The 72,089-nt window shown below is 36.6% G+C and overlaps 2 protein-coding genes and 1 long non-coding RNA gene across 6 annotated transcripts in view; all 3 read right to left on the reverse strand.

Annotated features, from left to right (window-relative positions):
• Positions 1-23,579: 23,579 nt before the first annotated feature.
• Positions 23,580-56,373, reverse strand: SCGN (secretagogin, EF-hand calcium binding protein). Its single transcript, XM_072411583.1, has 11 exons — positions 56,205-56,373; positions 55,195-55,262; positions 47,790-47,882; positions 43,951-44,040; positions 42,959-43,015; positions 35,175-35,252; positions 32,984-33,039; positions 31,478-31,523; positions 27,018-27,077; positions 26,311-26,379; positions 23,580-24,107 (listed from the first exon to the last, which is right to left on the reverse strand). The coding sequence occupies exons 1-11, from the start codon at positions 56,272-56,274 to the stop codon at positions 23,979-23,981; spliced, it is 816 nt and encodes a 271-aa protein (XP_072267684.1). The 5' UTR covers positions 56,275-56,373; the 3' UTR covers positions 23,580-23,978.
• LOC140330957 (uncharacterized) lies at positions 34,487-35,166 on the reverse strand. Its single transcript, XR_011920822.1, has 2 exons — positions 34,590-35,166; positions 34,487-34,542 (listed from the first exon to the last, which is right to left on the reverse strand). It is a non-coding gene; the product is annotated as an uncharacterized lncRNA (long non-coding RNA).
• Positions 56,374-70,432: 14,059 nt separating the features above from the next.
• Positions 70,433-72,089, reverse strand: part of CARMIL1 (capping protein regulator and myosin 1 linker 1) — a 159,099-nt gene continuing 157,442 nt past the window's right edge. For 3 of the 4 annotated variants that reach the window (XM_072411585.1, XM_072411586.1, XM_072411584.1), the window contains one exon: positions 70,433-71,487. In XM_072411585.1, the coding sequence (XP_072267686.1) occupies positions 71,324-71,487 (164 nt within the window). In that variant the 3' untranslated portion in view covers positions 70,433-71,323. The remainder of the gene's footprint in view (positions 71,488-72,089) is intronic. The other variant, XM_072411587.1, reaches the window with a different exon arrangement.

Genomic DNA, 72,089 nt, shown 5'->3' on the forward strand with positions numbered 1-72,089 from the left:
TATCTCAGAAAACTGAACCAATCATTTGTAAAGAATTAGGTTAGAAGAGACCCTGTCACCAACTTATTCCAGACAAGTCACTTGAGAAGTTTGGAGGTGTATGGGAGAAGGGAGAAAGGATCGTAGCTAGAAAGTAGGGAGGGAACCAGTGAGGATTTCATCAGAATTGGGAGAACATATGCATGTTTGAAGGCTGAGGGGAAGATACCAGTGGAAAGGGAGGAAATGAATAGTTCAGTCAGTGCAGGAGCAAGAGTGGAGAAGTAAGCACAGAATATATCAGATGGATTGGGTCAAGTGGACAGGTAGAGGATGGAGATGCTAAGAGAAAAGAGGGAGCCTCATCAGGTCTAACAGGGCTGAAGGAGGTTAGTGATGCATTATGGGAGGAAGCGGTGAATATGGTTGCGATGGTATGGCGAGCAGAGATATCACTTTTGATATTGATAATTATATATTAAAAGTAAGTGTCTTCAGATAAGGTAGTTGTAGGGGGAGGAGAAGTAGGGTTGAGGACAGAGTCAATTTTTGCAAAGAGGCTGCGTGGGTTTGGAGAGGATTTAACAGTGGACAAATATTTTTGCTTTACAACTGAGAGTATGGCGCTAAGGTGTTCTCGTTTGGCTTTGTAGTCCATGAAGTCAGCACTGAGGCCAGAATTCCTCCACTTGGGCTCTGCTGCATAAGAAGTTATTTGCAGATATGTGATTGGACTGTTGTGCCAAGGTCAGGGGTTAGAAGGGTGGGGGTAGCAGAAGGTGCTAGGGGCAACTTTATCCAGAGCCAAAGATAGGTGTGATTATATTGAGTGGCTGCTTAATCTGGAGATGTAATTTTAGAATGAGTCTGGGTTAATGAAGTAAGGTAGTTTGATAAAGTGTGGTTGAGGTTTCGGTTATCTCCCTGCCATCAACCTAGTCTGAGAAGTGGCAAAAGAGGGCAAGGTGTGAAAAAATTGAAGGTAAAAAGTTTGTGGTCAGAAATGGGAAATGGTGAGTTGTCAAAGTGGGTAAGGGTGCAGAGCTTGGAAAAGATCCAGCGTGTCTGGCAATGTTTGTGGAGATATTCATGTTCTGTGTTAGTTCAAAGGAGCTGGCAGTTTGACTGTGAAGGAAAGGATGGCTGGGGTCATCCATTGCAACAATAAACTTACCAAGGATAAGGGTGGGCAGGTCATGGGAAAGAATGTTTGAGAGCCAGCGGTTGGTAGACTACTGAAACAATGAGGGGTAGGGGGTGGGTGAAAGGGTGGGAAGAAGAAAGTCTGTGGAGGGAATTTGGGTTGGGTAAGATGTTACCAGAAAGAAGCAGTTAAGAAATAAGGTGCAGCAATATAGGCAGAGACAGCAGGTGGGTGAAGGAGCAGGCAGACAAGAAGATAGCAGACTGGGAAGGAAAAGAGGACATAGAACCAGTAGTGCAGGGCAGGGAGACTAATGCATTGTAACAGACAATGGTGAATCACTGGAGTACATTAAACAATATGGAAAACGGAAGTTCATGTGAGCAGCAACTGTAGTAGAAAACTTAGCAAGACTTGGATGCTGAGTTCCAGGTGTAGAAATATATAAAATAAATTTAAAATGTCAGTGTGGGTGGGTTCGGTGAGAATGGCATACTTGCTTTAGATGTGCTGCAACAATGAGCTAGACTCCTCTGACTCCTACCAGCAAATCATGTGCAATCCAGTCAGGGAAAATCCTTTCCTGTGACTGGTTATTCTTTGCAAAGTGAACATCATCATATTCACTAAGCTAAGTGAATTTTTCCTTGCAAGGTGATAATTCACCTTGGTAAGTGAACAGCCTAAATTCTTTTAGTAAATCACCCCCACTGTCACAAGGCTCTGCAAACACCCAACATGATATTGGAAGTGGATGATTTTGTAGGTAAGGACAGCAGACAAGTGCATTATGCAAGAACATTGCATTCCAATATCCAACAAACCTGTATTTGACAAATGTTTTCAATTCTGGACCAAATCCATTCAGGATTTGCTGGATCACTCAAGTTCTCCCCAAAAAGTCTACCGTCTCCAGTCCTAGAAAGCCCAATGTTTTAGGAAGCACTTTGACTTATAGGGCAACAGTCCTGCCATAAAATAACAATATACTGAATAGGAAACACTGATAAATACGCTTATATATATTATATATATAGCAGTTGATGGGGAAACCTACATAATGTTGTGCAGTTTGTGCCCTCTTTGCACATCTGTGGTTCTATAGGAAGCAGTGGACTGAATTTATTATTTGTACCATGGAAATGATCTCTAAGCCTGTAAAGTGTTTTCACTGCCACTTGGTATGTGAGCTGGCTCCAGCAAGATGTACTGAAACAATATTATTCTGTGTTACGTATATTGAATACTCAGCCAATTAGCAGACTTGGGGCCCTTGGCACTTTGTTTTTATTTACATTGATCCTGTATTGTATATTCTTCTTATTCTGTATTAGATTATTTTAGGGAGCTCCAAAAATCTATTATCGGGGAGTCAGGAGGAAAAGTCCAAGTCTCTGCCAGAAATCCTCTGTTATTGCTAAACCATACTTCAGATCATAAACTGTGTCTCTTTTGAATTGTGGTTGTGCTGTACAAACACATCTCACATATCTCACCTGAAACATACATTTAGGTAAGCTGTGAAATAAAAACAAAAATTAGGAATATACCAGGGCTTTCTATCCAATAGGGCACAGGTAGGCACTCTGTTCATATTGCAAGCTTCCCCTAATAAAGCTAATGCAGCATAACTTGGTTTAACACCCTATAGGTTCTGGGAAATTTAGTGTGACTCACAGAGACACAACCTTCCCAAAAGTGGTTACTGTAGCCAACAATTGCAAATATATTTTGTCTTCTTTGTAGTTTAGGAAAGATTGCATATTACTTGGCTTCCACTGTCCTGCTGCACTATTCCATAATAGTCATTGGTTGAGAAGTTAAGAATGAGAGTGGATGGATGAGGGTGTAATGGTGGAGCACTTACTAAAATGGGAGCACTGAAATTGTGCACTTTGCCTAAGTCGGTTAATGGAAAACATTAAGAGGTGGGACTGGTGGGCAGGTTGTCAAAATTGGACCCTACTGCAAATATACAACAATTTTCCTACACATTTAAAAGCTATGACTTTAAATAACTTTAAAGCAGCGGTCCCCAACCACCAGGCTGTGGGCTGTGATGAACTGGGGCACAGCCATCCTTGTTGGCTGCAATATTGATTGTAACAGAATAGATCTGTGTGAAAAATTTAAATGGTATGTAGTGCAAAAAAGTTGGCAATCACTGTTGTAAACCAATATATGGGACCACAAAGTTAAAGGTAACTAATTTTGTCATATTCACTTTTCTAATGCATTGAGATGCTGTTTGGAGTTTCCCCTTAAGACAGATTTAAACTTACAGTTTTTAACTTTGGCTACAGGATATGAGCCCAGGTTATACTGATCTGTCTGGGTTTTCCTTTTGTTTATGCCTCCTAAACCGTCAAAGAATCTGCTCTGATACCACCGCCTGGACTCTCCATCGCTGAGGCAATGAAGAGGAGGCTACAGGGGCTCATGATAGATTGAGAGGTTTAAAATCACTCCCACTGTGATGTCACTCTCCAGCACCACAACTGTCTGCTTTTGACAGATAGCGGGGTGAGGGGAGGGGCGAGGGGGAACAGCCCAGCTCCAGAGATCCCCAGCAGGGAGGCTTCCCACCCAAATGTAAATATTGGGGTCACCAGGCTCCACAGATGACAATGCAGATTAGGGTGACGATGGACTACGTGGTTGGAGGATGACAAGTGATAACTCAGATTAGGGTGGCAACTAGGATTAGGGTGACAACAAGCTCCACAGATGAAGGTAACAAGAGGTTTCACAGATGTGGGTGACAATGTTTTCCATAGATGAGGTGATAACAAGCTCCATAGAGGAGGATGATGATGATACAGTGTAGTGGTCTGATATGGTGGTGGTATGTTAGTTTTGTGATGACGGTCCAAACTCTAGTAATCTCATGACATCAGCATGAGCCAATCACAGAAGACAACACACTGATTGTTTAGAGAGTGGATTGGGGAGCAGTGAGGGAGGGCTGTGGGTGGAAAAGAAGGTCAGGAATGGATGGTATGGTCAACCTGCCACGCACAAGATGGCCATGGATTTAGGCTGCCAGCACCACTAAGGGGACTGACATTCCAGTGAAACTAGGAGAGAATACATACTTAATATTAAGTCTGATGTTAGAGTTTAGGTCCGCTTTAACTACTTTGCATCTTTAACAAATGTCTTTCATAAATGCTGGAAAAAGAAGGAGCTAAAGTCTTTGAACATGCAGCTGGCTTGAAATTTCCATATGCTGTTATAATTGCTGACTGAATGTACCCTTGTGTACAGCTAACTTAGTAATAGCCAAAAAAGGAACAAATTATCAGAAACACTTTTTATGTGTCACACTCCCCTCTCCGTAGGGAGCCATTGCTTATTAGGGTACTTTATTATGTGTCCCCTGATGTGCACAAGAAGAGAATGCTGTGGGTGACATTTGTGGACTGCCCAAATTGTCTCTTACTTTGACAGGTTAATTTGAGGGTGCTTTGATGTTTCAGTAAGGCTGTCATATTCCTCTGCTCTACAGTTTAACTGATTTGGTAGTACAGCCAATCAATTTAAAAGACAAGCCCAAAAATGATTAGGACATCTAAGGAAAAATTGCAAATCCTTTATGCAATACAACTTAAAATTATTTTTTTCTTTAAGAAAGTTCAATTGCTGTAATTAAAGAACAAAGTGTGTCTGTATAGCAAAAAGCATATACAATTAGGAATTAGCCTTCTATACAATTCTATATCCAGTATGTTGCTGAATTGCAGACTTGAGAATTATTTATATGTTTATAAGTGCTGTGACCTTTTATTGAATCTAAGAACTGTGAGTAGGTCTTGCTGTTTAGTTCTGGGGAAAACTTTAGGTGGTTATACTTCTTTATGATTTGTACATCATTACTAACCTGCTGTGCCTACTAAGCCAAATTTACATACTATGTGTTCCAGAGAGGCGTGTGCTTGCTACTGCCACAAGCTACCATAGTTCTGAATACTTGTAACTATCCAGTATTTTATTGGCCTTAACAAGATTTGTAGCAAAGTCATATGCCATGTTCTTTTACTGTAAAAACAAAAGTAATAATGTTTGGATGTCTAAAACAGTGACAATTCCTTTTTATAGGTGGTTAGGATACAAATAGAGTCATCGTCGAATATTTCTGAGATGATGACAAGGAATATTTAAATGGAGCATAAAAGGAGGACCAAGGGAAATGCTGGCTGTGTTGACCTTGGTGTTAAAACTATGGTGGGCTCTGCAATATATATTTTGTGACCTTGAAATTCATCTATGTTGCAATGCAAACACGTTCATTATTGCATTTTATGCTACTGTTTTTGCTATTTTAAGTGGACCTATCACCACAGGGTGTTTTTTGTTTATTATTTCCTTTTACTTACTTTTATTTACTTTTTGGAGAGAACCTCTCTGCTTATGTCTACATATGTCACACATCCCAGGTGGCTGCAGGCTGCTACTTTTGTGCATGCCCCAAATTTGCCATGTGTTATAAGTGGATTTCCTGGAATTTAACAAAAAAGTGCCTATCACATGCATGCCCAATTTGATGCAGACAGTGATAGTAAGTGTCTTTTGACACATAGGGCTCTATTAAAAAACAGAGAATAAGACATTCCCTCAAACATTCCTTGGTGGGAATCATTTACTGCTATTGAAAAACATGGACCTGGAGGATTACCTCGAAGGAATGTTTGTGGGAATGTCTGATCCCCTGTTATAAATAGAGCCCATATATTATTTACGGAAATGTATGTATAGCACTATACTCCTCAATATCGATGAGGGCCCCTGATGGTGGGTGATAATTTTAGGCCTTGATAGTCGCCACATTGTCCATTTTGTTTGAAAAATTTGCTGAACAAGAACTTAATTCAAATTTTGTTAATAGTCCATTGTTGTCTAGTTCACACATGCTTTCTCTCTCCTCATTTCCCTAGAGTTTCCTACTGCTGGTAATGTGTGCTGGGAATTGATAACTACAGAATAATTGAAGTCCTGCAAGAGCAACCATATACATAGTACTATATCAAAATATCATGTAAACCATTCTTTTTTAAATACATGTTATAATTAAAGGATCAATGTATATGTTTTTTTATGGAGTTTGTTGTTTCAACCTAAATCTTGTCAAATTTAAATTCCTACAATAATTTATTGATTATTTCAAAATTTGCTTTACAAGGTACATTCAGTTTTCATTGCCTAATGGTATGGTAAAATAGGAATGTAAATTATATTTGCATGATATGTACATTGTGACGTCAATTTCAACAATTTCTTCTAAATTTTCCAAAACCTAAAGAGCCACAAATCTATAAATAAATGTTTTAATTACTTGTTAATGAAGAGCGTACAATTGACAAACACAAATTGATGGATAATGAAAAGCTAGAAGGATGTAGAATGTGATGCAGTTTCTAAGCAAGTCTGTCTGTGGTTAAGAGATCAATAATTTTTATGTTATATGATAGCAGCCTATTTTTTGTGTGTTAGTAGACATCAAGTCTTTCAGAGCAACCAGATTATTATCATAAAAGCATTCAGGAAGCTGCCTGATGGCAAAGCTATAATATTGTTATTACCAATATTATTATTAACAACATTTTCTGAATATACTGAGCTACTGTGTTGGTGATAATCAAAAAGTGAAATATATATATATATATATATATATATATATATATATACTGAAAAGTTTACCAAAGTGCATGTGCTATATTTTAAAAATAATACACAAAAAATGAGAAAACATAAACATGTCTTTTTATTGGGTGACCAAAAAAACTCATCCACTGTAGTGGAATTGGCAAGGTAATTGGCCAAAAGATTTCAGTGGACCAAACGGGCTTTATTCCCAAAAGACAAGCATGAGACAACAAACGTAGAGTGCTACACTTAACCCATTTAGCCCGCGCACGAATCCCCAGCCTTTCTAGTTAGCTTGGATATTAGGAAGGTTTTCGACTCGGTGCTCTGGCCTTACCTCACCCTCCTGCGGGAGAAATGAGGCTTTGGGCCCAATTTTTGTACTCCGATCTCCTCCCTTTACATACCCCCCAGGGCCTTTATTTAGTAGATGGGATTTTGTTGGCCCTACTTCCCCAAAGGCAGGGGCACCAGACAGGGCTCTCCTCCATCGCCACTGCTAGTTGCCCTAGCGATTGAGCCACTGGCGATAGCAGTGCTTAGAGGGCACGACCTCTAAGGGCTTAGAGGGCGGAGGCCGGCAACACAAACTGTACCTCTTCGCGGATGATGTCGTGTTATGCTTGAACTCTCTGGTGTCCCTGTCTAACTTGCTATCTGTTCACCAACATTTTCAACAATTCTCAGGCTTACAGATAAATATTACTAAATGAAACGCACTGTATATTTGCTAGCTCCGGAGACAGTGGCAACAATCCAGGCCTTTTTTCGCTTTCAGTGGGAGAAAAGATGACTGGGTTATCTGGGGGTATATATATCGCCCTCCTACGATACTTTGTATTCTACCAACATACCAGATTTAGTGAGACATCTAACAAAGCTATTGAAAACCTGGAAGAGATACCAAATCTCATGGCTGGGATGCATCGTCTCTATCAAAATGACATGGCTTCCCAAATTTCCCTATTCTCTGAGAATACAGCTAATCAAACTTCCCTCACTTATATTGAAATTGTTACAACAAAAAATGCTATCCTTCATATGGATCGTGAAGGCCACAGGTCCAAAAGCAGACTCTTTTCATACCTGGCCTATCTGGGCCCCATCTATGTTCATACTATAATGCTGTACAGAAATCACCACTAATGGCATATTATGTCCAGGAAAGACTTCCTCTGTGGGTCTCTCTAGAGGCCAGTGATTCTGATCCAGTGTCAGTAGAGGCACGGCTATGGTTGCCCCCCTCTCAGAGGAGACACATTGCTAATCCAATTTAGAAACACACCCTCCAGGTTTGGGTTTCAGTGAAGCATTCTATCATCACACACTCCTCTTGTCCACATCTTGGGAATCTGCTGTTTCCACCTGGTATGAAAGACCCACGACGATTCTGCTGGTGGGTAGAAAAGGATTTAGACAGACTACATCATTTTATCAACCCTTTTGGTATACTTCCGTTCAAACTATTTCGCAAAAATCATGAAGCCCCACCATAAGAACCGACCAAAACTAAGGGGGTAATTTCAGCTTTGTTTTCAATATTTTTTATTATTAATTTTATTAATTAATTTTAAATATATGAAGTTACAAAGCTGAAACTAACCAATGCATAACATAAATTAGAAACATTCAGTACAGGCTATGCATTATAAAACATCCATAAATAGTATCAATATAGTACATTACATTACATTCATGCACTTAAACAAAACAAAACAAAGTTTTGCCCTGAAAACCACATCAAATATAAAACTAACAAAATGACAATGGTACATCCAGCATTGGGTAGGATACTAAAGGTCCAAAAACATTATCACTTTCACCCAATATTCAACATTACCAGCTAGTCAAAGACAACTGTGGTAAAGAAGGTGGAGTATTGTATCCAGGGTTCCCAAACAGACTTGAATCTTTGGTGTGTATCCATAAGGGAACTCGTTAATTTCACGTTAACAAGCATATTATTCATTCTGAGTTTCACTTAATAAAATGGCAATAGTTGTTTTTTTCAGCTACTGGCTATTACTTGCTTAGCAGCCAAAAATACATACATACATAGTTGGAATTGATTATTAGTAAGTTTGCTGGTTTAAAATGTAATAGAGCCAACCATGGGAATATATGTTTGAAATAACCCATTCAAAAGTTTAAACACCCTTCTTCAGAATCTATTAACAAAAGGACATGTCCACCAGGTAGTATAACTGTCCCTTCCTCCTGACGGCCTCGGAAACATAACCCTGAACCATGACCTGGAAGATGTTTAAGCCGAGAATGTATCATGTACCATCTCATCATAACTTTAAATGCTGACTCAAAGGTTGTGACATTTCTCAAACATGTGGCTGTTTTGGACCACACACGAGTCTATTCTTTAGCTGATCTTTTCCTTTTCAGGTCATGTTCCTAGTTGGAAACATATTTATAGTTAAGTGAGTGTTCCCTCTTTTATTAAGCTTATTTTACAATATAGAAATCAGCTTAGAGGTTAACGGGGTCCCTAAACAGATATGCTCAAACACCGACAATTGTAATGGGCAATATTTGTGTTGAGTTAAGGAGAGAATACCGTGACGTAACTGCAAATACCTAAAATATTCTCTACCTGGGACATTATGGTTATCACAGATAGTGTTCCAACTAATAACTCCCGATCTATCCAACGAATAAACAGTGGAATATTTATGATTAGACGACCATTTAAATGCAGCTGGTGACTCCCATTCTGAGATATTTTAAATTGGAAGCGGAGGGGGGAATGGGGATATTAATTTACTAGAATTCCATCCCAGCAGCAGAACATGTGTCGCAAATGCGGGGTCATACCTGGGGGCCTAAGTTTAGCAGGGATCAAAGGAAGTGCTTGTGCATCTATAGGGTGACATATATGTTGCTTAATCTGGACCCATAAAGGAGCACATGATCCAGCATATAACCACCTTTAGAAGCAATGTGACTCGCTTGGTAATATTTAAGAAGGTTAGGTAACCCCAAACCTCCTAACTTTTAATAATGTTTTCTGGAGTATCCGCAGCTTTTTTCCATTCCATACAAAGGACATGACCAAATTTTGTAATCTCTGCAATACTTTAGGAGGAACAGCAACCGGGAGTGTCCTAAATAAATATAATAATTTCGGTAAGATTGTAATCTTAACTGAGTTGGATCTCCCAATCCACGATAGTGGTAAAGTCATCAAAACTAGAGAGTTTAGTAAACAACGGTTTGAAATTGGCATCATATAGTTGGTCATACTTCCCTGTGAGCTTAATACCCAAGTAATCCAGGTATCGATTAGACTCTGGAATCCAGGTAGAGTTGAGGGAGAAAGTGTGATATTCATAGCCATAGATTTTTCCTCATTGATTACCAGACCTGATACCTAAGCAAATTCTGATAAGACCGTTATTAAATTTCGTAGGGAAATTTTAGGTTGAGTGATGGTAAGCATAATGTCGTCAGCAAAAAGATTCAATTTTTACTACTTTCCACCTACTGTTATTCCATGGTTATTAACATTAGACCTATTCAAGTGGGCTAAAGTTTCAAGAGCCAAAGCAGGAGTACAAAGCAGACAGCCATACCATAAATTGCGGTTGAAAACCCCATTTAGGAAGGATGTAAAATAAGTAATTCCATGAAAGGGAGTCAAATGCCTTATGTACATCTAAAGCTAATAACATGCTTGGAATGCTCTTGGAATGGGCTAAGTGTAGTAGATCAATAATTTTTTTCGTGCTATCAGGAGCATGTCTATCTGGTACGAATCCCACCTGATCCTTGTGAATAAGAAAGGGTAAACATTTGTTTAATCTTGTTGCCAATATTTTTGTTAGTATTTTGATATCCACATTGAGCAGTAAAATTGTAATTACTGGGATCTAACTCATCCTTTCCTGACTTGGGTAACATTGACACATGGGCCAATAACGATGAATGAGGATGTTGTGGATGATCTTTTAGGTAATGAAAAAAAAATGCCAAATGAGGTGCCAATTGATCTTGGAGTTTCTTATAATAAAGTGTTGAATAGCCATCTGGTCCCGGTGTCTTTTTGGTTTTCAGTGAGTAAGAATTTCTGCTTTAGTAATGTCTGCTGCTAGTTTATCTCCTATCTCGCTAGAGATAGTGAAAATATTTAATTCAGCAAAACAGCTCATTTGCTCAGGAAGCCTGAAAGGCCGCCAGATAGTAGTACAGATTCACAAAACTTTCCCTAAAACGCTCTACAATGGTAGAGGGGTTTGCTGTTACAGACTTATTAGCTTGCTTTATTCGAATGGAAGTAGATTTGGTGTTAAGCAATTTGGCCATCATGGACCCAGGTTTGTTGGCTCTTGCATTGAATTTTCTGCTTGGACCATTGGATTTGTTATTCTACATGGCTATCTAGCAGTAGGTTTTGTTCGTGTTTGCTGGACTAACTTATATACTTTTTTTTTTATCAAGCGTGGCTTTCCACCCAAATTCCAGTTGTTCAACGGAAGAAGTAAGTTCTGAAATTCTTTTGTTTCTCACTTTTTTTTTGTTGAGATGCTATCTGTATTAGATATCCCCTGTCACACACGGAGAGACAGGACCACTAGGGGGTGCTATGGCTTGCACAGAGGTGGTGTGAGCTCGGCACAACGGAGACACAATGCACAAACACATTTTGTGCATTTGTGAGCTAGCTAAATAGCCAGGGCTGATCAGGAGGCTATTTTCTGATCAGCCAGTGGATTGAACGGAATTGATAAAGCAGTTTGGAGGGGAAGAAGTAAGTGTGACATCCCCTAATCATCGCCTTATGGGCATCCCATGTGGCGTGACTCCACCAAATCAACATTGGATGTAAAATAATGGGCAATATGATCTCCCACTATTTTCACTGTTTCAGGAAATGACAACATGGCCTCATTCAAGCTCCAGTGAATGTCAGATGATTTGGGAAATAAAGACTTGCATGCCATTAGCACTGGAGAATGATCAGACCAGGGGGTTGCCAAATTTTTAGAAGTGGTTACACGTGGTAACATTTGCTGTGGAACAAAAGTATTATCGATCCTTGTGAAACTGTTGTGGGAGGAAGAATAATAAGTAAAAACTTTCATTGTGGGATGAAATTCCCTTCACACATTTATAAATTGTTGGTCAGATAAAACTTCCACGAACTTCTGATAGTTCAAAAGGGTAATTTCAGCTTTGTATAATGCTTTGGTGCAGAGCCGCGTGTCAACACTACCCTATGTGACCCTTTGGGAAGGCGATATTGGCATGTCCCTGGAGCAGGAAGAATTGGAACAGATTTGGCACACAGTAGGGCACTGTAGCATTAATGCATCGACAGTGGAAGCTAATTACAAATTATTGATGGGATGTATACCATCAATAAAAAAAATATACCAACGCGTCTTGCCAAGATCAAACCCACTTACTCCAGTGACTGTTTCAGGGGCTGTAGGACAGCGGGTACACTGTACCATGTCCGGTGGAAAGCCCTAAAGTAAAAAGATACTGGACACGCATTTACCAAATGGCATACACTTTGGTGTGCCGTTCTTTTCTCAAGCGCCCAAATTTTTAAACTATTGACTTACCTGTTTACATCTGCAAAATTGGTACTGGCAAAGGCCTGGAGGTCATCTAGTCAATAGTGGCACATGTTAAACATAAAATTGACTGGTTCCTAGCTAAAGAGAAAATGAGGGCTATACTTACAGATTCAGGGGCCAAATTCCAGTGAGTCTGGCCCCCGTGGACTGACTACTATATGCCCACGTGATGGGATTGTTCAACTTTAATATTATACCTCCCCACTCCTGGTCTAGTATAGAGGGTTTTGTGCCAGGTAGCATTTCATGCGCGCAACTTGACCCTTCTCTTTCCTCCCTTGCTATACTCTACCTCTTATGTATTTTCTAGTGACCCCTAGGGGTTCCCAGGGATCAGCCATAACAAATACCAGAACAAACATGGAGAATGTATATCAGGTGACTTAAATGTGCTGAAGTTCTGTGTCCTTTGGTTATATTGATATATGGTGTTTGACATGTTTTTGTTCTCTTTTGTCTTCCCTTTTATACTGATTATACTGATGTATTATTTCTATTTTGTAGATTCCAAAAAAAACTTATAAAAAACTAAAAAATGTTGCTTAGCATAGTGTAATATTTCATTAAAAGATTGAAACTATTAAAAATATAATTTCAATGTATATATGAGCATTAGGATATGGCTATTCCTCCATCCCTCTGATCGCACATACTCTTTTGCTAGTAAAAATGGCTGAATGTTTAACGAAGACCACTAACTCCTATCACAAGACTGTTGACAAGAAGCACGTCCTCTAATGTGATGATATCACCTATTTAATGTGTTTTGCTCACTGAGCTTTCTTTAAAGTGAGTATTGTGGCTTTTTGTCCTTCCTAAATAGCAGTCACTTGATTCCTAATATTGAAACACATTATTTTCTGTTCTTATTACCCTCTAGTGCATTGTAGGGGATGTCTGTGGTTGTAACAATACAGAGCTCCTTAGAGAGGGGGCTACAGGGACCAATAGCACTGAGAACAAGCATGAAAACGCAAAGCCTGTAATCTCTTTCTTCCTTTAGCCTCCATTAACACTTGTGATTCTCATCTTGACCCAGCAATCATATTAACTAATAACGTAGTTTTGCCTTTTCTGCCAGTGGACAAGAGGATAGGGGAGTTTCCTGTAGTTCTGTCCTGCACTGGAAGATTCTTAACAGAATCATTAGGTGAAAATAAAGGAACCAAAGCTTGAAAAACAGAAAACCAATGAAGCCACCACACTGAAGGGCTGGCAATGAACAATATATTACATCCTTGTCTTTGGGTTTATATACACTTTCATAACTTGTAGAGGCACTCATCACATATGTACTGTTTCCCAAGCCCTCTCAACCATTTAGCAAGCCCTAACTATCCAGGCTCATCTTATCAAATCATATTCTTTCTTAGCTTACTAGTAGTTTAAATAAGCAAAACAAAAATAATATAAATATATTTACATATATTATATATAAGACTCTGAGGAGACAATTTTCTTACTCTACCTTTAGTTACACCCACAGTGGTTTTATTGAGGGTTATTGCAAGTTGTAGCAGCTTGTGATACATATTACTTTTGTAATTTTTCCAGAAATGGTATTATTACACCTTCTTTTCCTGTCGCCATTAAGTTCTGATTTGCTCAGTTAGGTGTGTTTTATCGGTAATTATCTTGTTGCACGACATTTCATCATGTCTGTATTATGTGTTCAAACTCCATTGGATGCCCACATTCTCCCAGATCTACCCAGAAACAATCTTCGGCCACCCCAGTAAGAAGCCCTCTGATCTAGTCAGGCAAACAGTGGCAGTGACTATCAATTGATTGGAAAATGCACAGTTCGTGGCACTCTTGATCAAGATGGGACCAATGCTTTGTTTGACTTGCTGCAGCTTCTAGTGATACAGTGAAACTGACTTAGTGCAGTTAACCAAGAGTATGCAGTTTAGGTACAGAGAAGGAGCCTATATAACAGAAATAATAAAGGTATGTTTGGAAGTAAACTTTATTTTATTGTATTTAACCATTAGGGTGAAGGTGAAAATGTAGAAAGGTGTGTAAACCGTCTTGGTATATATAGGGCATTGTTTAAATGGTTAAAAATATGTTTTCTTGGGACTGTCTGTAAACTAGTATTGGGCTAAGAGACAGAATTAATAAGCATTTGTTCTGTGAAACTGATAGTTTAGGTGCACCCTGTGGTTAGTTCAAGAATCTCTGAGAAAAATGCATCTGCAGAAGGTCACTTTGAGCTCTGTAAAACTGATAACGAACCTCCCATGTCCTTTGTCTGTATGTACTTTATTTGATTGTACGCTGTCTGGGTGGTTCCTCTCTGTGACAGCTTTTATTCTCTCCAGAAGTGCAGCCTGGCTAATTATCTGCTTAAACTGGGGTACCACAATGCCAGTATCTCTGATGTAGAGAAAACACAGATCCTGTCTAATCATAATGTAAAGCAAAATTATTAGATGTATTAAACAACTTGTATAGATTACTGTAATTTCATTTGCCACTGTAAGCTGTGTACATTTCATACTCAAGGCCATTTAGTGGCTAAAGTTCAAGCAAGTTTGTACTGCAATATTTAAACTTATTCAAAATCTAAATTTAGTTATGCAATGAAAAGTTTATGTATAAGTCTTGGTTTATCAAAAAATATATTTGTCACACCAATGAATTCACCATCAATGTAGATTGCAGACCAAATTTTATTCTCACAGTATATAATATGAACATGTGTCCAAATATTCACAAAAAGAGTGGTGGCATATCTAAAGTAAAATGCTATTTTCTGTAATGTTTAAAACTGGAATTGCAGTATGCATTGGCACCTTCACCCTACAAACCATCACCTAGTGATAAACATCAATGAGTCATTCAATTCATTATGTCTAATCAGACCTAGCATTTAGGGGGCTTTTTTTAGTCTGTGTAAAATCAGTCTGTGATCAGGGTTGTTGGGCTGCTTCTCTCTCTATTAAAATATACAGACTGCAAAACCCATTTGTTTTCCAAATACGTTTTTCGAGATTTTAATGAATGAGCAAAAAACAAGAAATTTGCCAGAAGTTATACATTAATCAACCAAGAACAAAAAAAAAGCTTAGCTAGGAATACAGAAAATATAGGAAAATGAAGGTGGTGAGACTAGCTCATAGGAGCACAATAGTTCCTGGCAATAATGGCTTGCTCTGTCTTTGGCTACCGGTCTGTTATACCATCTCTGCTCCCAGGCACCAGTTGCCTGTTGTAGTATTTAGCCTGTCTAACCTGTTGCTGATGTAATTATCTAATAGATTTCCTTATGCTGTCTGGACCAACCTTTGGTTCTGACCCTGACTTTGCTTGTCTTAACCTTTGGATATCTTGTTTAGTGGAATGATAACCTGTGTATCCCCCTTGACCCTGTTTCTGGACTTGTCTTTGCTGGATTTTCTGTACTGTGTATTAGTAGATCACATAGTAACTGACTCGCAACTTCTCATTGTGTCATCTGTCCTGATTTTTTAGGGCTCCTGGTTCTCTGTCAGTACTTCCCAGAAGCCATCTTTTGTGCACTGAATTCCTGGGGGCCATCTGTGTGATGGGATGGCGCAACTAACCTCCCGAAGCTAAACAGGGCTTACTATAGGTGAAAAAAGTAGAGTTAGATTGAGGAATTGGTATTTAGTGAGCCCTGGCACAGGACCAGGATCTTAAAAGATGTATCTTAGGGGAATCGGAACATCTCCTCATCTTTACCTTTCTATTTCTTACTTTCAAGAAAATTGAAAAATTAACAGGGTTATATGCATCTTCAACTTTCAGTATATGCTCATTTTGAATTAGTTTTCACTGATTTGTGAGCTGGTCTGTCTTCATTGTTTTTTCATTCCTGCTTTTTTATGCTATCTCAGCAAATAAAGTCTAGTGTGATTGTTTGATTGTTAAAGTTTGATTATTTCCTTATATATATTTTAATATTTTGTTGAGGTTCTTTATTTATTAGGCTATGTCCCAATCTTAGAATTCCTAATATTGTTGTACTCTAGTCTTTTGTTACATAATGAATTTGTAAGTATAGACTGTAGAATCAAAATGGGTTATACTTACAATTGTTCTGAATATTAAAATATATTTAAAAATCCAATTAATCTATCCATGCCTACAACCAATTGTTCTTTAAATAATAAAATACATATTAAACATTGTTTATAATGAACAGAGAATGATTGCTTGCATTTAGAGTGCCATTAATGTAAAAAATTAAATTAAAGAACTGCATGAAAAAAATAATTTTTCTCCTTTAACTGAGTGTACTCATGGTTTGGAAAAATATATAACTGTTTCATAAAAGTTTTTTTTAATATCAAACGTGTTCTTCTGTTAAAAAGTGTATGTAGCATTAATGTTAAATACATGTCTACATAAAAGCAATATGAACACATGATGTTGGTAGCAGGGCTGGAAAACCATCTGTCCTGTCCTGTCCTGCATACCTGTTCTTAATGCTGGTGCTAGGATACTAATATCTAACTGTTGTTCAAGACAGCCATATATCTTGTACCTAATAATAATGTCATATGTACATAGGTCTTTAATATTTTGCCCTACTTATTATTACAAAAGTATTTAAATAGTACAATCCATATGAAAAAGACAATTTTAAAGACAATTTATAGTGTTTGTTATCCACTTCTATATATTTTTTTTTATTTATTCACCGAGTGTTAAAAAGTCTAAAGCATTCATATATTCACTGAAAAACATTGTAATGGACTTATTCTTTGGATGTTAGTAGACATCTGTTTGGTCATTTGGGATTTGGTCATTTTAGTGGATTATTGGATCTGGACAAGAAGGAGTGAGGCTTCTTGTTTTTCAGAAATTTAATTAAGAGAATCTGAAGGACAGTTATATAACCAGTTTAGATTTAAATAGTGCTTAGTGAGGTTATTTTCCAGTTTTAAAACTCCCTAATTGCTTTGACTGAATTGATCAGGAGACAGAGTTTCTTCATAAAGAACTTTGTGATGTTGATTTGGTTTAAAATTTGGGACCCAGAACAGGGTATACTGTGTTATTACCTGTCATTTGGAATATATGAGACGCAGGGCTACGTAATTAAAAATGTTCAGCAGTGAACAATTACAAGTACATAATGGGCACTGAGTGATAACAGCAGAGGGATGTATTTTAGAATTGAATTCATTTTAGTGCTACCCAAGACACCATCTTCAGATCGACATCAGTTATGCTATTCACTGCTCCAGAGAGAATTCCATGATTCGAGGAGAGGCAGCTTCACAGTTAACTATGTGAAAGACCACTGTGTTTTTGAAATGTGCATTTCTTTCTAAGTCACCAATGTATTAGTGATAAAACTACATTTATGCTTTTTAAATTGACCCTTTAGTCTGCTCCTTACCTAACCTCCCCCATAACTAAGACTTAACAGGTAAGCAGGTTATTTCAAAAATAACCTGAAACATCCATATTTAAACCATGAAACATATCCTGAATGTAACTCCAAAACCTTAATTTCACTTTGTATCATTAAAACACTAACATCAGACCTTTGAATAAAACTTAGTTAAAGCTGAACCTTTAACTAACAGCCAACATAATCATAAACTTTCAGCCATTTTGATTTTGGATAGAGTGTGAAGTACATAGTATACACCCGAACCTGCACTAGTGTGACAGGGGCAGGTGTATGTAACGTACATTGTGCAGCAGTCATGTGTAAGTAATGTACATAGTGCAGGATTGGGTGTATACTATGTGCAGGGGGCAGGTGTATGTAACCTACATTGTGCTGCGGTCATGTGTAAGTAATGTACATAGTGCAGGATCGGGTGTATACGATGTACATAGTGCAGGGGTCAGGTGTATGTAATGTATGTAGTACGGGGGTTAGGTGTATACAACCTACACGGTGCAGAGGATCCCAAATATATACAGCCCAGCATCTGATCTTGGGAGAGCCTTGGGTGTGTTTACAAAGGCTCATAAAAGTACAGCTATGCAGTTATAGTGCATTGTTTTGTAAATAATGTGAATTCAAATATATAGCTATAAATTTCTGTACTTGTGCCTGCAACATATTTCACAACACCAGATAAATGCCTTTGCAATAAAATGTAATTGCTCTATAATGTTTTCCTTCTTTAAATGTGTTTGAAAGTGCTTCTTTTACACCCCTCTAGTTTAAGTGCCTTACAAATTTTCTTATGGCTCTAAAATAACTAATTTTTTTTGTAAGAAAATGATATATTTGCACAAATTATATGGCAGTGACACATATGGACTGTGGGAAGATATTTCTTCTATTGTGTTATTTTTATGTGCCCTGTGCCTTTAATTGTTAACTCTACAATGCACACAAAGAGGTTATGTCCCTGCTGAGACTTATAATGCTGCATGAAAATTTAGCAATTGCAGGTGCAGTGGAAGACTTCAAAAATTATAGTGTGTGGCTATAAGTTGGCACAATCTATGTAAAGTGTCTTTTTATAGCTGAACTTTTAAAAACCGTATAATTACATGGCAGAGTCCCATTCAGTGCATGTGCGAGGGTTTTATTAGAAGAACTTGCTTAGGATCAGCCATGCGCAACAAGTTGTTAATGAATGCTGAATAATCCTTAACGCTTTTATTAAAGAAAACAGCTCTTTCATATGGCAGCAGATGGTGAACTAATATTTACTTTATTGTGGATAATGGTGGCAACAAAGATTACACAGATCAAAACATTGTGTTAAATGCAGAGCCCATGCTCTTTGCCAAAGCCACTCAGGCATGTCAATGTGATTCCTTATCTGAAATTCCAGTATGACTTTTTGATTGCTGCCTAGCATTCTATGTAGAAAAAAAAAACTGTATGCTGAAAATTAGTATTTGACCTGTCAACAGTTAAATCACTGCTAACCATCACGGTCCACAGGATATATTTACAATAATGAAATGTAAAGGGGGCTATAGAACTACCTGGAGTTACCTCTCGTGTTAGGTCAAGGAGCTGCCACCATTGAAGAATGTTCCCATGCATTGGAGAGATCCAGCACCAGTGGCTGAATGAAGATTTGTTTTTGGACCATTAAGTTGATATGTGGAATGAGGAGGCCCTGAACGAAGAGCCACCAAAGAGGGGGGGCTTCCATGCCAAAGATACTCCACTGTCCAGGAGGAGCACTGGTTGGGGATCTCCCTTTAGACAATCAATGTTGAGAAGTGTAATGATGGGTGTAGTCAAAAACAGTACCGCAGTTGTTGTCCTCTAGGCAAAATGTAATTCTGGTGATTTCTGGGGATGCCAGTGTGGAGTTTTAGTTTACACAAATATCAGCAACAATAGGGCAACAAGCATGTGGAGTAAGATTCAGGTAGTCTGATTTTGACCAACCCAGCAATCTGAATCTGTGTTCTAAGGGGCTGCTGCATTGAGTGTTTACCTTTTAGGCAATCTTAACCACCTGAGCGTTACACTGAGGTCTAGATTTCTGTACCAAAAGCGATCCACTGTTTTTCATGAAATTTTTTTTTTAAATTGTAGACCTGTAACTTACAGAAATATGTCCGAACAGGGGTTCTAGTGGAACACAAGATACCGGCCGGCATCTTACCGGTCCCGCTGGCACCCGACGCTGGAGATCGACGGACGACGATGGACAGAGGACGACGCTGGAATGGGAAAACGACGCTGGAATCCTTACCTCCATGGTCCCGCTGGATGTGCACAGCAGCACCATGGAGGTAAGGATGTGACAAAATTACGGGGTTAACCATCCTAGCCATTTTTTTTTGCCCGTACGAAGGTCGGGCATACCGGCTAGGTGGTTAAAGAACTGTTTTTAAAGCTTGTAAACAATTCTGTCATTATGCCTGCTACCAAAAAGACATTACCTTCTGCCAATTCTGCAGAAGAAATTTGGTCTGCATTCAACACCTTTGGCTTTGTCCTTAATGATGTCTCTGTTTGGGATATGAATGGGTATTTGGAACAGCTACAGCTTCCTCAACGACTCAAAATAGTATTGTTAGGCCTCAAACTCCTAAGTATTTTTCCAGTTGCTAACAATTCAAAAGGCATGGGCACATTAAACAAGTGCTCATGAGGCCTGCTTAAAAGTATCACTGCTGATTGATGTAAGAAAATGAGGTGCACATTTACTTATTCCCTCACTGGCTAAAGAATTTTTTTGACAAATTGTAAAAAGAATGAAAATAACTAATTACTAGAACTTTAAGGAACTGATTTCCGGACTTTTGCATATATTTAAATGTAATTTGTTAAAATTATTTTGTTATGGGCTTTTTGGCATATAAAATATATCACACATATGCATTTTGCACACATAATAAAAACTTCCATCTAGTTTGGCATATATCATAATTTAGACAATATGATTAGCTTGGTTAACAACCACAATAAAAATTCACCTATTCAGGTATTGTACTTAATTACTACCAAAACAGCAGCTGGCTCAATGTGTTTTACATTTAACCGCATTGTCATTCTAGGTGGGCATTTAATATTGATAAGAGAGCTGCATTTTTTCAGCAAAGTCATTTCTCACCAAATACCCCATTAGGATCATAATTAAGTATTTCTGTTTTGGAAAAAATGGCTCCCCACCATCCTTCCCACCTCTTAAAAGAAAAAATACTTTATAAATGATCTTTATTAGGGAATTGGTGAGGCTAGGTTCCACCATACCATAAAGTCCCTGAACAAAAATGGTATTGGTATGTATTTGTCCTTTTTAATGTGAGCACAATTTTTTTGTTATGATGTGCAAAGAATGTTACCTTTTATCAGGTAATAAATGTGGACAGGTGCTGCACTCATTGTGCATCAATTACAGTTTTTCCCCCATATTCTCATTCTCCTTCTCAATTCCTATATTCAGGGCAGGCTGGAAGTACGTCAGGAACTGTACTATCCAGCATAAAGAAAAGTATTTTGTAAGTATGGGGCAGCAATCTGGCAATGTTTTACACTTGAAATGAGGTAACATCTGTTCACACATCAGAACACAGAAGTCTATTTATCTGAAGTGAAGCTTTAAGTAATAGAAAAATGTTACTCTTGATCACATGATAAAACCATGTCAATTAACCTTTGAACTAGTATTAGTTTCATAACAGTGTAGAAAGATTACATAAAAATATATTTACAGCGGATAATAAAAACTAATAACACCTAACATTCTAAGTTATGTTACTAGTTCTGTGCGTCTTCCTCTTTATAAAAAAACTACTTTATTTAAAGCATACATAGCCCACAAGATTTCAGGGCTGGTTATAGCTCCTAAAAGATAGTAATTCAGGTCTCCAGTTTGATTAATTTATTTTAGATGATAAAGGAGATAAAGCTTTTATTAGGCAAGGCAAGAATAATCAGTTAGGTAAGGCTCCCAGCTTAGTGTAAATGCCTTTTTAGTAGCTGTGATATCTGCCCAGTTTTGTTATTAGGAAAATTTCTGATAGTTAAACCTAATGCAAGCAGTTTTTCATGTATAAAAGTGGATTCCATCTAAATATCAGTTTACAGCATTCAAAAAAAAAGAGCCTGAACGTTCTACATTTAAGTGTGATCAGACAGGTCAATATTGTGTAAAAGGACAGACAATGGCCCGATTTATTAAAGCTCTCAAAGGCTGGAGAGGATACACTTTAATCAGTGAAGCTGGGTGATCCAGCAAACATGGAATGGATCTGGTCCAGGATTCAAAACATTTGCTAGCAAATAGCTAATGCCTTTTAGGAAATCCATTCCAGGTTTGCTGCATCCCCCAGCTTCACTGATGAAAGTGTATCTTCTCCAGCCTTGGTGAGCTTGGTACCTGCATGCATCAGCTTTTTTTGCCAGGGATAATGTATGGTCAATAATTATATACACAGATACTTTAGACTTCAGAAGATGTATAGTATGGAAGGACTGTTTCTTTGGATTTCTTTGGTTGTATCAGTTATGGCCAGCAACAGGTATTTTTATACTTTTTTGCTGATATAGAACAGCCAAATATCTAAGATATCAAAATAATACAGAAGAAGCAGAAAGGCAAGATCTGCTTTAGGCAGATCTTGATCTAATGCCTAATTAATTTGGTATCAGATCCTTTTTGTTCCCAATAGACAGGTGTCTATTTATAGATATAGGTGTGCTGTTTCACCTTCAACGGACATATATATGCCTTTTCGCACAATTTCTGATTGCTACAGTACATCTGGGTGATTGTTCATGTCTGTATAGGCAGGATTGTTGGGTTAACAGAAGACTAATACAAGATCAATCCTGGAAAAAAAAAAAAAAAAAATATATATATATATATATATATATATATATATATATGAAAATATAAATTGTATGTATGTAGGCTGTCTAAAAATTAGAAAATTGTATCAACTGGTAAGCAAATGTGCAAATGTGTGGGGAGTGGCATGTGCAGATCGACCACCCTGCTACCTAAAATTGTTTAAAACAAGTGAAAAGCCAGTATCATAGTATCACTGTCGTTTTTCTATTTAGCAAGTGTCAGTAATTCTCCTATTTCATTGAAATTGTGGAGGATGGAGATTTTTTAGGCTCAAGCAATATTATGAATGGCACTGACAAAGATTAGAAAACAGTAGCATTTAATTTCATACAAAGCTTTCCAAATGCTTCTGAAGAACAGTGGCTTCAATATTGCTCTCAAGCCATTAGATGTCTAACATTGGTGTGCTAAGGAGTCTTCTTATGTTGATGTGGAAAAATAGGCACTGTATTGAATCAACCAAGGTTAGAATAAGGGACACTTTTACATCTCGAAGCAAAGGAAAATAAAAATAGATAGTGAAATGTGAGTTGAATGGTAGTTCACTAAAAAGGGCCCGGACCTTTCCCTGAATAATAGCTATGGCAAATAGACAATGCAAATGGACAGAAAAATCAGTTCAAAGATCCTAAAGGTAGTTCAAAAAAGGTTTGTTTGCAAAATAACCAATTACAATATATGTGCACCACTGCTTGTGTTCCAGAGGCACAGCACTGCACTGTTGTATATTTGAATGCTGGATGCAGCTTGCGTGCCTATGGACCATGTTCCCCCTGAATTGCACTCCCCTTCACACAAGGTCTGACCTTTCATATATGGCAATGGTTATTGTATGTATTTTTTCCTTGGGTTGACAGAAGAGTTTCTGTAACCAAGACTAATATTGACCTGTTAAATACTGATTTTTATTGTGAACAGACAGGTAAACAATAACTCACAATTAGATAGCTATTTTTAAAAAGAACATATGACTTTATTGTTCCACAACAGTGCAAGATGGCAAAAAGTACATGCACTTTTAAAGTGCTATAATTAACTATAACTGTCATTTTCAACAAATATTACAGCTAAAATTATGAAAATGAAATATGCATTGTGTGTTTCATTAGATTGGTATTGAGAAAAAACTTTCATTTTTATTCATAGAAGTAAACAATTTTGCTAGGAACATCGTAATTCATCAAAAGCCTTTCATGCTCTCCAATTGTGTCTGCTCATGCATTTAACTTTTATTTGTTCCTAACTCCACAATGACTAAGTGTGACAAGGATCTGACGCAGAACATGGTTACTCCTAAACCAGCAAGTTCTGACATAAAAAGAGGCACAAAAAGGCAGATTCTCCATCACTTCATGGGCTTATTTTCAGACCAAGACATAAAGCCAGCTCAGACTTCTGGATTTTACCATCTCTGTTTACATCACAATGGTTTAGTAGAATCTTACGGAATTTATCCAGATCCACGCCACTGATACTTGGCTGTTAACAAAATTGAAGAAATATAAAATTAGCAAATATATGCTAATAAAATTTAAGCTAATTTAATACATAACACCATAAACATACTCTGTTCATGTACATCTGCCCCAACCAAGACAGTGTGTTACAGAAGTACCACCACCATGCTTTACCTTTCTTAAGGAGGGGCTCTGCCAAAACATTTTTCTATTTTTTTTAAATATTATTATTATTATTATTATTATTATTAACAAACAGGATTTATATAGGGCCAACATATTACGCAGCGCTGTATATAAATATATATATTTTTATAACTACTTTGCCAGAACTTATAGGAAAGTGATCTTCAAGATGGACTCCAAATTGGTTGAATTGACAAATGCTAGTTGGGAAAGAATGTGGATTTAAGATTCTTCCCACAGTTAGGGATTTCTTCCCACAGATATTACGGGTTCTTCATGGACATTATTAACATTATTGGGATTCTGTTGGCATGTTTGAACTCTGAGGATATTTATGAATTCTATTTCTGCACTGATTCTTAGTTGTATTGACATAGTGAGATATACATATTTTTTGAAGATAATATAGGATAAATGTCCTTATGGGGTTATGTTCCACCATATATTAGAGAGCATGTTTTTAGTTTTGTACTGGTAGCTGATTTAGGTTATGTGTAAAAAGCTGGACTTTCTGCTGTGATCACCTATGCCACTACACATTACTTCCCCTAGACTTTGTTAAAAACTCCCCTGAAATATACCTCCAGTATATTTTGCTATGTGCTTTTAAATAAATGGGGTTTATGTTGTTTAGTTCTCTCTTGTTGACTATATTTGACGGATATAATAAGGTGACTGGAGGAGAGTTGCTTTGGGATTAGCACCTATTCTATAGACATACTATATTTAAGGTCTGTTTTATATGAAGAGTACAGATTAAGTAAGGGAAAGATGAGTTTGACTGAGCATGGATTTGACTTGGAGTTAAAGAATTTTTAATTTAACACTTTAATTTAATCTCCTCATCTCAGGTTCTACAATTGCCCACATTTCTCAGATAAAAATAGGAAATAGTGATTGTTAGGTGATAGGTGAAATGTTTGTTTTGAAAGAAAAACTTGCTTGAACATAAAGTACCTTTAACGTAAAGAGATTAAAGGAGTTACAAAATTTACAGCATTCTGTTTGTTCATGGTTGTAGTTTGTTGTTGGAAAACCTAATGTTTTATGAAATCCGGACAAATCAGTTATACCCTTTTAAAATGTCAAAGTCAACTTGTTCCTTAATCTTTTTCAGCAAAATAATTATTTAACTATCCATTATGACCTTTGCAAGGTCAGTAAGTAATCTACTCATACTATGAAATCTCATTTTAATCAGCTTTAATCACAGCGTAGCTTTTGTAAAAAGTCAGAAACCAAGCGCCTGAAGGTTTGCAATATACTACATCAAAAATGCAGATGTGCAATGCTTTCGTACAAATTTTTCCTATTTATTATTTCCAAGACTAAAAATGCCTAATTTTTTTTCAGGTAAATATGGATTTTCAAAAGTGTCCAGTGTAAATGTGATCTTGAAGATGTCCCCAAACAGAAGGGAAGGATACAGAAGGTGTAAGTAAATTTTCTGAATGGTTCACCTGTTCATCTTTTTTACTTACCGTATTTTTTGCCGTATAAGACGCACTTTTTCTTCCCTAAAACTGGGGGGGGGGAGTTGGTGCGTCTTATACGACAAATGTGTTATAAAATAATTAAAATAGGATACTCACCCGATACCCGATCCTGCGTGTGTCTCCTGTCCTCTCTGGCTGCAGCGTGTGTCTCCTCCTGGCTGCAGTGCAGAGCGAAAGAAGCCGGCACAGTGCCCCCTGCTGATCCCTGCCCTAACCGCCGTACAGTGGAAAAAAAGGTAAGAATGGCACAGAGTGATCAGAAGGGGAATTTAAATGGCACATAAGTGATCAGAAGGGGAATACCGGTATGAATGGCACATGAGTGATCAGAAGGGGAATAATCTTTCAGAATATTTTTTTACTAGATTTTCCTCCTTTAAAATTGGGTGCGTCCTTTATTCCGGTGCGTCTTATACGGCGAAAAATACGATATACATAAAACCTAAAACACATTTCAGCTAAATATCCACTTTGGCAAGGAGTAAGCTGATATTTATGACTTATTAAATAATGTTTAGGTTTTAAATCTGTTAGGAAACTCACCTTCACTAGTTCCATCATGTCTTTGACAAATCCATCAACTTCAGGCCCCTCAAGGGCTCCTGTTTTGCTCTGTAAAATAAAACATGTGGTTTTCACTATGCCCAAAAGTACAAATAACCCATATCTGTAAATTTATTATATGGTATTTATTTGTTGTTAATCAAAAATGGTATCCTTGTTGTTGAACTTTGTGGTGAAGCAAAGCGTATGAACTAAGACTTTGAGTGAATGACAAGAAAAGATAGATTTTCTTGTACTCTGTAGGGGCTTATGGTTATTAGCATGAAACCATCACTAGTAGTTACTTTGGAATGACATGCACTGATATGTGATCTTACTTCTCTGTACTGTATAAACTCACACAACATCAAGAACCCACAATTCCTTTGTAGACCACAAAGTCCTGCATCCTGCAAACATATTCAGAGTTAAAATGAGTGTGTGATAATGGAGCCTTTAAAAACTTAGCCCGCTGACCATATTTCTCAGTCTGTGTTGAGGATTACAGAAAGCCAAAATAAAAACACATTTGGGTACTCATACTAATCATATTTCAAAATATGTGTAATTTTAAATAATTACATTATTTGTGTATTTTACATCTGCTTAAAGTTTAGGATTAACTCTATCTCTGTGACTTTGAATTTATATTTTATCTATACATAAAATATATACATAAAAAATAATTAGGAGTTAATGTTACTTACAACATCATAGTGTGCAAAAATGGTTTCAAAGTCCCTTTTTCTTTCATCTTTACTGCTTGCCTAAGACAGAAAATGGATAGTAAACAATTTGGTGTGGAATCAGAGATCATTCTGCCTAATTCATAGCACTCTTTTTTTCTGTAAACTGTACTCATGAGCAATTCAGTGTACAGTCTTGGCACAGAAATAGCTCACGTATGCACATTATTACAAAACCCTGGGCACCTGCAGCGGAGTTTTCATCCAGTTTTTCTGCATCTCTTCTCTGTTCTGGTTTGCCTGTTGGAGCATTGTAGTTGCTTTACAAAGCAAGTTCATTGTCCTGTTATGTTATTCTAACATTTTTTTAAACTCTTGATACAATGCAATTATAAATTATATGAATGGTTGTATTTTTCTGTGCTGCCAGTTGCATTTTAAAAACAATTTTACACTATAATTCATATGGCCATGACTTTTTTTAGAGAGGTTATATTATTAGTATAAAATGAAAAGGCGGCCTTTATATGGAAGTCTTTTTTTAACAGCGCCTGAATACAAATTAATATTCTGCGAAGCACAGTGCCTAGTGCAGGGTGTGTAATCACATCTACTAGATATGAATATAATTAGACAAAAGACAGGGGGCGAGACTGATAATATCGTATAAAGATTTGGGTAATTAGGTATATTAATAAAATGGATGACACAAACATGAAACCCCAGCTAACATATAATTACTAAATAGAAGCCTAGAAAAGCAGGTTCATGAATCAATAGGAATCCAATTAGGATATATTAAGTGGGGCAAGAGGCTAGGAAAACAGATGTATGCATTGTGTAAATAAGTAGGACATCAATTCTCGATAGAGAAGCAAAGAGGAATTCACAACATCACAGCTATTTGGTTGCTTGCCATGTATGGGATGATGAAAAAAAGTTCTGGAAGAAGTAGGAAAAGTGACGCCAAATTCAGTGGGCAGCATTTAGCTTAATTTCACCTAGGAAAGAGAATAAAGAGCCTGGGTATGGCTGTAAGTAAATATGACACTACAGGATCACAGCTTTTTATTTGGCAAACAGGCCCAGGGTATCTTATAAGGAATAGGTGGACCAGACATACCAACCCTCTTTCTGACCAGAAATTGAGGATGTCTAGAAAGCACCTGGCTAAAGATAAAATAAACTGTGTCTGTGTTTGTGGCTCAGGGAAAAAGACTGTGTGTAGCTTGTTTAGTCTCTTGGAAACACATTTACCAGTAAAGATTTCAGATACCATATTAATTGACTTTTACAAACAGCATTTTCCTTTCAGGGTAAACATTGTTGTCTTCAGAAAGGACCTTATGTAGGTCATCAGAGTGTAAAATGTAGGAAGCTGTTCTCCGAAAGCACACTGTCCAGTTCATTTAACACATGTGAACAGTTAAGGCAATCATGTGGGTTAAGTCTCCTATATCTTACTGGAAATCTAGAGTTGTAGGCACAGATCAAAAACTAAAACACATTATGGCCCTGAGGCAATAAATATCAAGAAGCAAATCAGTTCCATGTGATAACTGTTGCACCTAAGATCAATTACCAGTTTCACGTAATTCATCATCAACCTATTTTTTGCTTGTATGCAGTCATTTGAATTAATTACTTTCTGAATAGTATTAGTAAGAGGCAGAATGCTCACTTGCCTTCTATGAAGTTTTAGTTTGTAAAAGGAAAAAATAAAATAATACATGCAGAAGGGTTGCCAAAACATTGATTTGGGGTGCATTTATAAAGCTGTGATTCCAAGATTCAGCATTTACTCTAGGTCAGGGGTGTCAAACTCAAATACACAGAGTGCCAAAATTAAAAACTTAGACGAAGTCATGGGCCAACCTTAAAATTTATTGAAAAAATTGAGGAAATTTTTTCCTTCTCATTAGATATAAATCCTTTTCATATGGAAACAAAAAGGTTTTGATTCACATTCAATCTGGAACAAGCTTATAATAGAGAAAGAGGCATATACTTTTTTTAAAAAAATTTATTTAAGAAAAAATCTTATGCCTCTTTCTCTATTTGTAGCCTTTTGAGTTAAATTTTTAATGGTAACCTTTTTGCACAGGCTAACAATAATAATACCAATATTCTTCTATGAAAATCCATCTATTCAAGTCCATGCCTTGGAGTAGCAAGGAAAAGTACAGCTGAGGGGGAGTGCTGGAAATGTCAGACGCGGCAAATGCGGAGCTAAATCTTATGAGTGGCCTGCCGCTGAAACTTCCTCTTGATTGAAATAACACTGCTACTAAAATTCCCAGCATTATTTGCATCTATAAAACAGTCCAATGCGGGGCCACACATAGGCAAAGAGCCCGCTGGTCTATAGACGTGAGTGATGCCAGTAATTGTAGTAGCGGCGCTATTTCAATGCAGCGGCGGGCCAGCTACAATTCATATTGAGGATTCCTTTGGGGGTCAAAAAAAGGACGTTGGGGGCCAGATTTGGTTTGATACCCCTGCTCTAGGTGATACTTTTAGGTGCATGTGTTTGAAATGATGCGTGGCTGATCACATCACTAGTTATTGTTTGATGAAAGTCACAATTTTTGCTTTTTAGGGGTAGTATGGTGGCTCAGTGGTTAGCATGCTGGCCTTTGCAGTACTAGGTCCCAGGTTTGAATAATGGCCAGGACACTATCTGCATGGAGTTTGCAAGTTTTCCCCATGTTTGCATGAGTATCCCCTGGGTATCCTCCCTCATTCCAAAAACATGCAGTTAGGTTAATTGGCTTCCCCACAAAATTGACCTTAGACTGTTTTAAAGACATATGACTATGGTAGGGACATTAGATTGTGAGCCTCTTTGAGGGACAGCTAGTGACATGACTATGGACTTTGTATAGCACTGCGTAATATGTCAGCGCTATATAAATACAGTGTAATAATAATTATTATAATTTTAGTAAATAAGTTCCTAAGGGTTTCCCAATGTAATTGCATATAATATTAGTAGTATTTATTTATTGTTTACTTCTATTTATATAGCAGTGACATACAAAAGTTCAACCTCATACCACTATACTAAACAAAACATATAAAATAACCATAATTAATAAATATATACCAAAACTGTCATTGATTTCTGTATTAAATCTGTAAAATTGTATTGCATACTATACATTATATTTTAAAAAAGTTTTACTATATTAATTCTGGCTGCATTTTATTATTACTCAAACCCCTACCTGTTTTCTTTCAGATGTTGATCTAACGTGATAGACTTATATCTTATTACAACCCTACTAACTTAAAGCAATGCAATTTGCACAGTGAGTCAGTGTGCTTAATGTGGGAGACAAATACCATGTGTCACTGCCTATGTCTCCCTTAGTCCCTCCAAAGCACAATTTCCAATCAATGATTTGCACATATTCTGTAAAAGCAATTCATTCTTCCCAATAATGTATACCAGTAAAGGAAAACTACCACCAATTTCTATTAACACCTTCTGTTGCCACTGTTTTTTTTTACTAGTGACTAATAGCCTGAAATTTGGAATTTCCAGAACATTATCCAAGTCTTCACAAGGGTTTCATCATGGCATATATTTCAAGTGAATTTTTCCAAAATCATGCAAACTAAATCATGTAAAAATCCTGAATAGCAGCAAAGTAAAAAACCCTCAATCATTTCTGTAAAGGGAAAAGTGTATTTAATGTTTAAAATTTATAGTACAGTTAGCCTGTGTTTAAACTGGAGGTGAGGTTACAGTGCGGTCAGTGCTTCTTCACACCACTGAACCCCTTCTACTGCATATATTGCCTGGTTTATTAAAGCTCCCTGAAAGCTATGAACTATGATCTTTAAGAAGAAACACTTCACACTAAAACCATTTATGAAGGTCATGGGTGACTTGTCCTAAAACGTTTCTTCATGTCTACTTGATAAGAACATATAAATAGTTCATAGTTGATTTGTATAAAAACAATTTGCATATTGAATTTGTTCAATAAAAGAGCTGACTTATGTGCTCTGTGTAAATTGAAGGTAAACATGAACACAAAAGATACCTACAGATGGGCAAATGTACTTTTAAAAATATACAAGGGTGAATGTACACGGACTACACTAAATACAAAGTGTTAATTCTATGTAAGTGATTATATCAGGTATGTTCTTTCATTAGCTCTATGGGCCTGATTTAATAAAGCTCTCCAAGACTGGATAAGATAGAGCATGTGGACATCCAGAGTGACCCAGCGAACCAGGGAAGAAGAGAGTACACAGTGTTTACTTTTCAGCTGGCAAAAGGTAAGTACTGTAATATAAATAGTATGTATTGAACACATTGGCTTTCAGACAGCTACTATTGACTATTGGTGTAATAGGTATTTGGCTAATAGAAATGCATTGCCATACAAATTAGATGCTTAAGAATGAACATTTTTTATTAAATGTCACATAAGCAAGTAATATGCTGTTGTCTCTGCAGTACTTACATCCATTTTGAACTGGAGCAGAAAATTTTCTTGAAGTGCTAAAATCCTTGGGATAAAATATAAATGCATTATTAAACAAATAAAAGCCTGTGAAGAAGGAAAATAAGTCTATAAATAATAATAAATAATATTAAATAATAATATTTCCAAAAAATTAAAAAATTAAATTAAAAAATTACACTGGAAAATGGTCTACACCAGATCTTTTCCAGTCCATGGAACTTTTCAGTCCCCAACAGACTGTGCCATCATTTTTTCTTATAAAGCAAACCATTATCAGGAAATGAATTACAAATTGTTGACCCAATGGCACAGGATTGCCTTACACAAGATTTTCCCATCTTCGTCACCCCTTTGCTGGAGATGCCAATCTGAAGTGGGTACGATGCTACATATTTTTTGGTCCTGCCTATTTCTAAGTATTTTAAGTGACAAGTTTGTCATAATTTACATACTTAAGGGTCTACAATATTCGTGGCCAGCAGATCACTTAGCTCTTCTTTTGCATCTGAACTCCTTATCCATTTGCAAGTATAAAAAGTTGTTTCTTCTCCATTTGGTGAATAGAGTTAAAGCATGTTTCCCACCTTTGTGAGAAACTACCTAAACTCTGACATTTTGCCAATGGTTCTGCCAAATAGATGATATCATGACAATGGAGGACCCGACAGCTTCTGTAAAGGGTCTGTCCACCTGTTTTATAGAAACTTGGTTTTTCTGGCATAACTATAGGTTGATAGCTTCTGTTCCTTCCTCGACAGATAAACACAAATCTTATGGCATTGTTATGTTATACATTAAAGTATATAGTCTATGATGTCTGGTTTACTTCACATTTTTAAACAGCTTTTATCTTATAAACAGCTCATCTATCTACCTTTGTTTTCTTACGTCCCTCCCCTCCCTTTCCCTATTCTTCTATACCCCATACTCCTTACCCTCTTCCCCCTGTTCATTATTGCAACGCTATGGAACAGTGTTTTTTCCATTCAGAAAAGCGTAATGTATATGCTATTGTTGTAAATATTTTTGTTCAAATTGTTTCTGGCTAATGTTCTTTGTTGGCTTTATACTTATCCTAATATTTGTGGTTGTATATATGTTTCCCATGCCATTTTATTGTATTTTTCACTTTTATGAAAAAAACATAGATTTTACAAAAAAAAAATCTATGTCAATTTGTCCATGTGTTTGAAAAATACTGAACTGCCAGTAGGTTTATGATATTTAATTTAATATGCAACACAAATGAATTTACAAGGGACAAATCTGAATATTTTTCTATAGGAGCACAGATGAAGGCCATCTCAAATGAGATCTGACTCACTATTCTTAGTCAATAGAATGATGAATAAGCAAGGTTATATTTTGTAGAAAAAAATGTTATTGGTGAATTCTGTTGCTTTTGTTATGAATGAAATAATACTTCTCCGTGTTGTTAGCCATATACCATAAAACTAGCTCTTTACCAGATTGGGACTTGGAACAATACAAGGAAACACTTACTTTGCCAAGTCATTTAGATCCAAACGCCCATCCTTATTCTTATCAAACAGCTTCATCTAGAATGCAACAAAAGTTCCTCAGTATTTAGTACCACATAAATATCATGGATATATATAGTATTGCTATTCTTTGACTTTCTAAGATGAGGCTGACACCTGCTAAGGAGGAATTCTGTCCACCATATGTGCTTTTGGTCTTTATAAAGCCTTTCGATAACTCCCTCTATGAACACTGTTGGATGCCTGCTTAAGCACAATACAATAATTACCAAAAGACTTTAGTGGACATCATACACAATAGGTAAAAATGTTGTTATGCGGCCAAGATTTGGAAGTCAACAACTAGTCCAACTATAAATATTGGTCACATTGCTGAAATGGAAGAAATGATTCACTCATCCCGAGGCACAATTACAAAATATTACACAACATGGGCCTTATGGTGGGATTTTCATGCATCCCAAGATTACAGGAATGTATTCAGTAATCTATGATTTCTTACATTAGGTTTTGTTGGAGAGAGTCCAATATGACACAGGAAAGAGGTACATATGTTCAATAAAGATTTTTTTTCACAAACTAGGTTTGTATTACTTTAGTTTCTCATGACTGTCAGTCAGTTTTGGTTGCTGCTAAAAGGGGTCTCCAGGCTATTGAACGAAGTGTAGGGTCTGGAGTCACTTATGTTACACAAAAATAAATGTTTAGTTCTAACTGAGACTAACACAAATCATTTTATATTCTTGAGTGTTTTTAGTGCATACATTAGTATATTTGTGTTATTCGTTCAGAATTAATCAAGTTTCCGTGCATGTTCAATGTTATATAAAACACCAGTAAAAAAAGAGGTATGATTTTGAAAAGGCAACTGGAATGTGAGCTCCAGTAAAGGGCACAGTTAATATGATCACTATAGGCTCTGTAAACCATTGCAAAAGATGTTTGGGGCTTTATAACTACATAACAATACAGGAGTGGACATAGCCAACAGCAGGCCCCTGTGCAGAACTGACTTGGGACCTCTGTTGGCAGGGAAGGGTCCGAGGCCCTCATGCAGTGAAACATTTTGCCTCTTCCCATGTCCCCTCCGATCTATATTATAAAGTGCAGGCAGACAGGGGGGTCTGTGCATACCACCTTCAGCTTTGCATTTGGGGGCCTCATATCAATTCTAATTGGTTAAGCTCTGTGTTAGCACTGCAGGCCGTGGCGGCGCCGCTGCTCCTAATCGCAGGCACGGGCGCAGGGTCCTATCTCTCAGGTAATCCACTACCTGTCTTCCATGTCAGTATTTCTTTCATGCTGAGACTTGCTCTGGTGTGGGTGTGTCTCTGAGGTAACACACACACGCCCTCTGTTTCCTTCAGCCTATGGCTGATGCCCTGCAGGTATTTAAAGGCACTTCCTACCACAGGAGGTTGCCTGAGCAATCTCTGGCTTACCTGCATTACCCTGTGTTTAGTGATTCATCTGACTGCTTTCCTGTGTACCGGACCTTGCTACGTTTTTGGACCTTGCTTGTTGGCTGCCTGACCCTGACCTCGGACTACGCTTTTGGACCTTGTTTGTTTGCTGCCTGACCCTGATCTCGGACTACGCTTTTGGACTCTGCTTGTCTTCACCCTGGTCTTGACTCCTGTGGTCAGCTGCCACTGGCCTGGGGATTGTTCTGGAGTGGCACCTGGTAGCTACCCCGCAGCCAAGCCTATCCTCACCATCAGAGGCTCTAGTGAAAACCGGGTAGCTGCTTAGTTACGCCCCTCTAGAGTTTACCTGGCCAGCGGCACAGTGAGTCCACACCTCGTTCATAACACTCTGTCACTTCAGTTTCATATTGAAGTTTCCCACTATGTCTTGCATCCACATAATGTTATTAAAGGAAGGTTGGACAGGCAGGCAAACCTCAGCACTATTGGAAAGTGCAAAGGTTTTAAATGTCAGGATAGATGGCCATACCTGAGGGTGTTTGGAAGCTGTCAGGTATGTGTAGCACCTAGATACTTATACTTTGTATCTGAAGCAGTTTTTTCTTTTAACTTACGGATTTTCATTAGGTTTACAACTACTTGAAAAAACAAAATAATATAAGTGTACAAGCCTTGTCTGTGTTTTTTACTTTGAATACACAAGAATTTAAACAATTAGGAAAAGAATTAAGTGACCATAAAGCAGTAAATATTAGTGCAACCTACCATAGTATCAGTGTATTCATCCAGTTTATCGGAAGTAATACGTTTTTTGTGTTGTGAAAAAAGATCCTGCAGGAAATTCTAATAGGATAAAAAGAAAAAATGTTAGAATTAATTCTAGATTTCATTCAATTTTAAGAGCATCAGTGCTTTTTTAAAGCATATTTAAAAGGCTATGATATTTTATTGAGCATCAAAACAATACAATTTGCTGTACACAAGTAGTATGAACATGGGCAGGAACACATCAGGTAATGATGTGGAAAAGACCATTTATCCAATTTTGATTAGTAAAGACGTATAAAAATGAATTTAACCCTGCTTTAGGGCTGCGTTAGGTTATAAACTGTCTACAACAATTTTAAAGATGCTGGACCTAGAGAGACTATGGGGAGTGTTTTTTATAGAAAGCATTTTAGGTACATACAAAAGGCACATTTGGAGGCATGAAAGTTACCAAAATCTACCTGCTGATTGATATACCAGATACACAGACAGTTCTCCTTCACTCTGTCAATCAACCTCACTCATTGTGCCTGGTTTAATAAAGCTCTCCAAGGCTGGAGAGAATACTCTTTTATCAGTGAAGCCAGGTAATCCAGAAAACCTGGAAAGGATTTCTTTAAAGTTATTTGATATTTGCTAGCAAATGGTTTCAATCCTGGACCTGAGCCATTCCAGGTTTCCTGGATCACCCAGATTCACTGATGAAAGTGTATCCTCTCAAGCTTTGGAGAGCTTTAATAAATCAGGGCCATTGGGCCATTTAATAAAGCTCTTTTAATAAATGCAATTAGGACACATATTTGTGTCAACATATTATTAGGCAGCATGGTGTCAGTTACTGTATAAAATCCTCACTGTAAAGTAATCACAAACAAAGCAAAAAAATGTCATTAACTTGTAGAGCAAACTGTGCTTTGATATGCAAAAATAAACAACTGCAGAGTTTATCGAGTCAATAAATAGTTACAAGAGGCTGCAGAAACCCACAACTTCAGCTGTGTTTATCAAAATATTTATTTTGCAAGTCATGCAAACCGCCCCCCTCCCCCCTTAAGCCTCTGTCCTGCACAGAGCCAGCAGGGAAGGAGTTGTCCGTATGACGGATGTCCTTAACCCGGGGACTACCTGTACATAAAAGGTGAGTTGTTCTCTATTTTCCCTTACTGTTTGTAGAAAATATTGGCATTAGTTAAATCTTTTAAAATAAAGAAAATTATGTCCACTTAAATACTTTGTGTTTATAAAAAAAAAAACCAAAGTGACCAAAAATGACATGCTTTGATAGAACATCTTTTTATAGGTGACAATGAAGGGAGGTGAGAACCCCTCTCTGTGTGAAAAGCTGATAAATGTACTAGACTATAGAGCAAAGAAACTGTTCTGCTTGAGATACAGAGAAACAAGGCACAAAGCACTACATCTTAAAGGAACCTAAGCTTGATGGCTGAAAAGTAAAAAATATAATATATTAGTGTTGTAGAGATAGTCTTTCTGCTAAAATAAGACATGAGACATAATACACATAAGTAATAAATATAAGCACTATACAACAAACGCACAAAAAAAAGCCTTGAACATAAATCCTCAGCCTACTAGTGTAACTATACCTTTACTTCTGGAGGTGCTTAACCACCTGTATTGAATGTTGTACTGACTATTGTGGAAAATATGATTTTTGTAATAATGTTTAATGTGAAAGGACAGCCAACAACCTATATCAGTCATGGAATATTTTAGCTAATTGTTACATGCATTTTTCCACTTTAATGCATGTGTCTTCATGAAGACAAACCACTAATGTTAAACTGAGTGACCGCATGAGATTTTCATCAGTGGCACTCCTATTTCTGATTTAATGTCAGCCAGTAAATACATTTATAGCTTTATTTAATCTGCTGCCTTTAGGTTGCAGTCTTTTCTGGACTATGGTTCTTTATTTTCTTTCAGGTATCAGTCTGTCTGTTGCCAGGCAGAAGATTATGTGGAGGTGTCTGTCTCCGGGCAGTTTTGCTGTCAATCCTGTGGCTGATTGGCAGCCTAGTTTTTGGAGGGGTAACAACTGTCCAGTAAGATTTCCCTCTACCCTAAAATGTTGTGCAGTCTGTGATATTCTGGCTTTTTCTCTCATTTTGTGCACTCGGGTCTCACGCTATTGTACTGTCTCTGAAGCTCTAGATGTAGTAGCTCTTTTTCTCCTATTTCCTGTACTCAGGTCTCACGCAGTTGTACTGTGAGTTGTGTAAGTGCACCTGTCATCTTTGTACAGTGCTGTGGGCTGTGTGGGTGTTCTGGCATTATGATGTCACTCTGGGGGAAGTTTCTTTCTCTTTGTGTGACACACAGCTACCCGTGCATGCAAGGTCCGGAGTCCGTGCATTTATTGGTCTGCGAGCTGCAAAAGGTTGGTGTGCTACATGGCTTCCACCTAACATCACATGGAGCCAACACATGGAGCCAAAGATTCAACACTGCCTTTGTAAACAGGTCCAAAAACAAAATGTACAACGTAACGTATGTGGTCCAACACATTGACAGTGATAAATAATATAATGCATGCTATACTTAGCTTTTAAAAACTTTGTTCTGAGGTTATCATTTAGCATATAATAAGTGCCACAAGAACATGAAGAATTAATTTAAATATGTTTTGAATATTGCTGCCTGGATTAACATCCTGTAAACCCAAACCAGTTATAAACTTTTTATACAGGTGGAGAAACGCATCATGCAGTTGTCAAACTTATGCTATAGGGCAGGGGTGACCACACTTTTTTGGCTTGCAAGCTACTTTTAAAATCACCAAGTCAAAATGATCTACCAACAATAAAACTGCTAAACATATCTTTATTTATATATATACACCGAGTATACTACACAGAAGTGACTGAAGCTAATGAGACATTGAATGACAGAACACTGCACAGACATTGCACTACAAGACTATAGTGACAGGAAAGCTACAGTTCACCTGTCATAGGAGAATGACGTGCTGCACAGGAAAAAGAACTGCTAATCTATACAAAGGTATCTCGGTAATTGAACCCTGACACCCAGCCTGAACTGATTTGGCCGCCCAACACTGCTCACCTCAGCTCACCTCACCGTCCTTTCTGCCTCCCTCCCCACTCCCAACTGTTGCACAGAGCCTTCTCATACACTGAAAGACATCCCCAGCATCCCTAAAGACAAACAGCAGGGAGGGGTAAGGTACGGCTGGGACCAGTAGATTGCAATTGAAAGTTTTGGGCACCCCTGCTATAGGGACAAAGGGATTCCCATATTACTTGATGGTCTTGTAGAGTCTAAACGTTAGTGTTTATGTTTTAGTCTTAATAACATGAAAAATCATGTATTATTTATAAAAAGAATGTTTTCATTGATCATTGAGAGGATATTGCCAAAAACGATATGGTTAGGGTTATAGAAGATTTAGTATGACCAAAAAGAACCTGTTGAAAGAAATACATAGTTGCTATTATGACTTCCAATCTTTTTCTTTTGAAGAATATAGTTTACTGGCTGTTATGTTCACTCTCTGACTTATTTTTTGTATGAGTATTTGTACTGCTTAAGTGAATCAAAAATTACTAAAGACAGTATTTTAAGAAGGGGTAGACAACCCCTTTTATATAGAGAAAATATCTCAAAAAATGGGGAATCCTCTCGCCTTCAGTCTTTACCACAGCGGCAGTAAAACCTGAATGGGAGCACAGAGCCTCCTGGGATACGTGACAGTGGACTTCTGTCTGCTCAATATTGGGCATGTGCAGAAGAGGCTTTTTACTGTAATGGGGAAAAAAATGCAGATCTCATGCATGAACTCTTTTTTTTTCCCATTTACGGCAGTCACCCGATCTGGCATCTCAGCAATGTGAGATCGGGTGAAGTAGCCAGAAGAACAAGGACAAAGTTGGTGGTGCCTGGCTCTTCCCTTAGGACTAAAGATCCAACCAAGGACAGCTCTGGAGAGATTGAGGGATCAGTGGAAGTCAAAAGTGAGTGTGCTTTTTTTTAAGTTAGGTTCCATAAGGACAAGTTTACTCTAATCATGTGTAATCACATTTTGGTATCTGCCTATAAAAGAGGGAAACTGACATTTCCTCAAACATTCCTTGAAGGAGAATCAATTACTACCATTAAAACACATGGACCTGGAAATTTCTCCACAAAGGATATTTTGAGGGAATATCCAGGTAATATCTTATTATTTGCTTTTAATATAGAGCCCCTTGTGAGCTATTATTCATAATTACATGTAGGGATAGAAGAGTGTTGTGTGCTTTTGATCATGTGTCATGTTATACAGTTATCACATACCCAAAATGCTCTGTTAGTTTGTGTTCGTTTGTTTTTTTGCTATATATTCTCTAAGCGGTTTATTTATAATGTTTATTATGTTCTCACTCAAGATTCACCTAACTTTTACCCAAAGTGTACAAATTTTTCAAGTTGGATTTAGTATGAAAATGTGTAAAATAAACATACATTTTTCTAAATTAGGCCAATGGGAAAGTTATGTAAATGTTGGAAAAATGTTGAGTGAATCTTAGGTGGAGGCATTAAAAAAACAACCCATAAGTATTTAAGATAACAATGTGATCTCCAGTTTAAACCAACATGTCATTATTTGATTATCCTGTTAAGCCACTGCTAAACACAAAAAATATCCCTTTAAATATAGAATTTAACGCAGAAGACATTCATTTTATTGTCTTATGGTATTCCAACTGAACAGGCTAACTCTTTATTGTCTTTTTTTCTGGAAATGTAGTAGGGATAAGATTACTATCAGCAGAATATACTTAAGAGATGTCGCATCATGGCCTACACCTACTACTTTAACACGATTAGGGCGGGATAATGTTCATTCTGTATTATGAGACAATGCTTTATAGTAAGATGGAGTAGGAAAAAGGGAGGAAGGAGCTGCATTACCAGCAGAATTCCTAGATGTTATATGCTTGTGCTTGATGCCCATGTCCATTTGAGCGGCCATACATTTACCTGTTACTTTCTAAAAATGTTGTAATCTTTCTCTTGGGGAATGATATTTGCTCATTTGTTTAGTTCTACAATGGAATGAGGTTTTGTTTACTGAAGAGGTTTAAGTTGTTCAGGTAGAAAAGTGAAGTATCAATTTTTCTAGGGATAATTCACTTTGCCTGATGAATGAGGTGAAGCACTGCTGACTTCAGTCACCCAATCACAACCAAGGAAAATAATGTTTTTTCTTGTTTTAATTGTTTTTACTTTTTCTTCCAGGTTATTGGGTATTTATAGCAAAGTGAATTTTCCACACAATTCTTAAGCTTATTGTTTGTAACATGATAATTCACTTCAGTAAGCAATAGCCTAAACCCCTTTACTAAATCAACCCCTGCATGCCAGTTTTATTATATATCAGGGCAAAGTCAAAGAGAGGTATTTTATATTCACTTAGCCAATGAATAGTTAAATGACACAGCTTAGTTCCACATCATTACTTTCATAAAACACAAATCTATTATAGTAACAGTCCTCTGAATCAAAGTTGGTCCATTTCCACCTCTGATCTGCAACATTCTCAAATACAATTTATTTTCATTTTACTAATGGCTTTACGCAGCCAGTCACTAAGTGGACGGTAATGGTTCCTCTGGGCAATCTGTTTCCTTTGCAACAAATTACCATTGTTGTTGTCCATTGTAATCATTAAACACTGTGTAATGGACACTAAACAGTAGCAAAACACTGTTAGAATTATATAAATATACATTATGGAAATAAAACAATTGTAACTGTAATTTTATGTCACTGTTGTACACAAAAAAAATCATAATAAGAAAATCTTGACTATTTTTGAAATTATTTAAGTACATATAAACAGAAATATAAAAAGTTCTGCTTTGCAAAAGTATTTATACCAATTGCTTTGAAAGCTGAGCTGCATTCACAGGTTTTGTAATTAATGGTTGGAAAACATATTTTAACAAACAGCCTCATCAAGCTAAAAACCAGTCTAGTATAAAGTTGTTAAGAATCTTCAAAACTGATTGGTTATAAAAACATTGCAAGCTTTGAACATTTTCCATTATTAGGAAATGAAAAAATATTGCACAACTAGGACTTCGACTACAGAAGGCCATCACCAAAAACTGCATGTCTAAAAAAGACCAAGGGAAAGCCCAGTGGAAAATCTGTCACAAGACTTAAAAACAGATGTTTGCCAACAGTTCCCAACAAAACGTGACAGCAATTCTTGTTTTTCTATTGACTTGGTAAAGTAGGTGGTGTGTGGTGAATACAAAATAAACCAACACGAATTTCTACTTTTAAAGTGCTTAGTTAATTGTGTAAACCAAATGTCTGGCAAATCTATTTTACTTCCAGTTTTTAACATTAACACATTTGCAGAGGGAGGATTTGTGAATACATATACGGTGCAATGTTTTATACAGTATTTGTAAAAGTTCCTGCTTTCAAAGATCAAGTAATCACCTGTCAGGACAAAACAGACAAATGTTGATTTTTTGGGGATTATCTGTTCAGGCAACAGATTTTAGTCTTTAATCCACATAATTACACACTGGAGAGAACAATCACATGAAAAAAAGGATAATGTGGTCAACAGGAGCAGGAGTACTTTGTGCACTACAAAGGATTATCACAACTTGATCATTCTTTTATAATGTTTATTATCCCATTTGCATCAGCCATAATACAACCTCCAATGGTGTCGGTTGAGTTTTTCTCTGTTCAGTTCAGCTGAACTGAACCCAATGTCCTGTTGGTTCTGTTGGTACAGGAGCCATAAAGGAATCCAGCTAAAGTCAATGACAGGTATACCATATAGCTAAACCAATTCAGTGGGCGGGAGATGATATGCACAATGTACAACATACCTGTCACTGCCCTAAATTCTGAATCCAGTCGCCAAACATCAACTATGTCCAGCTTTATTTGCTTATTCATCATCAAACACCTAGTATTATTACGATCTCAGGCACCAATGCAATGTAACAAAGTGAGTTGCACTGAACAAAAGTCTTCTGTACCTAATAAAGGTTAAGATATGTTTCTTAAGGACACAGCATGCCTCAGATAACCTTAGTTTTGGCTACTGTGCTGCAGATGATTTTTGGTCTTTTTGCCATTTATCACATACCATATAGTTTTCCTAAGGACATGATCCCCTATGGCATTCAGATACTACCTGAACTAAAAAATCCCCAGGGTTGTTATACCCTTGATTACCAAAAATGTTAAAAACCAGTAATATTCAATGCACTTTGGAATGCGTTTGGCTTTTTTAAACAATAAGTTAAGCTAGTTCGAACCAATTATTTGTGGAGGATCTATTCCATTTTCTACCGCTCTTACTATGAAAAAGTCTATCCATGCACAGAGGTTAAATATCTTTTCCTCTAAATGCAAAGTGCCATCTTATCTCTTGCAATAAGGTACCTTAAGGTATTTAAGTGAATACCTTTGCACTAAGTTTATTATCTAGACCATATATGTATACAGGTTTATACACAATATAACAATATTATACAATAATCTAATATACAATACAGAATATATTCCCCTTAAATGTCTCCTCTCAAGGAAAAATAATTTATCTTTACTTTCCTCAAGCCTGAGCTTCTTCATGCCTCTTATTTGTTAGTTATTATATAGTTGCCCTTTTCTGCACTCTGTACAGTTCCACAACTACCTTTTTGTGAACTAGTGTCCAAAACTGGGATTGAAAATAACTGAATTTATTTATTTATATATGGAGAATGAATATAAAGCATTACCCTAAGTTCTACTGCAGAGATAAATCCACTGCTGTCCTCATCATACTTCCGCCAAATCTGAAAAACAATTAAAATGTATAATTGAAGACATGATGAATGACAAAAAAGTGTTTTTAGCACACAATGGCTTTGATCATAAAAACCTTGGGATTTATGCTGGTCACTTAAACTACTGTTTATTGTGTTCCATGTGTGTTTTTTTTCAGTTTAACATATTTAAAGAATGATGTTTTTGCATATTTTGCATATTTTACATTAATAGTAAAAGGGTAAAAGGTATAATGCATATTAGGTAAAGTATGATTTTCACATTTTTTATCATTAAATGCACAAAAGATCATATAAAATCAAAACTAACCAAAAGCGCAAAATACTTCAATCTTCAATAAAGGCTGGTAATAAGATATACAGACCAAGCCCATATGATTTGATCTTTTTTCAAATATAACACACCATGGATGTATTTATCTACATTATTTTTGTTGGCATGTCTATTAATTACTGTTTAAATGCTACAAGTCACGCTGGTCAAAGCATTTTCCTATATTTTCAGATAGAAATAAAAAGTAAATAATAAAACATAATAATAATACAAAATAATAAAACAAATAATAAAAACATTAAAAAAGCACTCTGACATCCGATGCCCACTCTTTTTATTTAGAAGCATTACCAAGTGCCTGTAACACTTTTGATGAGGATCCCTCAAATAATACACAAAAAGAGTTCTTTAAAGTAACTGAATTTATAGTCATGGGCAAATTTAAAGATAAATGTCCCTTCAAACATATACATAAATAAATTTTCCACCATTTCTGTGTAAATTTCACAGAAATAGGCATTTTCCAGCTGAGTTCACTTATCCCCAGTAGTTTATTTCTGTGTCGGGGTATAGTATCCCCGCTATACAACATTTATTTTGAACATTTTTTTCAATTTGTCAAAATTTTAACTCATGTATCCTTCAATCCTGCCTTATAATTCTCACTTACTCGCATAAATTCCACACTGTTATCCAAAGGAGTTTCCCTGCGAAAAAGTAACAGAAAGTTTTCATCCTCTGGCAAAATCATATTTGCAAGCTGCAAGAAAAATACAGAATTAAGGCATTAGAATAATTTAAGCGTAATCTATATCTAATCATCAAGTTACAGTGCATGGTTTTTCAAAAAAATCCAAAAACAGTTACCTATATAAAGCAATATTTTCACTAAATTATTACAGCCTATGACTTTTTGAACCTAAAACAACAGCAAACAATTTTTCCGGAAAAATAATATTAACAACTAATATCATACCAAATCATAATAAAATATAGTAGTCTATAGCCAGTTTCTAGCTATTGCCATTGTCTTGCTCCTTCGAACCCAGGTAGAATGTATCCTGGAAATTAGAAATGTTGTTTTTTTTGTGGCCTGAGTTAATGTTGCTTAGATGTCAGAAAAGGGAAATGTTGGTTCCCTGGAGCATTTCACATAATAAGTAAAAGCTCCTGCAGTACAGCTACAGTAAATGGTCGGGTGAATATGGCGCACACATGCTATCTCTCTTGTCAAATCCACAGCTAAAAGTGTTCTGCATTAGTTACCTTTTGACAGTTTATGATACTTCCTCCATGAGTTTTATACTACTGAACGTGTCAGTGGGTTAAAAGTAAACAGAAAAAACACTGTATAACAAATGCTTAAATGCAATAACCAGACTGAAGTATTGGAACATTCACATTCCAAAAATATTACTTCTACAGAAATCTCTATAACTCCAGTTATTGGGAAACTTTATCAACTCTGAAGCACAACAAGACAATGCAAAACAGGAGCAGCCAGGCAGGATATGAGGCAAACAATAAGATTTCTGCTTTGTTCATAAATTCTTCCCCCTGCTGTCAAAGTAGTTTCATGATAGAATAAAAAATGTCCTTAAGCACATCCTAATTGTACAAGTGTTTTGAAAAAAGCCGTCTCATTTACAGTGCTAAATCTGTTGTAGACCTAAACTGTCTCCGCTAGTATGTCAGGATGCAAGGGCTGCAAATACACAATTGCATATGCAATACTAAAAGAGAGGCAGTCTGCATTTTTAAACATGTGGGGTATGATTTTGTTACTGATTTGCCTAGTAAACCATCCTAAAGCTGAATCATGCTTTTTATGACAAAATAATCATATATAGTAAGATGATATGATATTTATAGTTAATATGTTGTGTTATTGCTTCACGCCTTCTGTTTTCCAAAGTGGTATACCATGTCAAGTAATGTGGTCAGCCAAAGCAAGGCTTTTTCTGCATCAACGTTGTTTGTACAATTCTGCCACTTTTTTTTATTAACCATCAATGCAAAAGTGTACTGTATGAACCATATACGTAGGTACACTGTATTTTTTTACCTAACTTTGTAGCACTACACTACACGGTAAGAACAAACTCAACTGATCACCAATATAGGAGGACGCTTCTTCATGACCACCAGTTGAAAGAGACATTGCAATTTTCCCTGTCTGAGGTTAGAGTGCGGCAGCCAATGAGTAGATTGCTTCCTGTCCCAGATCTCAGTTACTATTTGCCTGTTGTAGCATTACACTTGACTTTACCACTTGTGGTGTGATTTCTATATAAACCCATTGCTGACTCTGAATGTTATTGACCCAGACATTGTTTACTGCCTAGACCAACATTTATGACTTCAAGAGTGCTCTGTTCTAACCCCTTGGATACCTAGCATGGCTGTCTGGCATCCTTTATATGAACACTAGCTCCATTCTCTGGACCTGATCTCTGATGAATCCTCCTATACTGCTTGATATCTATACATCTCTTGGTAATTGACCTTAAATACTCCAACCTCTACTTTTATGTCCTTGTTCTGCTCCTTTCCGCCCTCAGCTGCTATACCTTGCATAAACCATCCCTCATGTACTGGGATGTAACCAGGGGTTGGTTTGACAATAGTGGCTCCCACAGCAGTGGGAAGAGGGGTAGAGTACAGGCGAAGCATACAGCAGAGATTGCGGATGCTGATAATTCACCACTAGTTAGCTACTAGTTGTACCCAATGGATATACAACAAATAATACACATGGAATAGTTTCTTTTTTTTATAAGCATTCTGGAAAGCTAATTTCTCAGTTACTGTTTGGCAGCATGGAAAATGCAAACAATTCAAAATTTCCACAATGGATAATTTACCAGCCTGTCCAAGCATACTATATGGTATGTTGCACCTTTGTAGATGAAATTGTTATCTTAAAGATTTTAGCATTTGTTGTAAAAGCAGAGACTTGCAGAGTTTACTCCTAAGCATCCAAGAGAGGCCATGTCAGGGTGTTTATAGCCTATGCTGATTATGGCCGAGTCCAGTGTGCAGCTATTGATAGTCTTTAAATTCAGCCTCTCTCAGCAAGCTGCGAGAGTTAGTCAGCTGATGACAGATTCTAAGTGAGAATGTTTCCCTAATGGTACACTAAAAGCAGACATCTCCGAAGCTCCCGTCAGGATATATAAAATAAGATAATGTGATGGACTAAGGGGTGCTAAAAATTACAGGACATTTGATGTCATCCCTCCAAACAAATTCTGCTGCTTTACAACACCCTAATTACCACAGAAATGTTCCCATATTTGTCTGATACTTTTGTGTTTTGGTGTTATTGGCCCTGATTTATGAAAGCTCTCCTGGTTTTCTGGACCACCCAGCTTCACTTCTGAAAATGTATCATCTCCAGCCTTGGAAAGCTTTCATAAATCAGGGCCATTGTGTCATTGCACCCATTGAATTTGAATTTCAATGCCAATGCCTAAATTATATTTGTTGTCTGTGCAAATCCCCCATTGCATTGTGTTAAATGTTTGGCTAATGTAAATGCTCCATTGCATTGGTGGACTCATCATTTAGTTGAAGTCATGTCAGTCCTTCACAGCAAGGTAACATTTACATTATTAGTCAATTGAATGAAAATATTTACACTTACATTGGTGCCTGTTATGATAAAGCCCCAGTGACACTTATAGTCAGTTTGAAGAAAACCCCCTTTTATTGGTGGTCAAGTGGAAAGAATTCCTAATATTCTGAAGAAGCAGAAGATGATCAGTTAAAAAAATGTTTCTGCGGTCATTAGGCAAATTTGTTCTAAAGCAAGGAGCATAGAATAGACCCGGTCTGCAAATGTGCAATGCCTGTCATTGACAAGTTCACAAGGATCGTGAAGGAGGAGGACAGATGGAGCCAGGAAGACAGAAGAGGAGACGCTGTGTGGATACACACTTTGCAGTTCTCGTCTGGAGAGCAGGTCATAAGTGTGGCCGCTTGGTGAACAGGTAAATCACTTAATGAGGAATACCTATATATCTCTATGAGGAATATACAAGGCAGGTGATCAGTAGGTGATGATACATCTCTCTGAGGTCATAACTCAGGACCATGTGACAAATATAGATATTGTCATTGCCGACCTTCAGGAAATACTAGTTGGTATGATGTCCTGACCATACCCATTACCTTCAGTTCCCTCAGAATTCTCTGGCCTGGAAAAAGCATGGGGTTAAGGCAAACAAGGGAAAGTCAGAAAGTCTTATCTGCAAATTTGTACTGGGCCAATAACTTAATGTATTGCAGTTAGAAGGTCAGTATATTTAAAAGGGTAATGACAGCCTTGATGTTTCTTGCATGACAGGTAATTTTAATAATGCTGGAGAAAGATTTAAACCCTGCCTGTTTCCACCTTTGAATAAAATAAATGTAGTAAATTATAATGGAACGTCAGGTGATCTTTACATGTCTTTATGATTTCAACAACAAATATTTACTTTAAGTTAACATTAATGGATTACATACCTCTTGTATTTGTAGGCGGCCATCTGAGGTGACATCATATGCAGACATGAATCGATCCTTTACCCTTTGGACTTTCTCTGCAGTAATTGCATTCTAGATTTAAGCACATGATTACATTTTAAAGGGTTAATAAGGTGGATTGTTCCCATTCAAAAACTGTAGAATTTATCCATTTCATGGTGCTTGTTTTGTAATGTTGAAGACATTAGGCCTGAATATAGCTTTCCAAGGCTGGAGAAGATACACTTTATTAGTGAACCTGGGTGATCCAGCAAACCTGGAATTAATCTGATCCGGGATTGAAAACATTTGCTAACAAATAGAAAATAACTTTTAAGAAATCCATTACAGGGTTGCTGGATCACCCAGATTCACTGATGAAAATGTATCATCCCCAGCCTTGTTGAACTTTAATAAATCAGGCATATTGTATCATCTATCCAAGTATCTTCCCCTGAAGATAGGTGTGAAACAAGACATACAATGATAGTTCAGAACAAGATAGAGTACACAGAGATGTTAGTACGGATGAGGAAGAATGCCTCAGTGAGGAAGAATGCCTCAGAATGCCTGACAGTCTCAAAAAATTTTCCTTGAACTTCCGATGGGTCCGCGAAATTTCGGCGAACCGAATTCGCGAATCCATGGTCCAGGTTCCCACGATACCTGAGCTGTACTTTTCAATGACAATTACAGCCCAGGGACCGTGAGAATCTGGACGGTCACAGCTGAACTCATATGACCCCAAGACTACTGTATTATATTCTACTTTGTGAATGGACACAACTGTAATCAATTCTGCTATTTCCCTGGCTCATTGCAGAAAGGTTGTAGCTGCAGTCCTTGGGCATCCACCAAGACCTAGAATCCTATATGCTGACCTGTCAAATGCCTGACCTTGTGCAATCTCTGCCAACCTTGGTGAATGTCTAACAGCATGGATAAGAGGAAACTAAGCAACTGCAAGTCTTTGTTGTTTGACACTGCTGAACCCCCTAAGGAGCTAGGAGATATTCTATGAAGCCAGGCATTTGACATGGTTGGAACTTTAGGACCGTAGATGACCTCTGAATCTTGGCTGAACACTGAGGCTGAAATGTCTGGCTGATTTTAACATTATGTGATATTAAATAAAAGGACAATCCTGTTATTTTAGATTGGCCAGTATGTTAAATTAGAAATAAGCATGTTATAACTATTTAGAAAGGAATATTCACTTTACTGTAAAAGCTAAAATGTGACTAGTTGGCTATAGCATGTCCTACATGAGAACTGCATGCGTTGCCTGATGACAGTAAATGAGGTTAAGAAATTCTTTTTCTTACTGTCCTTTTCCAGCAGAGGTTTGCTTACTTCCTAAATAAAAGACATCAATAAATTAGGCCGAAATTACATTGAAAACGCCTGGTATTTTGCTGTATATTGGATTATGAAGAACAGTAAAGAAACTGTCCTGTTCATTTCTCTAATGCCCTGTTACCCTGGATGGATACTAAAAAATGCAACGTGTTTATAAAAAGATTCATTAAAGGATAAGATGTTTTCATTTTCATGCTTTGTACCCTATTCATCTGAACAAAAATGGCCAAAGCATACAGAAGTGCACCGCATGAGTAATGATTATCACTAAGCTCATTCTGTACATATATTTTGCAAACTATATCATGTTGTCTCCATGTCAATTCAAAAGCACCACCATGATGTTCTTTGTCTTTTCAGTTTGTATTTACTTTCACTATCAAGTCACCAGAACTGTTTTCTAACATGTTTTGTACTGTTAGTGACAGTGATTTGACAGGTCATGGATTATCATTTGAAAGAGCAAGGGTAGTGACAACCAAGCAGAAAAACGCTTAACTAGATTGAAGGCAGGGGCTGCTGTTGTCACCTCTTATCAAGAAGGTTGCACAGATCTGATTTATTGATAATCTCTTAAAATAACATGGAGTGTGAAATAGATTCATGTTATATAAAGTTAAAATCCTAATTTAATCCTAATTAAATATTCTTAAACTACCTCCCCATACTTCTTTTATTCTTTCTTTTAAATGCTATGCTATCTCTAGTGCTGTATAATATTAAAGCTCCACTTTAATTTTCAATTATAAAATATAGATATATTATAAAACAAACATATGTTGAAATGTAATTTAATGTTAACAGTTAACAATATTAACAATATTAAATTATTATTAAATTAACAATATTAAAAATCCTTTTAAAATTGATAAAACATTAAAAATACAGGTAATGTTCCAGGCTCATGATCATGTGACATGAAGTCGTGGCATTTCATTATATAATCTTAGCTGAAGAACAGAATATCCCAAAATATTCAGAACTCTCAATCACTCCCTTTAGCAGAGGTAACTTTACCAATGACCTACATGTTTGGTCATCCGACTGGCATAAAAGGGAGCCAAAAGCAGAATTTGTAAAGGAAAGGCAAGTTTTAAAGCTAATCACTTACTCTTCTTTTATCCACCCCAGCACATCTGAAGTGAAATACAATATACATTGTAATCCAACAAATTTGACCAAAGTTTATTGCAGAATTTTACCTGCTCTTTTCTGAATAAAGTAATATAAGCCTAGATAGGTCCGAGGTCTGTGCATTTAGTGGTCCGCGACCTGCAAAAGGTTGGGGACCACTGCTGTGGAGGACTGAGACTACAAGTGTAAGCACCTACATTCATGATACACATTGCAATAAATCATGGGACATGTAGTTTAGGAAGTTGACATTGCAGCTCTTCTGCTGTCCTCTTGTGTTCAGATAGAATAGTGAGGACTGAGAATTTAGATTTATTTAAAGTCATTATTTTTATTTTAAAATTCATTTTGCAAATAGAAAATGTCTGTACCTTAGGGAATAAAGTAATATTGATATCAATCATCCATTCATGTGCATGCAAAAACTCTGTTCTGTTTTATTTTGCACATAATTGGGCATTCTTTGCGGATGTAATGGATATTTGGGGATGCCAAACAACTCTATCCATTTAATTCCTGCTTAATTGAAGTTAAATATTAAAACAATAAAATACAACAACCCCATCTATTATAAATACTGAACAGACAACATTTGCCATTTGAACATTCAGTTTGAACCATCTGCTCCTATAATAAAATATAATACAGTAGATAAGATCTTTTAAAATTCTTTGGATTTATGCCATCAACATATGGTTCAGTTAAAGCATGTACCAACTGAAAATAGAGGGTAGCTTGGCTTATTTAAATGAATCATTTCACATTCACATACTTCTTTAGGATGTGCAGCCACAGCCATAATATTCTACACATCTAGTCCACAACAACATCCCATTTAAAAGTTATGATGCCTTGCCCATACTCTTAAGCCTCATAGTGGTCAGGCTTAGCAACCATCTTGAGACATTTTTTATGTGGCAATTATTTGTATGACGCAACCACTCGCCAAATGCCTTTTTTTTAATTTATTTTTATTAGCAACCAACAAAAACAGACATATACAGAACTTAATCCGTCAGAGGTAGAAAGCAGCGTAAAATATAAACAAAAAGGAGGCGTATAGAACTGTAGTAATATACATTACAAAAAACATAAAAACAATTTACAGCATGCCATATTTTGGTAAGAAAAACAATTTCTCAATAATCAATCTGTTACGGGAATATAGTACCCTTGTTGCAGGTTTCATTAGTCGGTCACTGATTTTATAATAAGTAGAGAAAAGGAAAAGGATAAATTGAGAGTGAAAAAGAAGAGTTAAACAACAGTAGAAAAGAATAAGAATAGGTGTGGGGAAGGAAGGACAAACAGGGTAAGAAAGGGAATGGGGTGGGGGGGCATGTGGAACAGCAATGTAATTGCCAAGGTTCTATGCTGGTGGGCAGAGTAACCTTAGATAATCTGCAGTGGTCTCAAAGTCATCCCAGTAAAACCAGGTAGGTATTAGTCTATGTGAGCATCAGTCCCCTGATTTCACAACTTTTCTATATATTGTATATCATTCACCCTGGTTGCCCAATGCAGTACAGTAGGCGGAATAGTTTGCCTCCACAACGGGGGGGGGATGCAAGCCCCCCCGCATTTATTAAATGGCGCAGTAATGATTTTTTAGCCAAATGCCTTCTAACAAGCTTTGTTTCACCACATTCAATAAGATTAGTAAAGATGCTTTACCGCTTTAGTAAACCAACTCATTGGGCCTGATTCATTAAAGCTCTCCAGGACTGTAGAGAATAAACTGCCATGGGTGAACCTGGGTGATCCAGCAAACCTGGAAGGTGTTCTGGATCACCCAGGTTCACACATTGCCCCTGATTCATCAAGCAAAATCGGATTATCGGTCGCGCATTCGTATTAGCGATCCGGAATCGCGCGCGATCGCGCTATTCAACAACCGGAAAAGCTCGCGCACGGAGCCGCGCTTATCCGACAGCTTTTTACTGGCGATCATATTGCGCATGGCAGGAATCCGTCCGGCAGATTCAGGATGCGAGTGGACGCGCGCACTCGAGTCCCGGACCGCGGTAATCCGCGATCGCGGGTCGCGCGTATTATCGCGCTTCCCGCGATCGCGGATTTCAATGATGAATCAGGGGCATTGTATCCTATCTTCTCTAGTTTCGTACAGCCTAAATAAATCAGGCCTATTGTGTTAATTACCATTTACCCATTTTAGATGTGCAAGTATCATTTGTAAAGATGAAACTCTTTGTAGTCATTCACACTGTAATGTAATTTTTAATACACTTTACCTCAAGGTATGGTAATAGTTTGTATTCCTGTGTTTAGCGTGTTGCAGTAAATTTTGTAGAATGTTGCCAAATTAGAAATTAGAAACCGCAAAACTACCGGTATATATTTATGTGTATGTGTTCCAGAACCTGTGCATGTGGCTTCTACTCTATCTGTCCGAAACTGAGTTGTTGGTGGGAGAATGTTGGAACTGGCATGTTTTTCATGGGCTTTCTGAGAGGCAGGATGTAGAATGCATTGAGTGATTTAGATTGGCCTAAAATGGCCAATGGAGGTCCCAGGACCAATTTACTGTAAAAGGTGACCAGGGAGCACTGCTGCAGTACATTAATGCATGGATAAACAAGTGAATTACTGAACAGGTAAGTTGTGTTTACTGTATGCAAATTGATGTTTCATTTTCAGTTCTGATTAATCTGAACTTTAATAGGAAAAAGCTATACTAAATTCATATCAAACCATTAGTGGTGTTACATAATAATTGTGTTTTACCACTTCTAATACCATAATCCATCATATATAACCATACACATGACAATGTCTACTTGGTTCATCTCAATACAGATTTTCTCCCAGCAATTATTTGGAATATAAAAGTTGCTCATTGTTAAACGCAAATAAAACTGTAACAAATTGAAATGAGTACACGTTAGCCTTGGGTAATAGAAGGCTGAACAAAGTATCCTTTTGTGATGAGCTCTTTTCAACATTTTAATAAATGAAGCATCTCTTTCACTTCTGTGCTTTGTGGGTGAATACAACCTGTTAGTATGTCCTTATTACAATATACAAGGACTCTAGTAGTAAAGACAAAATCTAGACATAAAACAGCATCAGAGTAAAGTGGTGCTTTAACAATCAGTTCTAGACATCTATCAATTATCTTCTAATTATATCACCGAAAAATCGCCAGCTGCAGACAGAATCCAGAATGTGCCTACATGGGTCTGCTTCCTGATGTCTGCTCTGTGTTCTATCCTCCTTTTCTACTTTTCAGCTAATCAGGTTTCAAATTTCATGGTAGACTTGAAAATAATACATCAGGTTTTTTTGTATGTATGAGCAATAGGAGGAAGTGGAGATGATTGGGAATACATCTTCTGATTCCAGGCAGATAAGCAAAATGAGTACCCAAGACATAAGACAATAAAAAAGGTGGTCTGGGCTAAATGAAAACCTGAAACCCTGAAAATAGCCTGTTCTGTCAGTGTTTATTACTTACTTTTAATTCAGATTTTACAGTATTTTCAAGGACCAAGGTACAAAGCTAATATTTATTTGTGGTACCCACCTGATATTATATTACCTGCAACCAACACTAAACCCCAACTAAACTGATAAGTAAAACAAAACAATCTGAAGACAAAGCTATGTGGTAGTATGTAGTTGGGACAAAACTAATTATGTAAGTAGGTAAAGTGGACATAGAATAAGCTTTGTTTCTGCAAATGCATGTATTAGGAGTAAAATTTACAGGTATATTTTACCTCTAAAAAATCACAGTACTTCCAACACACCGACTTAATCTCTTCTTCACTACAGAAATAGGGAGCCATCTTTGTTTAAGTATTATCCAAGGTCAATATCTACTTTCTGTATTCTGATGTTGCCCAAATAATAATTAGTAAAATCCTAACACCTATACAATTTTTAGGTTCACAAACATGGCAAAAGCCAGGCTCCTACTTCAGCTTATCTCGTCTCGTCATCTTATCTTGTAACATACTACAAAATTACAATATTCTATTTTCATTGCTTGGCCAGAGAATGAGGAAATTCTTCATCCAACCTGCAGCAGACTAATGACATCATCTCAGCCTAGGCAAAGTCCCAATATATTTAATGAAACATGTCAGAACAGACATATCTTTGCATTATTAACAGCCTTTTTAATTAAAGTGTTCTTTCCAGGGCTGTCACCCTCATGTTTGCTTGTCTACATATCATGTCTAGGACCTAGAACAAGCATGTGCATGACAGATGTCTAACGTCTAATGTACATATCTTTGTCATAGTTTATTGAAATATTGTGTAGACAAATAAAATAAATGATAAGGATAACTTGGATACTGCACTTTCATCAAGTCAGCAAAAGCAATTCCCACATCCCATATCTATCTGTCTATCCATCTATCCGTCTGTCTGTCTCTCTCTCTCTCTCTCTCTCTCTCTCTCTCTCTCTCTCTCTCTGTCTGTCTGTCTGTCTGTCTGTCTATCTATCTATCTATCTATCTATCTATCTATCGTCTGTCCTTTTTGTAGTCATATCACTTGTTGTAGATACTCTTAATAGCAATTTATTTCTGCTATAGTAAATATGTATAATCAGGTATAATTTATGTGTAACCCAAAAGTATAAACCTGCATATGCTACCAATTCAACACACACACAGAGAAATGGATTCTACCTATATGTCATAAAGTCAACATATATAATACTTCAAGCCTGCAGCTATAGGTATAGATATAAACATCATACTTGACACTTTGCTATTAAGAGTTCATATAACATCTTTCTTGTAACTCCTAACAGCTTTTTATATTAGCTTTGTGAAGTGATAACGTGTTTCTGTATTATTCATCCTTCAGTAGTTCCAGATAACATTAACATCTACATAGTCTAAAAATAAACCATTATAAAAAAATAGAAGCTACTTACTGTGCCTAGTTTCTTCAAAAGGTGACAAAAGAAATCATCAAGCTCTTTACCTTCAATGTACCCATTGTCTAAATGCATAGAAAATATATATTGTAATTCCAAATCAACATCTGTTACATTAACATCCTAAGCATAGTACATGTGTAAAACAATAAACGCTAATTTTTTATTGTTCTGACGGCTCCATATGATATATAAATATATGCAGTTCCACTTTGCTGTTTTAGCTGTCTTAATAAATGTGATAAACTCTGCATGTCCCTAATGTGAAAAATAAAATAATAGAACAGTGATCTGCTGGGTAAAGCGTGGTCAGCAATGTTTGTAAAATACTTTGTATAACCTCTGTTAACATTTCTGATGATTGGATGTCTTTTTTCTAAGTAAATTACATCCAATTTCCTCGGAAATGGAAAATCTTGCCTTTAGTTGTTAACATAATCCATTTAGTGTTGTGACCAATTACCAACTGGTAAATGAATAGGAAAGATAAATAAAGGGTTGTGGAAATGTTGCTATTTAAATTATTATTTAAAAGTAAGTTTAGAACCTTTAGTATATACCATTGTGCTGTGTATGATACATGCATACATCGTCTTTTTATCTATTGAACAGATAAAATAAAATGTGTATTACCTCTCTGGAAATGTTCTTAATTATCTATTGCATTTAAGGTGAAATCTATTAGGATTTTATGAATTTAGTCTACAGATCCTAAATTACTTTTGTAGTGTGGATTACCATTCTAAAGCAACTTTTACCTTTTTTTATTCATTTACTTTACTCATCTAGACCCATTTAAAGCTATTCATGTTGTGGGCAAAAGCAAATTAGATGCCCATGAATGAAAAAAATATGCATTTTATCTGCCACGCATGCTACATGAGCCCTTATGTAGGTATGTGTCGCCTAGGCTGCTTAACAGTATTAATTAGGGGAATTAATTATATGTGATTAACTAGCCCAAAGGTTTAAGAGTTAAGAAAAAAAATGTAGTGCTCTTTACTTACCATCAGAGTCAAAACGCTGCCAAATCTCCAGGAACTCTGCAGCATCCAGCTTGAGAAAGCCGCTGTCCATGGTGCTAATTGTGATAACTGTGCTGAAAAGAGAAGAGAGCAGAATGCAGACTACAACTCAACCTTCCTTTCCACTTCAGCTCTCAGCTTTATTTATGGCTAACAGCAGCTATCTCCTCCCATTAAGTACTTGTTGTACTGCCTGAAAAGGAGGCAGGGTCATCTACAACACTAATGTATCACATATGCTGGAGTGAAGGCTAAAGTCCAATGAGTCTTATCAGAAATTCTATTATTTTGCTGGTTGCCTTGCGTCACTGCCATGTTTCGCATCACAGTGACAGTGGCATGTACATAAAACATATTGTCAAGGCAGATGCATAGACCTTTCATGCATTTATTCTCTGCTATACCCTGATACCAGTGTATAGATTACCATTGACAGAATCTAAACTCTATTATAGGCATGCTTTTTTGTTCATAGCTAAAAGTATAATTAGACCTAGGTGTTATAAAATGCTAATTTTTATTAACACAGTAAATTAGGTTATTCTGTCTGCTTTTGTAGGTTTGCAAAGTTTATAAAGTTTACAGTATACATATAAATAAAATAAATAAGCTTTACGTGTAATACATATGCTTTGAACTCATATTGAAGCATGTCTTTTCAGTCTTTTTCCTTTTCAGTAAAGTATGTGAAATGAAAGTGGGTGTGATATAATTTTTTTAAATATAATATATATCTGAATTGGGAGATATAGAAAAAATATGCAGCACACCCAAAGGATTTTTGGGAAGTTTTCAGCATACACATAGCAGTGACAGTTCACACATTTGAAAGGAACTGGAAATGATGGAAATAAATTCGTAAGGGCCAGAATCAGAGGAAGGATGCACATAAACAGATACAAAACAACCTCTAAATTGCAGATAATCTATGGAAAAAATAAAATTATTATTGTGGCAAGTAGATTATACAAAGAACAATAAACCTCACTACTCAGCAACCACCTCTTTAGTGATTTAGGAACATGGTCAATATTCTTTAACAATGTTTTAATGGAGAATGTCTCATCACAGGTAGCCCATTATGTTTAGAACACATTGAAAATTCATGTATGAACATCCATCATTTTTTGCATAATTAACATATTTAAGGCAATAAGGACACTTTAACATGTAAACCACATGTATGGATTATTATGCCAAATTTGTATGTGTACTTGGGATCACTGTCCTGGTGCATGACCCAATTTTCATCCAGCCTTTAAAATACTTTTACCTAATAAAATAGTTACATTTAAATCTAGATTACTTTGGTATGAACTCAATAACTGAAAGGTGCCCATGTCCTTTGGCTGCAAAACAAGCCCAAATCATTGTGAGGGAATATGACTGTACGTGCATGATTGTATTTCTAAAACATCCTAAAGCTGAACTCCAGGATAAACTAATGTTGTCTAAATACAAAAGCCATGTTTGTCTCCCCTTATTCTTGGTGTGCTCAGCATTTGCTCCAGATCTGTGCACTAATCCAGCATTAAAAACCACTGCTACAATATCTCTTTGTGCAGAAAGTTCCAGTAATACAGACCTGTCATTGTTGCTCTTTCTCCTTGGACAGGGTGACTATCCTTGTATCTGTCCCCTATATTTGTTTTAGAGACAGCCTGAAAAACCGCCAGCTCAGCCTTCTGCACAATATATGTACAGCACAGTTACGATATCCCTGCTTTTGTTTACAAGGGAGTATCTGGTTTTGCAAAGGCATTAAACAAACATAACATGGATTATTCCCTCTGTGGCAATTTAGAAATTTACTTCTATAAAAGTTTTGTGCCTGGATGGGTTGTCTAAAAAATGAAACTTTCTGAGAAATCTTACTTTTGTTCTTTTCAGAAATGGACAAGAATTTCCAGAAATGTTGGTATATTCAAGAAATGTAAAACAAACACATAGATCAACTATATTTTATTATACATACTACATATACTATACTGGGAGTGCTTACCATACTATATAAAACTTATTATAATGTAAAAAAGTCATAATGATAAACAAAAAGGAGATGATAAAACAGAGCAAGAGGAATATAGGAGATGATGGATCTAAAGTTGTTGGGGAAGAGGATGGCAGGGAAGGCACACTTTGCTATGGTTTTAGGAAAAGTAAATCAGGGAGCAGGAGATAGCAATGTAGAAAAAGTTGTTTGACAATATGACATCATTTGTATAATTTGTACTGAATAGACAACTATAGGTTTCACATTTTTAAATCATATTACTAAAACAGTTGTTTGCTGGTGATCTTAGTTTAAATGGTTAAATTAGATGTTTCCATAAATATGGGTGGTGTCAAATGTGCCTGATCAGTGCATGAACATGCAGATCTATGCAATACATGCTTGTATGTCTGTGTACAAATCTTTTAAAAATACATTGTTGATGATTCAGATTGTGCATGTCACCTAATATCTTTGGCATTCCATTGTATTTAGAAAGGTATAGGGTGGTCATAAGAGCATCCAGACTAAAGGTCCAGGCAACTGGGGGGAGGTCATAAGGAGCAGTGCACTATGCAGCATATGAGAAGGTTTAAACCAGTGATTCCCAAACACTGTACAGCGGCACATTAGTGTGCTGTGGGAGTACCGTGGAAAATTATTTATTTTACTTAATTGGTTCGAAAATTAATTATTTATTTACTGCAAATAAATTGTCTTCGTTCTTCTATGCCAGCAATGTATAGTGACAGGCAAAACAGTAAATACTCTTCCACTAGATAGCAGTGGGTTGCTATTTAACCTCTCTATGTGACATTTTTGTTTGGTGGTGTTCAGTGGGATTTTTCTAATGTAAAATATGTGGAGTGACTAAAGAAGGGTTGGGAAACACTGGTTTAAACAAAGTCATCTGGTTATATAAAAGGGTAACAGATTGCTATGGAACAAAAGTTCCTAAAGATCAGTCAAGAAAAGGTTTACTTGTGAGATGGTATGTCACTGGTTATCAGGCTTTATTGGTAAATAAAAGAGCACGCTGTAGGACTTGACAGGATGATCAAGATCACAAATTGCATTTTCTGAGAGGTTTTGAGACACTACACAATCATCAGAGAAGTAAAACTAGTATGACATCTGAATGGGCTACACAGACATAAAGGAGAAAAAAGAAATGCAGGGTATATTTGGGTTGTCTAAAATAGACTTTTCTGAAAAGTTGCAATACATTAGCCACATGGATTTCGAGAGCAGGACAGCTATCTGCACAAGAATTCAGTATAGAAAATAAAGACTTATTTAACATAAAATGTCTCTGCTAAGACGAATGTAAATCCAAAAGCTTATTATTTAACTGAAAAAGTCACACTAAAGGCTCCAATTATAAACAGGGAATAAGACATTCTCTCAAACATTCCCTGGTGGGAATCAATTACTGCAATTAAAAGATATGGACCTGGGAGATTCCCATCATGGTATGTTTAAGGGAATATCTGTTTCCCTGGTTTATAAATGGAGCCATAAGGTACTCTTTTTACTATGTAACTATGTTTAAAGATTTAAAGTAAGAAAAACATGAACCTTAATCAATACTTTTCATCAGTCATTACTTTATTAAAAATCAGTGCAATTGAAATTTTGTGGCAATCTGAGCTATACAGATTCACAATCTCTCTCTCCCTCTCACTCTATACTCTGTATGTATGTATGTATATATATTATATATATATATATATATATATATATATATATATATATATATATTAACATATTAGATTTATTGGATCTTAAAATGGTTAAAAAGTTTTGAAAACAAATTAAAACGTTTAATTTTTAAACTTGACTTTTAAACTTTACTTTTTAACTTTTAAACTTAAAAAGTAATGAAGCCCCTGGCCTGTGTATATTGCCCTATAATTGCCTTGTAAATTCACAGAATGGTAAGTGGCAATAATAATTGCAGTGGGCATGCAAGGTGATCAGATTTTTATAATTCTCATATTACTGTGTTATAAAAACCATAGATATTCATTTCTATATAAAAAGAGCTTCAAGTTAATGACAAAACTTACCTTGCAACTTTGCTCTGTAGTTGAGCTCTGTGATCTGTGTCTTTAGCAGAATAGAATAAACACATTGTAGGTGTCACAATTTTGTAGCTGACCTCCAAGCAAACAGCTGAACACACAGGCTGAATACATATAAAGAAGCTGTGTTTAACAGACAATGGATTTGCATTTTACTTTATCCAGTTTTTAAAGCTACTCAACTCTATGTCAAAGTGCAGGCTTGTTTGGCAGAGCAGGGGACCTGATTTTCTATGGCATCTTTTCTTACAGCTCTGGTATTGAGTATCTGGTATTTGAGGTATTGGAATACCAAACATACTGAAAAATAGGTTTTGCATTTACATGCCCTCTGAAGTGATATACAATTGGTAGGGTTTTTATTGTGCTCATGTCAGTTGCATTTTTATTACTGAAATACTCAGAAAGGCTGCGTAGGTACATTTGATGTAGGAGGTGCCCAAATACACTAACCAGCAGCAACAAAAAAAGAATAATAAGTGGTTCTGATAGGAAACTGTATATAATAAATGTCTGTATAACGTGTATATTAAAGGTAAATGTTTGGATAACTGCGCTGGAATAACTGCAGTTTGTGCATAAACATTATACAGTTCAACTTTGTTTTATGATGATATAAAATATTTCTGGGTGTGTTGTGTTCAATTATTTAGCATGACAAAATGTGCTATGTTTTGTCACTAACATTTGGTGCAGTCATCATCCCACAAGTATTAATTATTCATATGCAGCATACTGAACTCACAGAACTGTCCTTCAAAGCCCAACTTTAATTTAGAAAACCCTTCAGGTTTAAACGGTGAACATCTGTTATGAAAACTTGGTTGGACAAACCTGTCAGATTCCATGCATCACAGCATACACAATTCAGCATTGCTATATATATATATATATATATATATATATATATATACCGTATTTTTCGGACTATAAGACGCACTTTTTCTTCCCCAAAACTGGGGGGGAAAAGTGGGTGCGTCTTATACACCGAATACATGTTGAATACATGTTAAATATAACGGTAATTAAAAAAAATCATACTCACCCGATCCCGCGATCCTGTGGGCTTCTTCTTCTCCTCGCTCTCCTCCCGGCTGCAGTGCGTGTCTCCTCCTCCTCTGAGCGAGGAGAAGCCGACATGCATACCCCCGATACATATACATACATACATACTATATACACACATAAATATATATATATATATATATATATATATATATATAAATATATAGTAAATAAATAAAACTTGTGGAGCATCACTGTTACTACAGTGTGAGTTTTCCTGGAAAAATGTTGATGTTTCACAGCACAATTTTTAAGGGGTGCAAAGTGCGCAGGACATTACAAATGCACTGAATTGCTGGCAAGATTAACAGGTGTTTTGATTTATGGACTTATTGGATGTATTGCTTACTTGTCCCTTAGCCAACTATTGGTAAAACAATTGATCTGTTAGTATTTAGTGTCTGGTCTTGTGTTGGGTTTCAGCTTCTTTGCAATGCCCTCATTATGTTTCCTTTGTTTTTCTCTTGTTTTTGTGCTTTTGATTTCCACCTAAAAACTATGTCCTAGGTCTATGCTTGACTTGCCCTCTTGCATCCTTTTTACCCAGTAAATACCCACCTTGTTGTTTATTCAATTTTTGCTCTTTTATCTGAGTGGCTTAAAGCTTTACTTGATGGTTTCTTTGACCAGTGTCTGTCCTTTTTGTGTGTTCCATTTGTTGAATGTTCAGCCCTGGGTTCAGGAGGGCATTACTGAACCGATATCTGAGAGGATCCTCACCCTGGGTCTATATGCTTTCTATGCCCCTTTTCAAAATGTCATTTTTTTTTTAATTATTTTTAATAAAAGATATCAAGGTACATAGAAAGAAAATAAAATAAAGTGGTTGTAACATACAGTTTGACCAGTCATTTAAACTAAACTACCAACATAAACTTTATAAATCCTTGAGGTTAGTGTTTTTTGTATTTGATTGACTAATTATACCCACTGGGTGTAGCTACAGTAATGGGTTCAATAAACATCAATTGGTATTATCTCTCTGTTGCTTCTGTCAAGCTGTATGTGTTACTTGTTGGTTATCCTTTACTAACCTGGATATAATGATTCACTGCAGTTCTTTTTTGGGCCATTTTTATTAGTCGTTTCATTCCTGTTCAGACTGTCTTAGCAGTATAAGACTAGCTTGTTAAATTGATGGAGTAGTAGATTTATTATTAGCAACTTGAGACAATAATAGGCAATAGAACCTGGCAAATGCTTAGATTTAAAAATAAACATTTATTCATTGCTTAACCTATCTAATTAAACCTTGAATAGCATAAATGGCACTAAAATGGTCTAAAATATATAGTAAGCAGGGTTCAAAAGCCTTCAGTAAACACATTTCTTGTTGGTGTTTTTATGGTGGACCCATTGATGCCAATATCTTCAAGATCTTTAGTTGGCACAGTGTGTTCTTTGTTATCTGTTTTAGGTTAGTACTGTGTGGTCACACAATATTGCAGAAAATAACAACCTTATTTTATTAAAGATAGTGGAGCAGGTCCATATTAAGTCTCCTATGGGACATTTCAGTTTTATGAACTTAAACAATTTTTGTAAGGCTCCCAGAAATCTCTTAAACAATTCATGTTGCAGGTTAACAAAATTCCATTGCGAAGAGCAGATAACGGAATTATATGGCATTGCCTTACAGCAGAATTGACTGAAATAGTCTTTAAAAATATATATACTTTTTCCATCAGTGGTTTTGATTGCTTAATTTCTTGGGGTACTTATGTTGATATAATAAATGATAGCCTTAGAAACCTGAATCCACTGGCCCAATGGGAAACTAGAACTTCCTGGAATCATAATCTGTTTAGTATCACTGCAGTAAACTGGATGCTGGTAGGAGGAACCAGTACCAAATGATGTATTTTAAATTATTCACTGACCTATCATGCATGTTGCATAAGAAATCCAAAGTGTGTAAGTATGGCTCTATCACAGATGGCATTGGGATGGTTAGCTAAAAATTTGTATTTTTTGTAATTGCATTGCAAACACATTAATTTAAACATGAGAAACAAAGTTGTTTAAATCCACTTTATTTTAGGGTATCTGACCATTACATAGGGTAGTATTAATCTGCTCCAGGCTTCAACATTCCAGATGGTGCTCTAGCAGAATACGGTTGAACGAGTCAATTTAAATGTACCGCCAACACATTGGCTTCCAGTGCTCTTCATTTTTTTTCCAAAACAAGAGACAGCCACACCTCCTCTGATGTATTTCACACCAGATGGTAATTAATCATAGAGTGGAGAGATGGAGCACAATACCACACACACATATAATCATTTGCACAATTATAAAATTAAAAAGTCTAAATAAAAGTAATTTTTTTTTAAAACTGTAAATCTGAAAGTTAGTATGCAAAATTCACTTAGGAGGGGTTAAATAAGGCAACAAACTATATTAGTTACTGTATATTATGCAGTAAATCATACATTTATCTTATCTGATAAGATCATAAAATCACAAAAATGTTATATATCCCATTCACAAGTTTTGCATTGTTATCTGAATATCTAGTAAATATTTTATCTGCATACACTTTATTTCCAATACCTCCTACCTTCAGGCAAGATTTACATTCTCCAATAAAATATTTAGCTATATTGATAAGTTTATTTTTTTTATGTCATTCAAATGAATTTGATAGAGATCAAAGATGTGCACAGTCATAATAATAACTATTTTGCCTACCAGCTATAATAAATTTAAATGATTAGGCAACAACTATGTTACCTTTCTATTTCACCTTAAAATCAAATTCAAGGTCCTGTGCTTTGCCTTCAAATCCCTCCACAGTTCTTGTCCCACTTATATATCTGACCTGGTAAAAAAAAATACTCCCCCAGCCGCTCTCTCTGCTCCTCCAATGACCTACTAATGACTTCCTAATCACATGCACGGATACAAGAATTTTCTAGAGCTGCCCCAACTCTCTGGAATGGTCCTCCTCGTCCTATTCAGCTTGCGCCTACTTTCTGCTCATTTAAAGAGCACTCAAAACCCATTTTGTTCAAACTTGCCTACACATCTTCTTCTGTCTTTTGAAACCATCACTACATATCTCCCATCCTATTGTGTGATACTTCCCCCACCTTCTAGATGTCACTGTCACTGTGTCACTGACTGTATCAGTCTGTCATTTGCAACCCCTATTTAATGTACAGCGCTGCGTAATATGTTGGCACTATATAAATCCTGTTTAATAATAATAATAATATGTATGAATACTGATTTGTATCAATATTGTCAATATTAGACAATATATGTCTAAATGAATGGATATACTTTTGAAAATCATCTCTAATAATGCCATGTGTATTGTCAATCTTGTACACAGTAGTAATAAAGAGAACAGTCATTTTCATTATTGTTTTTCAGTAGTATTACATGATGGTGTCATATGATGGTGTCTTGGAAAGCTTATACAAACTATCTTTACTTGGACAAGACAGTGATGGGTCTTCATGGTCAAATGACTTGAAAAGCTACACTGGTGTTACCATAAGTATTAGTAAGGCTAAGCATACTGGAACGATCAGCAATACTAGAAAATATGTATGTACGGTCAGTGTTTGAGTATGGGGTTAATACAAAATTCACATTCAGACATGTGACACTGCCGCTTTCTGGTAACATTGCCAAGGCAAAATTGGTTTTGGCCAGTGTTACAGGTACACATTCTGCAGGTAAATAGTCAAAGAAAAGAAAATATCTATTGCAGAAAGCCAAGATCAGGGTTGCTGATTTTGAATACTCTCTTGCTGGGCTATGCCTATTATAGAAAGTATTTATTTAAATGATCTAGGCACCTAAACCTGAGATTTTATTCTAGGACTAAATCACTTGCAAATGTACTAATTATGAAAAAAGGATTTGTTTGCGCAATGCCTCAAAAAAATATTTTGTGGTTATATAATGGCTTACTATCATACATTATATCAACATAAGTACCCCAGAAAGTTTCTAGAGGTACATAATTTAATGCATATATGGAAATTGTTGCCTCTTTTGTTGTTTGAGTGTATAGTCCTCATTAAATTGACCATTTTGCCTAAATTATGTATCGCTTTGAAACATTCACTAGCACATATTCACTAGCAAATGTTTTGAATCCTGGACCAGATTCTTTCCAGGTTTGCTGGATCACCCAGCTTCTTTCCAGGTTTGCTGGATCACCCAGCTGGATGGAAGTGAATCCTTTCCAGCCTTGAAGAGCTTTAATAAATCGGGCCCAAAGTTTTCAGCTTTCCTGCAACATGTCTCCACTGGTGCCGAGCCCCATAGCTATGCTGAGCACTTCCCATTTACCTGCTTGTTGTTTCCCAGTTCAGCTCCTGCGCTAACCCCATGCCTAGTCTGTTGTTTCCCTGTCTATTCCCTTGTGCTCTTCCTGTGTACCCTTTGTCTTTGGTGACCCCAGTTTCATCTGTACTCTTTGTCTCTTCCTGTGTCTTCAGTGACCTCTGTGTCACCTGTGAATCCTGTCTCTTCTTGTGTCCGCCTGTGTCTGCAGTAACCCCCATGACACCGGTCTTTATTTCCTGGATTTCTGATTCTTGACCCCTGGCTTTGTTCCTGACCTCTTTTGCTTGCTGCCTGTCCTGACCCTGTCTTCTTTGACTATTCTCTTGCCTAGTGATGCGGTACTACACTCTGTCCTGCCCACCATGGTGTGCCCAAAGACTGCAACCTGGCACCAGCCTGCAGAGCAACATCTTCACCACCAGAGGCTCTGGAGAAGACCAGGCTGCTTCTTAGATTCGGCACCACTATTATGCAAGCTATATCGCACCCTAGAGGCTCCGTCTCTCCAAGGGTGACATATACTATACTGTCAAATACTCAATGGACACTAAGCATGCTGAATGTTATGTATACACTCCGATATCTCTTTGCACAAACTAATGCAAAAAAGACCCCACTGATATTGGTAAATACTCTTTCAGCCTAGAATATTAGTATTGCCATACTAAATCATCTTTTAGTGTCCTAAACATTAAATTTGGATTCTTTCCGATTCACCCAATTTGCTTTGTAAAATCCACTTCAACATTCTGTGTGTTTTAGATTCACATGCTGGGAGGTGATGCAGGATTATCTGAAGTTCAGAGACTCTCAAGAACCCTCACGAGAGCACCTTGCAAGAGGTGATGGGCCAACAACCTCAGCGGCTATCAGAATACTTTGCTGCAGGATGACACCAGATTGCAACCCCCAGGCTCTTCCCGCCAGGGGCAAACAGGAACAATCAGCTTCAAAAAAAGCTGACAGAAAAGGTCCAAGACTTGTGGCGATAAGGGGATGTTGCTGGTGGAAGACATTATTGTAGACCAGCTGAGGTCAAGGCAGGCTTGGGAGAAAATACAGCACTGGGAGAAGGAAGAGCTGGGGAGACAGCAAAAGGAAACCATGACTGCCTAACACATTTTACTTTTTAGGGATTTTATACAATGCACATTTGAACATATAAAATAAATAAAGTGTTTAAAGTAAAAAAATATGTTATTTAAATAACATGTAAAACATACACTTTAATTTGAGGTTCCTATCATGACTACTCCTTACATATCTGACATAATACCAGATTTAAGTCCTAGATCAATGTGGATGCATCTTAGCCAGCCAATTTCCCAAAAAAACAAAAACTGCTCAGAATCAAGCCAAATCCCACAACTAGGAAATCAAACCTTCCTAGCAAACAAGCTATAGTAATAATGTGTGCTAAGGTTTTATGGGCAACTATACAATTAATTTAAGGACTAATGAAATAGTTTATAATTTGACAATATGACTCAAATAACCTTAGTCACAAGAATCAGAATGTACCTTGGTGCTTGATGAAGGAAACATCACAGTTCTCTCTTTTTTAAAAAAAAATACACCAAATCTTTGAAACAACATTTTGTGTGACTTTTGAAAGTTGAAATATGCTTATTCTATTAAATGACACTAGAAAATTGAAGCAAAATAAACATAGGTAATGTTAATTACGGACCCTGTTATGTTTGAAGGCTGTGAACACTGTGACACTTTTGGCTTGATTTATTAAAATTCTCCAAGAATGGAAGAGATATACTATCATGGGAGAAGATGGGTGATCCAGCAAACCTTAATTGGATCTGGTACAAGACACTGACAACATTGGTTGAAAATTCCTATTTTCAGTTTCAGTTTGGCCAAAGCTTAGTTTGCATTGTAAACAAGTGTGGGCCTTTTACTGCACATTGCTGCCTGCATTGTACAGGCTGCTTGTATCCTATTTAAAAAAATGAGCGGTATTCCTGACATCAAGAAAAATTAGTAGTATGCTTTCCTGTTGGCTAGTGGTAAAAGTGAACAACTTGTAGAATAAATGTAGAGTTAATTCTATCAACTTCTGCAAGTGCAGCATATCCAAGATATGTCTATCAATGCACAGAAACCATCAAGCTCCTAGCATACACTCATATAATCTTGCATCCTCATTTGAAGCTTCTCTCTGCAAATCTCTGCACTGGCATCTATTTCATCTCAGCATCAAATTCATCTCTGCCCATCCAACGACCTACTGATGTCTTTCCACTTGTAACCATTGAATAGCCCCAAGACTTCTCTAGTGATGCCATTCTTGAGAACATTTTCCTGCTAATTTCTTAACTTATTGCATTCTATTTTTCATACCTCTTGGATAGTGTGCCTATTAGGGCTGTATTTTTACCTACTGGGCCAGATTTATTAAAGCTCTCCAAGGCTGGAGAAGATACACTTTCATCAGTAAACCTGGGTGATCCACCAAACCTGGAATGGATATGGTCCAAGTTTAGAAACATTTGCTAATAAATAGAAAATGAACGTATCGTCTCCAGCCTTGGAGAGCTTTACTTAATCAGGCCCACTGTATCATTGTTTGTACTGATTTACTTGTTAAAAATGTGTGCCTCCTGTTATTTATTGTACAGCACTGCATAATATGTTATACTTAAAATAAGATATCTGCCAGATTAGGATTATCTTTTTAACAGTTGTTATGAAGAAAGGCAGAGTAATTAAAATGATAAAAAAACAACTACTACTAACTTAATTAAAAATATGTGCTCATTGGAGTTCCCTTTGCCTTTAACAAGTTTACTTGCCATTACCTTATGACTCACGTATGACCACAATAAACTGCCAAATATATTACCCATCAATTGTAAATTTCTATAGGAGTGAAAACAAGTAAGTAATCTTTAGTCTTTTTAAAGCAAATTACATTCTTTCTATATCTATAAACAAGCATGTAAGCAAAAGTGTAAAATCCACAAATAAATGCAGCCCACTACGTCTCAGTGTGAGATTTCTATACAGGCATTGTAATATAAACGTACACTCACTGAGTACTGACTGATCATAACATTTATCCCAGCACTGAATAAAAGACCAGTGCAAGTACTCTTACCCATTTATAAGCCTAGCAAGTAGTTTATCATGGCTGACATTCTCTTTCTTGACCAGACATTAAGAAACGCAGTGTAATACTGTTTTTTTTTGTCTCACTAGGACTTGTTTACTTTCCCCGAGACGGAAATTTCTAGTGACTTCTTAATTACAGATCATAGGAAAGCAAATAGATGTTGCACAGTATGATTCTGCTCAGTGCGGCAAAGAAGGTATTAATATAACGCTGGTAATTCAAGAGCACCTGTTGGTAATTTGGTAGCTGCTTTACCCATGCCAAACACAGAAGTTTACAAAAAAAGATTTTTGTTTATTATGATCTGGTTTGTTAAAGAGAAACTATACACAATCGGAATTATTTATTGCAGAGGTGTTAGAAATTTATAAACATTGTCCAATCTGTGAGGATAGGAAAAAAAGGAGATGTAAAATGCTTGCCAGTGCACCCTTGCTGTCGCAAACAGGTAGGTTATTAATTGCAGGAGGACATACAAGATCAAGATATTTTGTTGGTTATTGGTTTTTCAGGTCATATGGTTGGTTAATAAGCTTTAAAGAAGATACCCTCCCCTCCCCCCATCCCTAATAACCATTGTCTTCCCTTGAATCTGTTCCACCTCTCTGCATGGTGACAAATGTTTTTACTTTTCTGTTGGTGACATTATGGGATGACATCTTCATACTGTGTCCATATAACTAAAGGGGTCTGCACTCACCACATGCACGAACTGTTGTCCATGACAAACTGTTGTCCATGACCAACGAACTGTTATCCATACCGCATTTCCAAAGCAGTATAAATATGGAAATGTATCTTTATTTACTATTACTTCTTTGGGTTAGATAATAAAAAAACTACAAAAAACAACATGAAGTTCCACCCACCCAAGGAAACTGTGGAAACATAGCCACAAACCTGAGTGAAATGCTGCGTTTTGACTTTCAATAGAAAGGCATTCAAATTGAAAAAAATTATTTAAAAATATACAAGTCAATCCCTGGACTTAACAGATCACCATCAGTTACTGGGAACATATTTCAACATTAAATTTAGAGCAGTGGTTGTCAACCTTTTGGACATCATGGACCACTAATTTCATGGACTGCGGACCATACATGTACGGGGAGCTGTGTGTCATTCAAAAAGGAAGAAACTTCCCCCAGAGTGATGTCATGATGCCAGAACCCACCCACTGTCCTGAGCGTGCGATCTACAATAGACATGGTCTGCGGCTCTGGCCGGTGCCCCCTCCCAGCGGGGTCCTTCTGACCCTGCTGGGGGGTGCACTGGCCAGAGATGCGGATCACAAATCACAGTTTTTCACGGAGCACCGGTTGGCTACCGCTGCTTTAGAGGTTTCTGTAACCTACATAGTTGCTTTGCTTTAGTTACACTTGAGCCCATCAGTACAGCAAGACATCATTGTGGCCATTACAATGTATTCAAACATTGGTGGGCCCATCATTCTTGCAATGTTGTCACATGACCAAGGTTCGCTCCTCATTAGCCTAAAAAATATCCTTGGATCTGCACCTACGTTACACCACAACATATCTTGGCACTAAGCTATCTATTAGGTTGGTGCTGTGTAATACATGATGATGATAATAACAAAAAGTAATTAAAAAAACAGAATCCAGTATCAGTCTAAAGTTGTAAAATTGTTTATTGATACAAATATACATATGAATAAACCCCTGTAACCTGTCATATAAGTGAATATTTATGTTACTGTAATCTCAAAATTTTTTATGTACAGCAGTTAGTAATGATTATCCAAAAATGGCATAAGAGAAGCAAAACATATGTAAAAACGCAGGACGGCGTGTCATCTCCCATCATCAACCAAATAATAACTAGAGTCAATGGAAATAAGTCTTATGGTATTACATAGCACATATCTTCATTCATTGTGTACAAGATGTGGGTCCATGCTTGTGCTTATTAATAAGTGCATGAATAGATATTTATGTACAAGCACAGGAAGGAGAAAAAATTCCTACCAGAGGATGTAAAAACATTTTCCAGTCATCATATATATATATAGGCATGTAAAGAGATATTTGTTTTATATATATATATATATATATTTACCATTTATACAAATAATTTGTCATTAGTGTGCTCTGTTAATTACAATGTGCAACTGCTTACATAGAGACAGAGGAGACATGACAGCTTCAACTCCGTTTTGTACAAGTACATAAAAAAAGTAACTTGCTAGACCAATAAAAGCTTACTCAATAAAGCAGTGCAAAGACCAATAATACAGAAATCAGATAACTCCAGTAGTCTAATGAATTATTAGATTATTTCGGTTTCCTTGCTGTGGGCTAGGATTGTTCTCTGCACTACCTTAGTAAATAAGCATGTCGAAGTTGTGTACCAGCGCTCTTTGGAGTGTGGGGAATCTACTACCGTTACACTTGAAATTCCAGGACATACCAACAAGGTGCATTAAATCAAATGATAGTAAATTAACATGGAAACTAAAAGTAAAGTATAAGAAAGACTGAATGGCAGTGTTGAGAACAGATGTTTAAATAAAAACAAATTCTTTATCAACCTCTTCCCCAGAGTCACTGGACTTGCTTTGATGATGAGATTCTTTGCTAGATGACCTTGATTTTCTCTCCTGTCCTTCAGCGGCAATCTGTCCGTGATTTTTTTTTGGTGATGAGTCAGATGCGTTCACTGGTCTTGCTATTAAAAATAATAATAAAACACCTTTTTACTAAGAGTGACTCAAATATATGGGTAAAAATAATTTAGGAAATTTAATTTAAAATTCATTTAGAAAAAGAAATTTAGAAAATGACAATAAATCAGTTGTATTAAATGGAAGGTGGATTCCGTAGATAATATGGCAATTTAATTATAAAAATGTCTTGCTGATGCTTTTAATATACAGTTACATACGAGACAGGGACTGTAGGTTTGTACTTAAGTTGAATTTGTATGCAAGTTGGAACAGGAATATTATTTTAATAAATGTAATTAGGACAGATGTTTGTCTCAACATAATATTAGGCAGCGTGGTGTCATTTACTTTATAAAATCCTCACAAACAAAGCAAAAAAAAAAAGCCCTGTTCGTATCTAGGAGGCATCAATATGTCAGATGTCCTTAGCCCATGGACTACCTGTATTGAGTTATTGAATAACAATTGATATGCGTAAAAAGGAATGCAGTTTATAACCATGAATAGGGCATTAAGTGGTTTGCAATTTGGCAGTCCTTTACAATTAGTTTTTTTTTTCACCCACAGTCTTTATTTACTACACAATACTGTAAAAACTGCACAG

This window comes from Pyxicephalus adspersus, chromosome 5 (assembly GCF_032062135.1).
Source record: "Pyxicephalus adspersus chromosome 5, UCB_Pads_2.0, whole genome shotgun sequence".
Lineage (NCBI taxonomy): Eukaryota > Metazoa > Chordata > Amphibia > Anura > Pyxicephalidae > Pyxicephalus > Pyxicephalus adspersus.

What these genes read in the sequence shown, in the direction of transcription:
- SCGN (XM_072411583.1), bottom strand. Translation starts at nt 56,274, where the DNA reads ATGGACAGCGGCTTTCTCAAGCTGGATGCTGCAGAGTTCCTGGAGATT. An exon ending in GCAGCGTTTTGACTCTGATG is followed by an intron (nt 55,263 to 56,204) that starts GTAAGTAAAGAG and finishes CTATGCATTTAG; the next exon opens with ACAATGGGTACATTGAAGGT. An exon ending in GCCGCCTACAAATACAAGAG is followed by an intron (nt 44,041 to 47,789) that starts GTATGTAATCCA and finishes TTTTTCTTGCAG; the next exon opens with CTTGCAAATATGATTTTGCC.